At 43.3% G+C, this 69567-nt stretch overlaps 13 protein-coding genes across 13 annotated transcripts; 6 read left to right on the forward strand and 7 right to left on the reverse strand.

Moving 5' to 3' along the window:
* Positions 1-13026: 13026 nt before the first annotated feature.
* Positions 13027-13920, forward strand: K441DRAFT_549240 (uncharacterized protein; the record flags this gene model as incomplete). Its single annotated transcript, XM_067642995.1, has 2 exons — positions 13027-13410; positions 13489-13920. 2 exons carry the CDS (start codon positions 13027-13029, stop codon positions 13918-13920), a joined length of 816 nt encoding a protein of 271 aa, XP_067506582.1.
* Positions 13921-14134: 214 nt separating this feature from the next.
* K441DRAFT_656464 (uncharacterized protein) lies at positions 14135-14687 on the forward strand. Its single transcript, XM_067648008.1, has 2 exons — positions 14135-14451; positions 14505-14687. The coding sequence occupies exons 1-2, from the start codon at positions 14166-14168 to the stop codon at positions 14564-14566; spliced, it is 348 nt and encodes a 115-aa protein (XP_067506583.1). The 5' UTR covers positions 14135-14165; the 3' UTR covers positions 14567-14687.
* A 2552-nt stretch (positions 14688-17239) lies between these two features.
* On the forward strand, positions 17240-18088 carry K441DRAFT_606732 (uncharacterized protein). Its single transcript, XM_067645413.1, has 2 exons — positions 17240-17961; positions 18014-18088. Exon 1 carries the CDS (start codon positions 17406-17408, stop codon positions 17946-17948), a length of 543 nt encoding a protein of 180 aa, XP_067506584.1. The 5' UTR covers positions 17240-17405; the 3' UTR covers positions 17949-17961; positions 18014-18088.
* On the reverse strand, positions 18089-18438 carry K441DRAFT_656467 (uncharacterized protein; the record flags this gene model as incomplete). Its single annotated transcript, XM_067648009.1, has 1 exon — positions 18089-18438. A coding segment is annotated over exon 1 (176 nt), but the record flags the coding sequence as incomplete, so codon positions are not given.
* Positions 18439-19300: 862 nt separating this feature from the next.
* On the reverse strand, positions 19301-19616 carry K441DRAFT_606733 (uncharacterized protein; the record flags this gene model as incomplete). Its single annotated transcript, XM_067645414.1, has 1 exon — positions 19301-19616. The coding sequence occupies one exon, from the start codon at positions 19614-19616 to the stop codon at positions 19428-19430; it is 189 nt and encodes a 62-aa protein (XP_067506586.1). The 3' UTR covers positions 19301-19427.
* Positions 19617-22345: 2729 nt separating this feature from the next.
* Positions 22346-23185, reverse strand: K441DRAFT_549541 (uncharacterized protein; the record flags this gene model as incomplete). Its single annotated transcript, XM_067643008.1, has 1 exon — positions 22346-23185. The coding sequence occupies one exon, from the start codon at positions 23183-23185 to the stop codon at positions 22346-22348; it is 840 nt and encodes a 279-aa protein (XP_067506587.1).
* A 1959-nt stretch (positions 23186-25144) lies between these two features.
* K441DRAFT_29339 (uncharacterized protein) lies at positions 25145-26522 on the forward strand. Its single transcript, XM_067640994.1, has 3 exons — positions 25145-25304; positions 25362-26323; positions 26377-26522. The coding sequence occupies exons 2-3, from the start codon at positions 25399-25401 to the stop codon at positions 26409-26411; spliced, it is 960 nt and encodes a 319-aa protein (XP_067506588.1). The 5' UTR covers positions 25145-25304; positions 25362-25398; the 3' UTR covers positions 26412-26522.
* A 1449-nt stretch (positions 26523-27971) lies between these two features.
* On the reverse strand, positions 27972-29135 carry K441DRAFT_29321 (uncharacterized protein). Its single transcript, XM_067640991.1, has 2 exons — positions 28698-29135; positions 27972-28642 (listed from the first exon to the last, which is right to left on the reverse strand). The coding sequence occupies exons 1-2, from the start codon at positions 28886-28888 to the stop codon at positions 28066-28068; spliced, it is 768 nt and encodes a 255-aa protein (XP_067506589.1). The 5' UTR covers positions 28889-29135; the 3' UTR covers positions 27972-28065.
* Positions 29136-31104: 1969 nt separating this feature from the next.
* On the reverse strand, positions 31105-31278 carry K441DRAFT_429499 (uncharacterized protein; the record flags this gene model as incomplete). Its single annotated transcript, XM_067641622.1, has 1 exon — positions 31105-31278. A coding segment is annotated over one exon (174 nt), but the record flags the coding sequence as incomplete, so codon positions are not given.
* A 987-nt stretch (positions 31279-32265) lies between these two features.
* Positions 32266-35338, reverse strand: K441DRAFT_606743 (TPR-like protein). Its single transcript, XM_067645415.1, has 4 exons — positions 35170-35338; positions 34660-35116; positions 34360-34592; positions 32266-34307 (listed from the first exon to the last, which is right to left on the reverse strand). Exons 2-4 carry the CDS (start codon positions 35091-35093, stop codon positions 32551-32553), a joined length of 2424 nt encoding a protein of 807 aa, XP_067506591.1. The 5' UTR covers positions 35094-35116; positions 35170-35338; the 3' UTR covers positions 32266-32550.
* Positions 35339-43651: 8313 nt separating this feature from the next.
* Positions 43652-45608, forward strand: K441DRAFT_549643 (calreticulin; the record flags this gene model as incomplete). Its single annotated transcript, XM_067643019.1, has 5 exons — positions 43652-43798; positions 43863-44148; positions 44199-44329; positions 44383-45036; positions 45090-45608. The coding sequence occupies 5 exons, from the start codon at positions 43652-43654 to the stop codon at positions 45606-45608; spliced, it is 1737 nt and encodes a 578-aa protein (XP_067506592.1).
* A 511-nt stretch (positions 45609-46119) lies between these two features.
* On the forward strand, positions 46120-48020 carry K441DRAFT_675549 (methylmalonate-semialdehyde dehydrogenase; the record flags this gene model as incomplete). Its single annotated transcript, XM_067650866.1, has 4 exons — positions 46120-46789; positions 46846-47483; positions 47546-47785; positions 47844-48020. 4 exons carry the CDS (start codon positions 46120-46122, stop codon positions 48018-48020), a joined length of 1725 nt encoding a protein of 574 aa, XP_067506593.1.
* A 2794-nt stretch (positions 48021-50814) lies between these two features.
* Positions 50815-55221, reverse strand: K441DRAFT_29566 (uncharacterized protein). Its single transcript, XM_067641003.1, has 6 exons — positions 54742-55221; positions 54601-54675; positions 54240-54544; positions 54048-54125; positions 51226-53912; positions 50815-51175 (listed from the first exon to the last, which is right to left on the reverse strand). The coding sequence occupies exons 1-5, from the start codon at positions 55019-55021 to the stop codon at positions 51246-51248; spliced, it is 3405 nt and encodes a 1134-aa protein (XP_067506594.1). The 5' UTR covers positions 55022-55221; the 3' UTR covers positions 50815-51175; positions 51226-51245.
* Between the last annotated feature and the right edge of the window lie 14346 nt (positions 55222-69567).

Genomic DNA, 69567 nt, shown 5'->3' on the forward strand with positions numbered 1-69567 from the left:
ACGTTAAAGGCAATATAACTGTCTTCTACTAGTGAGGCTGTATAGCCCTTATAAAAGGCGCCTATAATCTCTTAGACCCTTAAAGAGGAATCCACCTCAGCGCTCTATAATTAGCTGCTAAAGCTAGCGTAAGCGCTAACGTCCGTGGCGTATATTAGGCTACGGCGCTGGTCGCTAATTGGCTTAGGAGTTTATAAGAGTCATAAGGGTTATAGAGGTGTAGCGGTGTCAGCCGCTAATTGGCTTAGGAGTTTGCAGGAGGTAAGGTGGATTTTCTCTCCGAGGGTCTAAGTTAACTAAGATAATAAGTTGCCACAGATTGCCGTATATTGCGGTCACGTGACGCGAAGATCTTATAAAACATCGAGCGGCGCTGCTCTTCTTCTCCTTTCCTTTCTTTAGCTTTAGATCCTCGTTTATAGACAATCCAATCGTATAGGCTTGCGCGTCTCTCTTACTGTGCTCGCGCCTTAATTAACTAAGTCGCTAATAGCTTTAGAGGCCGTTTAGTTACAACTTTATATTTAATATAGAGGCTCTATATTTAACTAATATGGAGCTTAAATCTAAATATAAGGCTGTTATTTGGTAAATCTAACGACTTTTAAATATAGAGCTCCTCTATATTGGTAAGCGCGTTAAATTTACAAGCTATACTGTATATAGTAGTTAAAATGAGGTTCTTAGCACCGTTTTAATATGCTACCCTCAAGCCTCTGTTCTATATTCTATATTAATTTAAGCTCTTATATACGCGCTAAAGTAACGACTTCTTATAATATGGCGACTCTATATACCCTAACCGTAATACTACTATCGCATTTGTAAGCCTTATCTAATTTTATTATCTTAACCTTTATAATCGCGATAAGCTTATTTCTGGGGGGCGTCCGTACTTAGTATACCGATATACGGCGAGGAACAAAGTGGACGTCTTAGTTGCTCTACGGCTATAAGCAACAACTTATAAATCTAACTTGTATAAGGCCCGAGGTGTTTAGGAAGCTTCTTAATTAGTTATAACTATACGGCGACTTAAAGGACATAAAGCTTCTATTAGCGGCTAAGAAGCTATTAATATTCCTAATAATATTTAGCAATAATTCGTTATATAGATTACTGAGTAAGGTAACTTAACACTTATCTACAATAATCTACTAGTAAGTATTTACCTGCTAGCTAAACTTCTAGTATTAATTTGCTGCCTTATAAAGCTGTATATAAAGTCCTTCCTAGCCTTCTAAAATTATATAAGGAAGTTATTTGGCTTCCTAAAAACTTTACTCCAGAAGAGATTACTAATAACCCTAAATAATATCCTTTCTTTACCGATTATATTAGAGCTCTTAATGGTACTTATTTACCGATTTTTATACCCGGTAGGTATACAAGGTAAGCTCTATAGCGTAGAAGGAAGGGAAGATTATTGTAAAACATTCTTATAGTTATTAATTTCTAAATAAACTTCCTCTATATTCTAGCTAGTTGGGAGGGCTTTGCTTACAACTCTAGAGTCCTTAATTTAGCGAGAGTTAAAGGATTTAAAGCCTTACCTGGTAGATACTACGTCGTAAATACTAAGTACTCTAATACGCCTATAACCCTAACTCCCTACCGCGGTATACGATATTATCTTTATAAGCAATTATAGGCAAATATACGGCCATAAAACGCGAAGGAGCTCTATAATCTTTAGCACGCGGTACTAAGGAATATAGTAGAGCGTACTATAGGAGTTTTTAAGTATCATTTCCGGTACTTTAAGGCTAGTAGGCGTAGTCTCCCTTTAAGTACATAGGTAGATATAGTGTACGCTTTAACTATAGTTTATAACTTTATTAATATAAATAAACTAGATAATTTAGATAACGATCTAAAGGTAGAGAATAAGGTTATAGATAAAGAAGATATGGAGCTCGTAGAGGTAGAAAGTAATATAGTTATAAACTAAAGACGCGATAAGATTATAAAGCTTATATAGGAGAGTTACTACCAGGCAATTAGTAGGCCGATTACTTAAGAATATATAGTAGATTTAGGTATATTTGTAATAGAAATCTATATAGTTTCCCTTATTATATTACCTACTAATTGCCTATATATAACGGCTTTAAAGAGCGACTTAAATCTTACCTAAAATCTTACCTAAAGCTTACTCTTCTATACGTCCTCCTTCCTATTAGCTAAAATATCGTTAATTAAGCTTTGCCGAAGCTCTGCAACTCCAGCTATTATAAGAAATAATTTAGTAGTAAACTCCGTCTTAAAAGCTTATAAAACAGCTAGCTACTCTATAGGATCTAGGTTACTAAACTTATAGATAAACTCTACGGAGGCCTTCTCTTAAGGAGACTTCTAGGTAATTAACTCTCTTATAGCCCTTATCTCTCTTATTACCTTCTCTATCATCTCCTTTAGTGCCTCTGTAACTCGCTATCTTTCTTACTAGCGCTTTATACTAGATTTGGTGGCTTTAGTAGCTTACTTAATAGCCTACTTCCGTATAGCTAGTAAAGAAGGTTAACTTAGCGTTAAGGAAAATCTAGAAGGACTAGGGCGCTTAGCTAAAGGTAAGCTTAATTAACTACCTTTAATAGAGCTTTAAGCTGACTTTAACTTAGAGGCTGTTACGGACGCTTTAAGTACAATGTTACGACTACTTAGAGAAGAGTTAGAAGAAGCTAATTGGTTAATATAGGCACGGACTAGGATGGAACCAGTGGAACCATATAACGAGGAATGGTAAAGTCACGTAATGTGATCTGTATAATCTGTGTAATCTACAAGATCTATAATAGAGCGAACAGAGTAGACAGAGTAGATAGAGTAACGACTTTCTTAGGAGTACGGTTGTGTATTTAAGAACCCTTAATCCCTACCTAGATAGTTCCTTCCTTATAGTGATTTTTAGAATATAATTAGAGTTAATCTATTAGGCAACCACTCCACTAGTTATTATTACGTTGTTAACTACTATCTTTACATTTCCTATACACCTAGCCTATTAACGAGCCTATCGTAGTTCCTGCTACAAGGTTCCGTTACATAATCACTACCTAGTTACAGTATTAAATATAGAAAGTCGAATAACATACCACTAAAAGCAGCCACCATAACGCTATTGACGGCGGTAACTACGTTAAGGTTAGGGGGTAACACTAATATGGCGGATACTAACTCGTAACAACCTGTAACGGTAGGACAGTTATAAGAAATAGTTAACCAGTTAATAGAAAATAATGCAGTACTTAAATAAAGGATTAACGGGATAGGCATAGTAAAGGTTAAGTTATTATCGATTAAAAGATTCTTAAGAGAGAGATTGAAGCTTAAAGGATTCCTTATATAAATATATTTTAAGGTTGCGCAAGAAGGAGCAAAGCTGGCGACACCTATAGATTAAATAGCGTACGCAGGGTTATTTCTAATAGGAAGAGCACTTAAATAGTTTAAGCTTTACCTTATAAAGATATAAGTAAACGGAATAACAACTACGAACTAAGAGGTACGGTTTATGTTTTTAAGCTAGAACGGATTTATAGAGCGACTTATATAAATATTTAGAGACCTAGAGGCAGTAACTATGGCGGAAAAAAAACTCTAAGATATTATATAGTGAACCTTAGCAATTAAGTATATAACGCAGTTTCAAACATTAGCAATATAAGTTAAGTGGAATAATAAGGCGCTTATGGCACAGTATAAATAGGGACTTAAGGCTAAAGTCTAGGATATAATTATTCTAATAGAAGATGTGGACACCCTAAGGGAACTAATAGATTAAGTAATAAAGATTAATAATAGGATCTACTAAAGGGAACAGACTAAGAAAGGTTAGGATAGAGTTCTATAGTTATATAAGACGCAAAGCACGTAATAACCAAAGCTAAGTTAAAAACTATAGTATAGCGTAGAGCTAATAGACCTAAGTAGTACTAAAAAAGCCTATAAGAGATGGAGTAAGAAACTATAAAAACCTAAAGGTTAAGAATTTAGTGATTACAGGACTAAGGAGCAGAGGCTAAACCAAGGATCTTAATAGCAAAAGACGTTTAGGTGGACTCCATAATAAAGTTAATGGTTTAGAGACGGAGCTTATATAAATTATAGAAAATAGGGTTACTTCGCAAGGGATTATAAAGATAGTTAGAGTTACTATATAATAAAGGGAACTAGACTAATAGCAAAAGACATATACGTATAGAGGGACGATAATATACTATAAGGAACAAAAGAGTGTTTAATTAGAAGTTTTGCGTTCTATTATAATAACATATACCAAATTTATAAAGACGCTAAGTATAGCGTAAGCTATTAGCTACAGGAGTTAACACCTATAGGATATAGAGGAACTAATAAACTAGTTTATAGATCGGATATTAAGGACGATAAATTCGACGTAGGTAAAATATTTTATAATAATAAGGCAACGAAAGTAGCTTACTAGGAGTATATAGACCTTAAAGATGTTATATTAGAGGTAGAGAATAATTCCACTATAGAATAGGGAACATTAGTAGGGATCGAAACCCCACTAGATATAATGTCTATCGCTTCGCGAGATATAAGAGAAGTAGGATAGTAAACCACTTCGGCACTCAATAAAGGTAAAGGGCTAAAGGCTTAAGATTCTTAAGACAAGATAAGAGATAACTAAGATTCTTAAAGTGAGATAAGGTATACCTAAGGACCCACAACGGACAAAAACCGATAGAGTAGGGTAGTAGCTTAGTTTAAAGATATATAAATAAGCTCGGGATAAGAATTCCTAACGGCATAAGACTCTTAAAACAAGATAAGTGAGATTTAAGACCCTTAAGACGAGATAAGAACACTATAGACGCCTAGTTAGACTAAGGCGGGAGCTAAACTTAAGTTAGAAGCAAGCTTAGGATTAAAGAATCTAAGGGACTAAGAATTTGGAGCGCGAATTAGGACACCTATAAGTAAGAGGTAAGGAGCTTTTTTATAGATTAGAGAATCTATAGCATAAATAGCAATTAGACTAGGAGATAGATATATAGACCTAGAAGACTTACTAGGGGAATATAGTGTTTAGCCTAAAGATTAAAAAGCCGATACTAAGATTAAGAAGTAAAAAGACTTTAAGGATCTACTTATAAGACGCGACGTAAAGGAAATTATGGAGGAATTTAGGGTAAGAATTACCTTATAGCAAGAACAGAAACTAGATAAGAGATCTAGTATATTAGGACGTATAAGGGATAGAGCGCTAGTATAAAGGATTACTAATAGGCCTAGAGCAGGCATATTAAGAGCTAAGTAGCTTACTAAATTAGAACAAAAAGAGGATTTAGGGATTCTTACTAGGTTTAAGGAACGACATACTAAAGGCTATTATAACGTAGTAATAAAGAGATATTTCCTTACGGACGAGCTGTATATACTTAAGTAGCTATACTAAAAGTAGTATAGGCAACGATATAATAATAAGTGGGAGGATTTCTATATATGGTTAGATAAAAAAGTTATTCAAGACCACCTAATTACAGAGAAGGCTATAACTTATATTAAGGGGGCCTTAATTATAATATTAAAGGATCTAGAGGAGTAATTAGAGGACTAGAGAAGTAAAAGGCGAATCTTAGTACCCGCAAACGAAGTTATAACGCTTAGATTAACACGAGAAAGGTTTAAACTTAAGGACAAAGATAAACTAAGAGTTAATCTAAGACATTAAGCATATTATATACTATTGTGGATAGTATACGTAAATAATACGTATAATATATATAGAGCACCAAAAAACAAAAATTAAAAGTATTTAATAAGAATGTATTAGATGACGGATGAGGTAAAGTATTAAAATGCTAAGTATATGCATGGTTAGCACCTAGTAGAAGTTTAAAAATAAGGGGACTTAATACCTTAACTAGGAAGATTCCTTATAGAAGAATACCTAGATAGATAATAATAGTAGGAATATCTAGAGAACACCTATCTATAGTATATTAAAGATAAAAAATAAACTAAGTATTAGCCTAAGTTAGACTAAGTATAAATGGGATTTAGTAGCTAGTAGTTAGAAAAAGTAGAGGCCTATAGAACTAAAGGGAGCTAGTAGTAAAGCCTTAGACCCTTAAAGGAATTTAAGGACAACACCTAAATTTATAAGTTAAATAGTAAAATTAATAGTTTAAGGCATTAATAGATAGTGGAGTAATAAGGAACTATATCTTACTAGTAGCAGTTTAAAAAATGGGGTTACTATATAGGTAAAAGAAACGTCTTTACCTATTAGTAACAATTTTAAGAGATCCGATAGCCTATAGAGGAGGCATTATTAATCTTAAAATAGGACCTATTTAGCTAACTATTAAGGGAAGATAAATCGAGATGTCTTTTAATATATTACTATTAGGGAATAATAAGGCAGTATTAGGAATGCCTTAGTTATAGGAATATAATTTAAAGATCAATTAGATTACAGGTTAGGTTAATATTAGAAATACTTAACGCCGTAAGATGCGATAATAAGCTAAGTTAGTATAGTACTAAATAGAAGCAACCTACGAAGAAATGGAAAAAGGGCTAAGCTATATACTAAAGAGATACTATAAGTATGGTAAAAAACTATAGTTACCTAAGAGTAAAAAGCTGTTAGAGTATATAGTATAAGACTATAAAATAGAATTAGAATTAGGAATAAGTCTAAGGTTCTTTCTAATCTATAAGCTTACTAAAAAAGAAGGTAGAGCATTAAAAGAGTTTATCTAAGAAAACTTATAAAAGGAATATATTAGACCATCGTAGTTATTAGCGGGTTATCCAGTACTGTTTATACTAAAGAAGAATAGCAAACTAAGGCTATGTATTAACTATAAATAGTTAAACAGTATTACTAGAAAGGATAGGTATCCTTTACTCTTAATTAGCAAAATCTAAGACAAGATAAGTAATATATAAATTTTTATAAAGATAAATCTGAGATGGGCGTACTATTAGATTAGAATTAAGGAAGGTAATAAATAAAAGGCAGCCTTTAGGTTAAAGGAAGGACTATATAAACTATTAGTTATATAATTTAGGCTTATAAACGTACTAGTAATATTTTAAAAGCGTATTAATAATATATTAGAAGAATATTTGGATGAATTTATTATAGTATACTTTAATAATATTATTATCTACTTAATAAATAAGGAAGAACATGGAGAATATATTAAATAGGTTTTAAAGAGACTATAGGAAGAACAAATGCTAGTAGTAATTAAGAAATGCGAGTTCTTTACTAGGAAGACCAATTTTATTAAATTTATTATTAAACTAGGCCAACTTAGTATAGATCTAAAAAAGATTAAGGCTATAGTAAATTAGTAAGAACTAGAGAATATTACGCAATTAAGATTGTTTTTAGGGTTTTATAATTACTATAGAAGGTTTATAGCGCAATAGTTAAAGGATATTAAACTATTTACGCAATTAATAAAGAAAAAAGAACCGTAGGTATAGGGAGAGGAACAGTAAGAACTCTTTAAGAAAGTTAAAGAGTTATTTACCCAGGAGCTAGTTCTTAAGATCTATTAACTAGGACTAGAGACGGTTATAGAAATAGATATATTAGACTTTGTACTAGGAGCATATTTTATATAAAAGTATCTAGATAGATGGCATCTAGTAGTATATTATAGTTAGAAGATAATACTACCAGAATTAAACTATAATATCTATAATAAGGAGTTATTAGGTATAGTTATAGCACTAAAAAAATAAAAAGTATTCTTATAAGGTATAGAGAAACTATTTATAGTTAAAACGGATTATAAGAACCTAATAGAATTCCTAATAATAAAGGAACTTAACTAAAGATAGGTTAGATAGGCAGAGATACTTATAGAATACTATTTTAAGATTTAGTATACTAAGGGTATAGACAATACGTAAGCTAATGCGTTAAGTTAAAAGGCTAAATTATAAAATAATAATAAGCTATTAAGGGCTTTACTACAAAAAGATATAGATGGACTGATTAGGTATAATTATCTAAAAATTATAATAACTTAAAAGGATAAGTTAGAAAAGGTCTATAAGATATTAGAAAGCTTTTAGGTATAAAGAATTCTAAAAGTATAGCTAGAAGATCTATAGTTAGATATATACGAAAATTAAAAAGCGAAGTATATCCTAAGAAGTATAGCAGAGTAGTTTATAGAGAACTTTTATAAGGGACTAACTTAAGGACATAATGGAGCTATGGGCTTAGTATTAAGACTTTAGGAGGAGTATATTATTAACAGAATTTAAAGGATAGCTAGAAAGGTTACTAAAGAGTATTTAGATTACTAAAGGAATAAACTAACGAGGTATAAGCCGTATAGAGGGCTATAACCTATTAAAACACTAGAGAGACTATAGGAGGTTATATTATAGGACTTTATTATTAAGTTACTAAAGTTAAGAGATCCTATTACTGGATAAGATTATAATATAATTTTAGTAATAGTAGATAAGCTTATAAAGTAGGGATACTTTATAGCCTATACGGAAGAAATCTTAGCGGAAGATATTACTAGAATCTATATTAAAGAAGTATTTATAAGATACGGAGCACTAAGTAAAATTATATTAAATAGAGATTTAAGATTTGTAATAGTATTTTAGGAGGTATTTTTAGCGGAATAAGGAGTTTAAGTAGTAACTTTTACCGCATATTATCCGCAAATAGACGGTTAAACGGAAAGATTAAACTAGACACTAGAGTAGTATTTAAGGTATTATATTAATTACGCATAGAATAATTGGGTATTGCTATTACTAGTTACACAGTTTATATATAACGTAACACTATAAGAAGGAATAGGTACGTTACTATTTAAGGCGAATTATGGATATAAGCCAAAAACATTATTATCGCTATGTTAAGTAAAGAAAATAAGTAGTAAAGCTAAGTAAAGAATGGAGACTTTAATAAATCTTTATGTAAACCTTATAGAAATAGCTAAGGCAGTATAGCAAAGAATAAAAAAGTACTATAATGCTAAGAGATCTAAGGAACTAGATCTTAAGGAGGGAGATAAAGTGTGGCTACTATACAAAAATTTTAAAAGTTAATAACTAAGTAAGAAGTTAGACTATGTTAGACTAGGACCTTTTAAAATTATATAGAGAATTTTATTAGTTATATTTAAGTTAAACCTACTAGCTAAAATAAAGATCTACCCTATATAGTATATCGCGATGCTAGAGCCAGTATATAGGAATATTAAGCCACTAGTTTATAAGGTAGACACGTATAAAGGTTAGGAAGAAGACAAATAGTAAGTTTTAAAGATTATTAGTTATAAGGACATTAACAATAAAATATAGTATAAGGTTAAGTAGATAGGCTACACTAAAACTACCTAGGAGCTACTAGAGAATTTAAAGAACGCTATAGGAAAGGTATAAGAGTATTAGAAGAAAATAGGTTAGGCAATATTAATAAAGAAGGATCGTTAAAGAATGAGTTACCTAAGGGGGACCCAAAAAGAGCGACTGCCGAACTACTTGGAGTTATTCCCCGCACTATAGGAGGAGAGTTAGTTCTTTTATTACTAAGTTCCTATAAACCTTATTCTATAAGTTTCTACTTCTTAAAATAGACCTTCTTACGAACCTTCTTAAGACGGATTAACTAAGTGGACGCCGCAAGACAAGACTTAAGGGCCCGTTACTAAGCATTAGCAGCCTCTTATTCTATATTATAGGAACGGCATAACTCCGCCAGAGTAATAGACAGTTTATTATCTAGCCGCGTAGCAGTAGATTAAATATAAAACCTTAAGATAAATTAACTAGGGAACCAGATGACTATTAAGAGTAATAAATTACGTATATTTAGCATTAGAGACGGAGCGAACGTTATAGGATAAACAAATATTCGCTTTAGTGCACTCTAAGTAAAAGGACGGTTACTATAAAGATGGATTTGCTAACGCAATATAGACTAACCTCTTTTTTAAACAATAAGAATACGGAGACGGTATAATTTTACTAAAAGATAATATTGCAGCAATAGTGCGAATACGACGAGCGGTTAAAGAAGAAGAAATTGCTTTGGGTATAATAAGCGATAATATTAACCAAATTAATTAGATGGATATTATACCTCTAGTAAACGACCTGAAGATGCTAGGTATCTTTGAGGACGAAGATAAAGAGGAGGGAAATAGTATTATAGACGCTTTAAGTACGATATTATAACTACTTAAAGAAGAGTTAGAAGAAGCTAGTTGGTTAATATAGGCACGGACCAGGATGGAACTAGTGGAACTATGTAACGAGGAATAGTAAAGTCATATAATATAATCTGTGTAATCTATATAATCTACGAAATCTATAATAGAGCGAATAGAGTAAATAGAGCAGATAGAGCAACGACTTTCTTAGGAGTACGGTTGTGTATTTAAGGACCCTTAGTTCCTACCTAGATAGTTCCTTCCTTGTAGTAATTCTTAGAATACAATTAGAGTTAATCTGTTGGGCAACCACTCCACCAGTTGTTATTACGTTGTTAACTACTGTCTTTGCATTTCCTATACACCTAGCCCATTAACGAGCCCATCGTAGTTCCTGCTACAAGGTTCCGTTACAGAGGCCTTATCTACTTCCTCCTCGGTCTCCTCAGTCTCCTTAGTCTCCTTAGCCTCCTCTTTATCTTCCTTATCTACTAAACCTAACGCCTATAAGGCTGCCGCTAAGAGAAGTTCGGGGTCTATAGAGCTCTTAATTACTTTGTTAATTAACCTTGTATAACCGCCTATTGCTAGGACTCCGTTAAATAGCTCCTACATTAGATCTAGGAAGGTAGGCGGCGTATTATAAAACTTCTTGGCGGCAGGATTAACTTTAAAGTAGGCCTTTATAACTTCCTTACTGGCAATAGGTACGCCTTTATTTTTATTTTACCCCTAGCTAAAGAGGTTATAGAGCTCCTTCTATAGCTTCTAGTCCTTCTTATAATTATTATACTTACTCTTAATTTACTAAAGAGTAATAGGCTACTAGGTAACAGCAAGCGTATAATTAAGAGCAATCTTCTAGCCGTTAGATTTGTAAGAGCTATCTACACAAAATCCTTTCTTAACGGCCTTAACGAGGCCTTCTAACATCGCCTCCTCTATCTCGCCTATCTATCTTATACGCGCGTTCCTGTGCCCTACGGGCGTTGCGGGCGTCGCGGGCGTTGTAAGAGTTGCTGTAGCTCTGCTACGGCTCCTACGGGAGGTGAGCGAAGGTGTAGCAAGCGTTGATCGCAGAGGGGGCGTTGGTCGAGGAGGAGGCTCCATTACTATACTAAAGTAGGGAGTCGCGATAGAGGCCTAGTGGTAGAGAGGGGCTCACTCGAATCACTTACTGACGTTAATCACGGATTGTGCGAAGCCAAATCTGGAGCCTTATATGGAGGCTACCAAACGATCGACTTAATTACATATTCAAATGGGCCGCGGTAGTAGCCGCCACTAATTACAAAACGGACGACACTAAAAGGCGTACGGATTGAACAAATATAATATGGAGCTGATTTGCAACCGAACGGCCTCTTAAGCGTACGGAGCTTCTTCTTCTTCTTCTTATCTAGCTTTATAAGCTTTGTCTTTCCCCGGCTATTAGCATTTTTAGGTAAGGCTTAAATAGGTTCTTTAAGCTATAGTAGATCGGTTTTAGGTGTTAATAGGTTAATATACTTCTAGAGACGATTGTTATTTGTTTTTAACTTAATAACCTTAATCTATTCGTCCTAATTATTTAGGCTTATAAGAATAATGGATAATATAATAATGGAAGGGGTTTCTTATTAAGAAGTTATTGTAGGTAGTTATTTATAATTAAGATAATAATTAAAATTAATAGGAATAAAGGCTTTGGAATTAAAGATAACGTAGTAAACGGACGATTAGGAATAAGAACTCTGTCTATTAAAGAGGGCTCTAGAAGCTCTTTATATATATTAGGTAGATCTAGACAACTGAGTTAAATAGGTAATAGAAAGTAGTTAATGAGACATTTGATGAGACAACTAAGACATAGTTCGTATAGACGATCTAGGTCGTCAGACAGTAGTACGATGGTGGTAAGGAACTGCGATTCCGGTCGACATCACCCATCGCTTAATCACGCTGCGCCTGCTACCTCATAAACGGACGAAAGAGCTGTACACAGAAAGCTAGTATGTCTGGCATTTGGATCTACTTGGGGATCACTAGAAAAGAATCACAATCCCAATTTCTAACTAATTCTAGGTAGAAATCTATATTCTATTCGGCTGAAGGCTAAGTCCTTGTTTCATCCATCGGAATATACTAGACATTCATGAACTCAAACATGAAAATAGGGAAGGCGGTTCGCGAAAGAGATAGACTTGTGTCTCACTTTGCTCCCTCATAGGTGACCGAATCATGTTAGGATGCTAAGGAAGGATCTATGAGAATTTTTCATAGAAATTAACGCTCACGACAGTGTTGAAGTTTAAAGTTCGGAGCCCCTTATCTGAGCCTAATTGCGCGATTTTTAAGCAAAATCAACACTCACGAGAGCTCTGTAAAATGCTTTACGCTTAATTGCAAAATATTATTCGACCACCAAGTGTACACTTATCAAGTGGATCTTTTGGTGACGTCATATAGGCGTGGTTGGCGTAGTTTGAGGTTATTCTAGACCCTATGTGATAACCACTTACCAATCAAATCTAGAAAGGAAGAAAAACAACGGAATAAAATGCATCTATTTTGAAGAACTCTACGACTCGTGGTATGTGTGTGGGCGTTGGTGAGCCTCTAGTAATGGCCTAATCATTTAAATATCTTTTCCGGAATGAGGCAAGCAACCCGGAAAAAGTGATACACGACTCATTCTGGAACAAGGACGGAATAAGGCAGAAATGGTCCGGAATATCATATGTACCGGTATCGGTCAGAACAAAACTCTCAGTTCTCTTCACCACCTCTTCTCTACAACCTTCGAAACCTCCTCTCTGCCCTCCTTCGCATCACCGCCTCTACGTTAGATTTTGCGCACTCGATCACTATGGCGCCAGCCACATATAGTCACCAACCGAGCGAAGTGCTCCATCAGCTATCCCGCTCTATGGATGGCCTGTCTCCTGAACTGTCCGTACAGCTTCCCGTCTCCACTACGTGGAAGACTGCGCTTAAAGCGACCGAGGAGGCACTCGGGAACATTGATCAGCCTGTCATGATGCTTCCAAAACGATTCCGGAAGCCTAGCCAGAGACTCCGCGAAATGGCTGCTCGTGATGCCGTAGCCGCATCCTCTTCCGACAATATGCTCCCTATTCGAACGAATGTCGATGTAGCTAAGCTTCCTATGCCTCCACGACCGTGGAAGCCTCTCTCAGAGAAGTGGAAGGAGTATGCAAGACAGTCCTGCGAGTTTCGACAGCCGTACCCCGTTACTATTCGAGCTGATATTACTGAAAGAACCCTACCAGTTATTACCGGCAGCATATCCCTGAATGGCATTAATGAGGAATCGGACAATGAAGCCGTGCAGCTCGCCCAGGTTGAAATGCTCTGGGACACTGGTGCACACCGAACGATCGTTGCCCTGGAGCTCTTGCCGAAATCCTTTCAGGAATACCTCAAGAAACCAACCCACGATCCCTATCGCGTAGTAGATGCTACCCAGGTTCAGGTCGATATGGTTGTTGCCTTGTCAAACTGTACCGTTCTGATGCGAGCTATAGCTTGGGTTGTTCCGAAGTCCAAGATTCCAAATGAAAGAGTTGGCGTTTTGTTTGGACAACTGGAATGCATTAACCGCCTCCAATATGAGAGCATTCCAGCGTCCATCTTATCCTCGGATGGGGAGGATCTGGAGGACAATGTGTGGGGGGACTTGATTTTGAAGCGATATCTCAATGAGGATGACGAAATCGTAACTGTTGAACCTTCAGAGTAATGGGGTTGCCACCCCATTAACCACATTTAGATGACAAACGTTTCCAAACTTCGCAGGCGCCGCGTACGCGCTTGTAACTGCATAAAACATGCCGGACTCAAAGCCTATACTTATTCTAGATTTGCCGGACATAAATAGCCTTCCACCTACATAAGTAGTTAGATTCTCTTCAATTTGATCCTTACACGAGTTCTGACAAACAGAGGTGCGGATCCTCGATGTCTTTCCTGGCGGTGCTATATTAGATGGCTTCGACATTTTCAGTCTCGCCTTTCGGCAAGAATTGGCTAAAGGCTACCAGAAACAACCTTTTGAAATTGCTCTATGGTCGTCGCGTCTTTCAAAGTAGAAGTGGACGCCTAGGCCTAATATCTTCTTATGCGTCACTTGGTGACAAGATCGATATCTTTTCAGGTGGAAGTGTTCCATACGCAATTTGGTCAGAAGGGAATACCTACAAACTTATTGGCGAGTGTTTTCCGGCTGAATTCATGCATGGAAGGAGACCCGATAGCGCAGGTCTGGAAACAAGTATAACTCTCATGTAAACCTTAACGAACGAGCATTAATGTATTTTACTCAAGTACTACCCCCGGAAACACGGCGCGTTCCCGTCTTTGACCTTTGCTTTGCTCCCCAGAGATGAGCAAGAGGGTGCTACTCTAGGTGTGACCAGTCATTTTCGACAACCTCACCTCTAGTTCGACAGCTTAGGGAGGTACAATGTGTCCGCCGATGGCTCCATGTCGAAGGCCCTACCACAAGAGCGCCCTGCAATCCCAGTAGTAGATGAACCTCTGGTGCCAGTTGCGGAAGAGACGAATAGTGTTACAGAACCACTTCTCCAACCTGGACCGCCGTTCGGTATCGACGGCTCTACGGTCTCTGAGAACGGCCCAGCTCTAATGGAAAGCCAGGCAGGGAAGTCAGTGGTTTCGATATTTCGTTCAACACGAGAGTTTATCTATAACTCCGTGCAATGCACACGTACTCAATTTCCAGTAGCTGCTGCCTATGCCATTACTATCCATAAATCTCAGGGCTTGACGCTTGATCGGGCAGTTCTCGGCATCTCAGAGAGGGACCTCTCGCCAGGCCTCAGCTATGTCGCAGTCTCCAGGGCGAAGAAACTAAGTGGTATTATGTTTGAAGAAACATTCGACTTCGAACTTTTTCAGCCGGGTGGTAGACCAAGCCCTATTGCTATGGCGAGGGAGCGTGATGCTGAAAGACGGCAGTCTCAGTATATATAAGATGTACTCAAATAGTAATCCCATTCCATACTCAACCTAATGGGCTTGCATGCGTGACTCCCTTGATGGCCCCAAAGCCCTCAAGGAATCTGGTAAATTTGCTGGAGTAATGTTCACAAATTACTGCAATTCATACCTCACACGTGATACCTCACACCTCACACATCACACCTCACACCTAACACATGATACCTCACACCTCATACCTCCCACCTAATATCTCACATCTCATACCTTACGTTATATCTACTGCCGTTTGAATCAAGCTTTAGAGCAGAGGTGTAATGCCTGGTGCCATCCAGAAGTGAAGAACCGCGAGTCATGTCCCTATGTAATCTAAGGGACACAGATTTTGCGCAAAATTTTCAAGAGTTCCCGCTCAGAGCGCGTCGTTGGCTGTCCTATCAAAGGCAACGGCGTATCTCGGCTAACAGTAATCATAGTGACCGTACTGCGTCCACCCAACTAGCATCTGCCCGCAGAGCTTGTATAGCACGCGGGTGCTCACCTCGCGCATGTAACTGTATGGCTCGCCGGAGGGTTCGCGCGGGAGTAGAGGTAGTCATCCATACCGACCATGTTGCTAATGGCCATGGTGATGAGAACGAGGATGCCGGCTCAGAAGGTCGGACGAGATCTAATGACATCAGCAAGTTGCGAGCAAGTTGGAATTAGAAGTAGCATTTACCTGTTGTTCTTTTTTGATTTCCATAATTCAGGCATGACTCAGTTGTCGTCATGCCTTTAACTAAACCGTCGTTGTTGGGAGGCATAGAAGACGAGACGAGTAGCGGCAAAAGAAGATGACGGAGAGAAAAGGAACTGATGCTGCCCCCGCCAACTCTAGATACTAGACTCAGGGCAAGGCTAGCCAGCCGTGCCTTGTTCCCCTATACCCGCCCGGGCAGTACGTTGGCTATTTTCTTTGTTCCGGTCCCTGATTTCAATCGGTCGAGTCTTGTCTGGTTCTGTGGAAGACGTTGACCGTACCAAACTCGCTGAGCCTCAATGTCTATCACTGTCTCCGGTGTTAGCATTCGATCCTCGCTGAGAGAATACATGCAGGGATACCTCTGTTTGGTCGTTGGAGGAAGCTTTGAATGATCCCGACGAGGGTAAGTACAGTTGCCACAACGCCGAACACAACCGAGCAGATAACCTCTGGAGTCATGGGAAATGTATGTCTGTTGTAGCGTGCAGGTAAGTGATGGCAGAACGCCCCGAGAGGGATAGTTAGTTCATACAACCAGTCCCGTAAAATGCGGAGTCGTAGATGGTCAGGCTATCTTCTTTGATTTGAGTTCTCAAGGAGGTACGTAGAAGACTGTGTTGTGTTCGGAACCCAAAAGAGATGAAAGCCATCTTATATACCAATAGAGATTTTTGAACAACTCTGGCCCTTTCGTGACATTCCCAGAACGATTCTCATCCTGGACAGCCCCTTGAGCCAGTGCTAGGAGGCGCGTGGAATCCCCGATTACGAGATTGAGCCAGTGTAGACGTTCCATGATAGATTTTGAAGTTTATGCTGGGATGAGCACTGAGCCAGTGCAAATTCTTACACTTCTTGATGCAATGAAAGCAGGATGTTGTGCGGAAGAGAGAGGCGAGAAAGCTCGGCAAGTGCGGTGCTGCCGGTGCTGCTCAAAGTGAGCCGGTGCTGCTTAAAGTAAGCCAGTGCTACTCAAAGCGGGCCGGTTCAGTAAGCCAGTGCTTAAAGCCGGTGCTGCTGTTCAAAGTGAGCCGGTACTGTCCATCGTAGATCCAACCCGGGTTCATGGAACCGGCACTGGCTCACTTTGCATCGGTGGATGCAGGCCAGTCCAATGAGCGAGTGCATCGCTCCAGTGAGCCGGTGCAAAGAGGGGCTAGCGCAGTTAGCCACGCCAGAATCCAGCTGGGGCAGTGCACCAAGATCCTTGACATGCATAGTTTGCAAGCAGATACATATTATTGGGTCTGTGCTAACTGTATAAAGCGCCTGCAGACTACCGTTTGAAGTGCCATCAGGTCTTTTCAATTTTGTAGCTATTCTTCCCTTGCAGTCTTCATCCTTACGGCATACCCAACTAGTGCTAAATCGGAGGACGGCAAACGCCATCATCGGGGCTAAACAGTACGAGGGAACCTGCTGGCCGCACACGTGCTCAAGCCAGCGCTCCTGCGAATCAAGAACCTGCAATCTGCAACTCCCACCAGCACGATTTGCAACAACCATTTTATTCAAATGTGATGGCTCAGTTGCCTGACCGCAGTCCAAAAAATTATGCTCGGGCACAGAAGAATCCCGCCACTTTCCAATGCTCTCTATGTCCAAGCCGTTTCACTAGAGCTTTCAACCTACGGAATCACCTACGCATTCATACACACGAGCGACCTTTCGTTTGCAGTGTTTGCGGAAAATCTTTCTCCAGAAGCCACGACCGCAAAACCCATGAAGAGCTCCACAGCGGCGAACGCAAGTTCTGCTGCAAAGGCTTCCTAAAGAATGGCAGTATATGGGGCTGTGGGCGACGCTTTTCTCGCGCCTCGAACCTTGGACGACATTTTCGGAGTGAGACCGGTCGAATTTGCATTAAACCATTAATCGACGAAGAAGTTGCGGAGCATAATGACGCGACAACATTGACGAACACTGCAAGAATGGATCATGCCCCAAATTCAGAAGCGCCACTACCACCGAATGTCTCCAACTCAGTAACGGCAGCGCGAATACGTACCGCCTCTCCTTCAACATATGGGCACAATGCTGGGGCCCCAGTAGTCAATGATTGAAGTTTATGGGAACGTTAGTATATCTTCAAGCAAATTGGCTTGAACTGACCAACAATTCATCCCAGGTCTATGGTCCGAGGTGCCATCCCCTGAGTCTAGGAGCAACACACAAGCAACGAAATCAAGTGATACTCTATCTCCGCACGAAAAGGTCCAATTGCTTGAAAAGATTCTCAGAGATAAAGGTCTGAACACTGCTCATACTATCGAAAGCACATTGCTGATGTTCCATGCTAGGCTTTGATGTAGAAGTAGAGGTGAACTCAGAGCTTCGGGGCGCTAATCAGGCACGATCACGGTTGTCTGGTTAACAGATGGGGACTGTGGAAGAAACTGCGGCCCGGGGGAAGCCCATCGACTCTCAGGTGACCTTGATGGTCTCTGTTTTGCAGCTGTCCAACCATCATTTCTCGATGATACGGCCGTGCCCGATTCATCTGTAGACAACCTCTTCCCCATTCCCGCTGTCTCCTCTGCCGTCTCCAGCGTCAGCGAGTAAAATGCACTCAATAACGTGTATCTCGACATCGCTGCAGTCGTAAGACCCGCAAGATGATTCCAGCGCAGATACCATAGATCTAGATTTGAATCCATATGGATGTTGTTCGATTGTGATAAAGCTGTTCCTAAGCCGCGAGTTTAGCAGTCGTCCGCGACCAGGGTTGCAAATCAATCAACTCAACTCAACTGAGGTTTCAAATTGATTGAATTGAAAGCTTTGTAAGCAGAGAGCTCAGTTGATTGAATTGATTGAATCAATATTGAAGTCTTGGCAACTGGTTCAACTGAGTTCAACTGGTGTAGTAGTCAGCAACTATCATGAGTTCTCGGCATAGAGCTGATGCAGGACGACCTACCTAGCGATGCCTAAATCATTTCCTACTGTCCTTCCTGTCGCCCGGCTCTCAATATAGGTCTATCGTGAGTCTTGGCATGGTGTTGACTTACCTTCTCGCCCATTAATATTGTCTCTTCCTTTGCCGATCGCTTCAACTGCCTATCTACCATATTGATAATGCCTTCCCTATCCCATGACCCTAGCGCCATTGAAGCTCCAATTATATTAGATTATAGTCGTGCGCGATTGGCAGCGAGGAGCAAGCCAGTAAGGCTAAATTCGGTAGTTAACGCGTCGGTATTGCTAATTACGCTGTGATCTGAGGCGCGCTGGAGGTTGGTAGGTACGGTAGGATCAGAACGTGCGGTAGAAAGGACTGAGGTATTCGTTTGGTCATTATCTAACGCGTTAGAAGCCATAGTAGTAGTAAAACTGGGCGGCGATATAACGGTGTAAACAATAGGCGATGCTCGGGTACAGTAAACTATTTTTGGTGGGCGAGACTAAGAAGAATATATAATATCAAAGCTTTAATATTCTTCAATCAACTCAACCCAATCGGAGCCTCCAAATTGATTGAATTGCCAAGCCAGCGAACTCTCAGTTGGTTGAATTGATTGAGTCTTGGCACCCAACTCAACTCAATACTGAAGTCTCGTTGATTGATTTGCAACCCTGTCCGCGACTTCCTCTCCGTAATTCTCTTCGCCCTTTTCATCGCCATGAGTAGAAGCGCTAGCGGCCGCCTTGTCTTCCTCCATTTTCTGTGTCAGGAAGGCATTGACTTCTGCTTGACTTCTGAGCGGAGCTTGGAGACATAGTTGGTGCATTCGTCGGTTGTGGGCACCGTAGACACGGCACGAATGGTATGCTCGAAGACTTTGGACTCGGAAGGCCTGGTGCAGGTCGCTGACGGTTTTCTTCGTGTGCGGATTTTGCCGGCTAAGATGAACCCACGAGGATTACTCAACATGGTTCGCAGTTCAGTGATACCCAGATATCTGGGGTTGTGTTTTTACAAGGCAATTTTACTGGCCTCGCTATCAGTAAGCTGTCCCAATTGCTCTACGGGACCCTAACCTTACACTATTTTTATAGATTCTACCGCTTCGGCCCGGACTGAATATTTAGGACATTACTCTCACGCGTTGCTTCAACCGGTTAAGGTACACGTGCAGCGACTAATATTATATGGGCAGATGAGAGATTAGCTATATAGTCCAGAAGGCGAGGGTGAGGAGCATAATATAAAAATGCTCGTTGTTTATGGATTAGGGGGAGCTGGCAAGACGTTGCTGGTCCTAGATTACCTCTTGTTGAACGGACGATCAGGAATGAGAACTCTGTCTATTAAAGAGGGCTCTAGAAGCTCTTTTTATATACATTAGGTAGGTCCGGACAACTGAGTCAAATAGGTAATAGAAAATAGGTAATGAGACATTCGATGAGACATTTAGGGGTCGTTCGGTTGCACCTCCATATTCAAAATGGAGGCTCCATATTTAACCGAAACGGAGCTCAAATCTGAATATGAGGTGGTCGTTCGGTAAATATGACGACTTTTGAATATGGAGCTCCTCCATATCGGTAAGCGCGTCAAATTTGCAAGCTATACTATATACGGCAGTTGAAATGAGGTTCTTGGCACCGTTTCAATATGTTGCCTCCGAGCCTCCGTTCCATATTCCATACCAATATGGAGCTCTCGTATACGCGCCAAAGTAACGACTTTTTGCGATATGGCGACTCCACACACCCCAATCGCGATACTGCTGTCGCATTTACAAGCCTTACCTAATGTTATTATTTTGACCTTTATAATCGCAATAGGCTTATTTCTAGAGGGTGTCCGTACTTAGCATACTGATATATGGCGGGGAACAAAGTGGACGTCGCAGTTGCTCTATGGCCACGAGCAACGACTCGTAAATCTAACTCGTATAAGGCCCGAGGTGTTTAAGAAGCTTCTCAATTAGGAGTCGCGATAGAGGCCTGGTGGCAGAGAGGGGCTCACTCGACACTCACCGACGTCAATCACGGGTTGTGCGAAGCCAAATCTGGAGCCTCATATGGAGGCTTACCGAACGATCGACTCATTTACAGATTCAAATAAGCCAGTGCAGTAGCCGCCACTAATTACAAAACGGGTGACACTAAAAGGCGCACGGATTGAACAAATATGATATGGAGCCAATTTGCAACCGAACGTACCCTTAGTCATAAGTTGAGAGACAACTAAGACATAGTACGTAACGACGATCTAGGTCGTCAGATAGTAGTACGATGGTGGTAAAAGAATTCGATTCAGGTCGACACCTCTAGTGCTACTAAACTAAGTATAAAGTAACGTTCTAGATTGAAGCTAGGCGGAAGGAGTTAATTAAGCGGGATTTTATATATATATCCTAATCTTAAATTTACTTTAATTAACCTATTAGTAGTAGGGGGTAGGTAGATATTTATAGGAGCTTCCTATTAGATAACGGGCCTGTGTATTAGGGTCCCGACTATCGCTATATATATAATATATATATTGTTCTACGCAGCGTTCCTAGTAGGTAAGTTAGATATCCGCTTACCTTTTTAGGATTTATTTAGCAGTTAGTGACGTAGAGCCTTTTACTCTATACTTTCTACGACTATATAATAGCCTTACTAGTATATAGATTTGTTTTTAGTAACGACCCTACCTTATAGAGTCTCTATATATACTACTATAGAAATATATATTTAGCCTTAGATAACAAGAGAACCGCTATAGCAGCAGAGCACGCCCACCAATCCTCTAATAAAGAAATAACCATATCGAGCCAATGGCTTCAAGTCCCGAACTACCAAGTTATACTGTTCAAGAAGAATATTCCCTTCATTATCAAGGAAATTAGTTATCTATACAAGAGAATCGGTTCTTTTCTCTGGCTCAACGAATCTAAACAATTCGCTATCTAGAATAGCCTAAGCCCTCAATGAGACCTCTACCTGAGGAAGCACCCTAACGGACAGATGAAATGGTAAGAGCAATACCTCAACTTAGAGGAAACGAACCGGCAGTGAAAAAAAATTAATACATGAAAAAGATTATTGAGCAAATGATATTAAACGAGCTTTTATTTGCATAAATGAAACGTTGACTGAAGTATGTACCTTGGGGATTGGACCGGCGAGGCCAAGGTTAGATCATCATATGGTGGTAACCGCTCGGAACCGCATTTGTAACTCTACGTAGGCATCTCAAAAACATCAAGCGGGCCAAACAAGATAATAGCTGGGACTGATTGCTCATTCACAAGACTTTGGAGCTCATCTATTGTAATTTTTCGTTCCGAACCTCCGTGCAAGAAAAAGCAATTGACCTCCCAATACAGTGAAGGTTTTCTCTATCCAATTGTTTATCATAAACATAAATCATGACAGATGGTTAGCCAGGCTGACCATAGCACGCAACGCTAAGCAAGCAGGTTGGAAGGGGTAGAACACATCAAAAACCCTCCAATTTAAATCATAATAATATCCATGTCGTTGCCTTTAGTGGCTAGACTATGAATTCTCATAGTGGCCTTCAAGGTGTAGGTTTCTTGGACCCTCTCCGTGTCTGCATCGGGTGCAGTTCTCCAGAACGATCCGTGAAAGGTGAATATGGCGCAGCAATTACATGCGTCGGAGCCCGTGTACCACCCATATCTCGTGCCGGCTCCCCGAGGCTCGGCCGCTGCCTCTGCTCTTCATGTAGTTTGTCTAACGGCTCGCCTGCAATATGGTATTTGGCCCAGTTGACCGGTGGGCACCGGAAGATGTTCTGCGGTATGGGCATAGGAGGAAAGTTTGAGGCAGCGTGGTCCGGCGAAGGAGAGCGCGACGTGTCCGCAGAATCTCTCTGGTCTTGCTCGTTACGAGACCCATAGTCGGTCTCCATGGAATCAGGCATGGAATCACTGAGCGTCGGAGCTAGGATATCTGGTTTTGAGTCGCCCGATTGCAGTCGCCCAGCTCGCATCTCTCGTATGAAAGCCTCTGGCTCGGCTACCGCTGCAATCTTTAACCGCTCTAACGTTTGGATGTCGCGCTTGCTCTTCTCCCGTTGCATCTGAAGCAGGGATATGGCTGACCGCAAGGCTATCGCATCAGGGTTCTCGCTCTCTGATATTGGGACTGGAGTAGGCTGTGGCATGAAGGATGTCGCTGACGGAGGCACAACATGTTCAGCGGGATCTGTCGGGGCAAGCTGCGCAAGGGTTGCAACTGGCGTTATGGGCGAAACGGGTGGCCTTGGTGGTGAGCTTGGTCTAGAGTAGTCTTGGAAGTCGAAGTTGTATGCTGTCGGACGCGTTGTAGGGGTTGGTGCACTCGGAGAGGACGAGGTGGCATCGTTAGTCGGAGATGGTAGGGTGAGTGCAGGCATGGTGGAGACTGGCGGAGATCAGGGCCAGTGAGCGAGGCGTGGAAGATGAACTAGGGCTTAGCGTTCATGGAGGCGCCAAGCGTTGAGGGAGGAGGTGGACGTGCTGGGATACGAGAAGAGATTTGATGATGCGCCTACTCCCTCCCGGCCGCTGCGGAAATGCTCGTAGCGACAGCGATGTCACGGAGAGGAAGCCAGACGGTCTAGCTGGACCAAAGAGCACCGTGTCTTGGAAAAACCGTGCAGCAAGTCTGTGCGTCTGTCCGGGAAGGTGCGCCGTCTGCCTAGGTATATGGCTTACGGCTGACGGCTGTCAGATGGCTCACCAGGTATCCCTTAACCCATTAAAATGGGTACGCAGGTTATCGATAAGAACCCACCAATCTGGTTAGCTTGATTCGGTGCCCATGCTTAGGAATATAAAGCTTTTAATTTCATAGCAAATGGATTTAAAAGCTCAACCTTTAGAGTTGAGTCGCTCGATATGAAGTATCCAACAGTCATCGTTCCTGCAGGACGGTATTTTGCAGGCGGTGGTGTATTTAATGGTTGGTATACGCGTTGTTCTGATTTTGGTGTTCGCGCACGGGCCTTCTCCTCTGCTCGCCCAAACGGGTTAAGGGATACGGGTGCCGCCTCGGGTGGGGGGAAGAAGTCCGCTGCGTGGCTGTTTAAAGGTACGCCTGCCTTGTCCTACCATTCCAAGCTTCTCCCGCCCGCCAAGGCCTGTCCATAGCGATCCTGTCAAATCTCGCATCGGTACGAACAGGGAATTGTCGAGATACGAGACAGCTGCAAGGCATCAATCACGCACGACACACTGCCAACCAGGATGGTCACGACCCCAAACATCATCTCAGTAGCCCAAAGCTATGACGAAAGCGCCCCTGATCGCCGTGAGCCGTGGACGCGCCGTTGCGTTCTGTCATCCTGTGTACCTGCTTAATCCTGGGTTGCGAGAAAAGAGATAATTGGAGCGCGCGCCCTGCCGAAACATCACGGCATATGGGCCTTTCTATTGGGCGGCTGGCACGGCATAGAATTCTCCTAATTCTCCTAGGTTCGTTGTGGTCAAAGCGGCGTCATGAGCAGGGCAGGGCAAAGCGAACAACTGGGTGGGCCAAATAATAGGCCAGATAGGCCAGAAAGGCCAGTAGAAGCAGCAACGCAAGCCAGTGATATAATGCCCGCAAAGAGCCTCAGCACGCCGATCACCGATTGTCATGCTACTACCGAGCAACTTGGACCGCTCGCCCAGCACCTGGTCGGCTCCGCAATCGCAGCCTTGCATCGCGTCCCCGTGCTCCCAGCTAAGGAGTGCCTCTGGGCGCGTGGCTTGCTACCCGCAGAGCTGGACAAGCCTTCTCCACTTGCCCATCCTGAACAAGATCGCCGCGAACGCCGAGAGCGCCAGATAAAATCACAGCCATGACATCCGTGGAGCACAGGGGTTTGCTGGTGGGGCATGGAGGGCATATATCAGGCTGAGGAACATCGGTTGCGCGCGAGGAGCATTTCATGCATACACACACACACATACATACAGACGTGCTTCAACGACAGACAATTCCGGGCACTACGGGCATTACGAGCATTCGACGACGCAATCATCCCCCGCAAAAATCCACAGGCAACTGACGGTCCAGATTCGGCGCCTTCCCTGTCTTTCCCTGCGATAGCCGGACAAGTCACCAAGGTTTGCCCACGTTTGGCATGGAATATCGAAGCCCGACTAGAACTATCAACCGCCTACCAACTTTAGTTTTGAATTGGCGGGCTCCCGCAGCATACAAGACGGCTAGCCGTTAGCCGTTCTGCTGCCAGCTGCCCACCTGAAGCTGCTGGCATCCGTGCCCGAGCCGCTGTTGGCTCTGCCGTTAATACACCAAGTCTCTAGCCGGAAGTCACTGCAAGCCGTATCCTAGAACTCATTTCTCACCATCCGTTTTGCCATGTAAGCCGCGCAAGGCCAGCACTCTTGAATTCAAACTCCGCTCTCGTCTGCTCTCATCACCTTCCCTCGACAACACCTTGCGCTCGCCGTTCACTCACCACCCGAACCTCCAAACGTCCGATGCAGCTAGTGCTGGTGGCTTGGATAACGTCCTAGAACTTTCCAGTAAGAGCAACAGTCGCTTCCTCCGGCATGACGCTAGCTGACCGTACCATCCCGCAGTCGATGAAAGATCATCCACGTTCCTGGGATATTTATCATGCCGCAACCAGAGCTATATGTTGTTGCTCCTCCTCGAATTCCTAAACTCGCAGTTAGAGCCCGCATGCCGGCTGATCAGGCTTCAATATCAACTTTCTCAAGCGGGGAACCAAAAAAGAGCGAGGATGGTACTTTTGCATCTTCCAGCAAAACACTGGATGCGGCCTCTTTATCAAGCGCCCCCTCAACTTCAAGCAATCCGCCGACCATTCCTGGCCGTCGAAGTTCGATTTCGCAAAGCCTAACACAGGATACAGGCCACGGAACACCGACGAAAGGCCAAAAAAAGAAAAAAGGTAATTCTATGTTTGGCTTCCTTACACTCAAGGAGCCGTCACAGTCTGCACTTGAACAGTTTGCTGAGAAGCAACGGAAACAAGCTGCCGAAAAAGGCGGAAAAGTGAGCGCAGTGGGAATCCCTAGTGTTTCTATGCAGAAGCTTCCTCTAACCGTACCCAAAGTAAACTCAAAATGGGATGGAATACCTGAGTCGCTGAAAGCAAAAGAGGCAGCACAAAAGAAAAGAGAAAACTTTCTCAACTCAGAAAAAGCAAAATTAAAATCTTTCGGTAGTCCAGAGGGTTCAGTCGTCACCTTCGAATCATCCGGCAGCCGGAATCCCCCAAACTCTATTGCATCATCCTCCAACTCATCATCGCGCTCAGCAAGACGTTCGTCGCACAGCCGAAGCATATCCAGCGAAGGAAGCCAGCCCAAAGACAAGCCTAACCGTTTTACATCCCCTCCAGGATTTAATCCATCAGCTGCTGGCCTCAAAATTCGCGCCTCGCTCAAATCACCATCAATGACGTCCTTGCCAGAGATATCCTACTTCTTTCCAGACGAGCCAGGAGCATCAACTACGAACATGGAGGCCGAAACCCCAGGGGTTTCACCACCAGAATCATCTGATTTATTACAAGGCACGTCAAAGCTGAAGGACTCTAAACGCGCGCCTAGACCAACTTCACTACAGACGTCCAGCAATTTGGACGATATTGCGTGGGCTAGGTCACCTACTCTCGTAGAATTCCAGACCGGACATGAGGGTGTTGATACTCAAGCCGTGCTAAAACGAATCTCAAACATTCATCAAGGATTCTTAGCTGGGGAAGCGCAGGAGGTGCGATTGCCTGGAGAAGAGGAAGAAAAAGAAGAAGTCGGAGTGAATGAGCTGGAGGTAGATCAACAAGGGACACTTAGCATATCTGCAAGTACTCGACCAACCTCTCATGCTGGCCACCCCGCCACTCCGACCATCACCAACTTTAGTCGCCCACTCTCATCTCAACCACCCATCAAGCCTTTGGCCTCATCCCGTCCATCTAACGCCGTTACCACCCTCCACTCTACGTTTCTTGAAACTCCCACTATTCCTGAGGGTTCCACGACTGAGCATGCAGCCGTCAACTTCTTACCTGCTCGCAAAGATATGCATTTGCGCAACATATCCAGGGGCGACACGATATCTATTGCCGGGTCTGTCGCTCCTTCCGTTGCACCATCCGAGATGTCTGCGCAGTGGTTTCGCTCTCCTCGCGAACGGCTCGGGCTTGGTGGACGCATCAAGAAAAGCAATGCTCTGCCTTGGGAAAATGACAGCGATGGTGGTGAGTTCGGCTCTTCGCTGAGCAAAAAGAAGAAAGGGAGACTTTCAATGTTTGTTAAAGGGGCCAGCTGAGCCTTGGTGGCTTTAACCTAATTACGACATACATCGCCATTTTTAAAATTCTTACGATAGGAGGCGAAATGCTTACATAGCTTTCGCTTCCATTTCACGGGTTTACGGGATATGTGTTAGCTGGTAGGGCGCTTAGGGAACTCCATTGGCTAGAATATAGGACACACGGGAATTGGGAATTTCGCTGTATCATTGGGACATGGCATTTCTCCGGTGTTCAGGCTACGGTTCTGCAGGAAGAACTTGACGATAGAGAGGATATTTACTTGCCGTCACCTTTTTTTGCTTTTACTCAAGCCTGATTTGACGTACGGATACCCCCTCAATAAGCAACGAAGAAATATTTGAGTTTTTTTGGGGTGCATTTAATTTCTAAAAGCCTTGCTCTTAAGAACCGAGAGCCAGCTAACGATAGATAGGAGTAATATAAATTAATAGGATCTAGTCCTAATATTAATATTTATATCTTTGGACCAGAGAACTCATTTAATGCATGTGCCTGCTCAGTCAACCGCACTTGTCTCAAGACAAGAAATACTACTTGAATATGCACTGAACAAAGTAATCGTAAACCTTATGTGATGTACAAAGCATACTGACACCCATGCTGGAGTTCGGGTTAAGCCAACCCAATTGAAATCCAGTCCAATACCAGAATGCAAGCAAAATGTCCTTCCTTGACTGATATCGAAACATAACCAAGAAGAACGCCACTTCTCCTCTGCGTTATCTCCACTGCCTCTTGGCAATAGTGTGCTGCCAGAACTGAACAATCACGTTCTTTATATCCCCGCATAGCTAATGGCCAACCGGACGTTGTATTCCGAGAAAAATAGCAGAGCGCCGCCGATCGGTAGAAGCCTTGCGATCCCACGCATTAAACCGTCAAGTCGACTGTTATAGAGAAAGTCCTGTGCACCAAGTTCCACCATACGACTACAGCCATCGATGGTACTTCGACGATCTTCCTGTGCTGCGATGGTTTTAGGATACTCTCTGGCCTGAGTGCTCTCTCCGCTGGCCCAAACAATCCAGACACCATGCATCTCCTTCCTTTCCCACCTCCTTACAGCAACTGCTACATAGTTGTCTGCCGCAGCCGCCCAAACAAGCCCTTGTGCAAATTTGACACGCCCGCTCCTCGCATTGCTGACAATCTTTGTAACCTTCCAGGTCTCTTTGTCTCGTAGGAGATTTGTGACAGACGCGGCACGGTCGTAGATCTGGCGTAGGGTGTTTTGTGCTGCCTGCAAAATTAGAGCTTTGATTAGGAGTTGTCCATGGTTGAGTAGTGTTGGGGTTTGCAGGAGCCAGAGCAGTAAGCCGAGAGAGTTTACAGGGGTGCAGCCGCCGGCGGTGTTTGGATTGTGGCAGGTCGTCCACGACAGAGAGAGGCAAGTTAGTGTTGTGCAAGGTAGAGTGGGCTGATGTGTCAAATCGCATGTCGTCGTACGCATAGGGATCAAGAGGCGGTGAAGGCAAATGAGTGGCGTGAAAGTTGAAGATTTCGTAGTTAGAGCTCGGCACTAGAGGTGCTATTGGGGGTCTGCTTCGAAAAGAACTGTGTAGCGAGTTAGCTGCTGCTTCGATATATCGCAGAGGCCAGAGTGCCGTACTTTGAGTGAGCTGACGGGATATTGGTAGAACTCTCAGGGTCACTTTGTCTTTTCCTTTTGCCCAAGTTGCCATGNCTATGTGATGGTATCGAGGGTGGGCGTTCGGCCATTGTGTCGCAACTCATGAAAGATGGCAGGCGTTTAGACGATGGGTATTCCGCCCCAAGGAAGAGTTCTGAGGTTATGTACATGGTGTGTCGAGGCTGGCTACGTGGAAGAAGAATGCAAGCCTGGATATCTACCTAGTAAGAGAAGTGAAGGAAAGAGGGCACGACAGGCGTTGTCAGGATGTAAATGCGAGGCAGGCCATGGTTTATTGCGAATTGCAACAGTGTAAGGAGAGGAAGGGGTGGCAGGAGCTTGGACTGTTGAACTCGGCAGTGGAAACATGAAAGTGCTGTTTGATTAACAGGCAATCATCCCTTTCCATCACCGATTCGCTCGGCAGAGGCCCAGCCTGCCAGGCAGACAGACGCCTTTCGCCCCCAGGGATGGCCACTACATTTTCCTCTCTCTACCTAATCCAGTTGCGCATACATCTACCTATGCACTCCACATCAGCCCTACAACGCATTATAATTTGATTGTGACATGCCTCGCATCTCTAGGAATAGCTAACTACTTAACGAATTAAACATCTTTTAACCACGGCTTTAGGAGTTCACCAACTACTCAAAGAGTAGTTTGATGCATTGGGATGCTCTCATACAGTCAAGCTCTCCAATTCTTCAGTGTCATTTATTACATATTTCCTCAGCCGCTGTGATGACAGTCTAGCAACCCAGACAATAACCTATAAGCAGTTATCCGAAGTCACAGACTATGGAAGCGCTTAGGTAAGCTAAAGTGCTTCAAATTATACACGGAGGACCTCTAAGGCTCTCTTAGGTACCTAAAGCCGTCTAGAAGCAAACGACAAAGACACCGAAAATTGAGCGAACACCTCAGCGCCTGAGATAGGCCTTATGGCTATGTTACGTTTCTTGTAGATTTAATGGTTTTAATCCTCGGTTTCGTCTCCTTCCTGTCCTGCTTTACCTTCCACTTAAATATCTACACATAGATACTCACTGTCCTTTCGATATACAAGGCTCTCTTCCTAGTGAAACCTGAACACTCTTCGTTTTTAAACAGTAACTATTAGGTTACCCCTAGTCCACCCTAATCTCTCCGCATTATGTGTTGACGTCAGTTGTGCTGTACCTTTATACATCTTCTTGCGGCATCAAACATCAAACCTGCAGGCTTGAACAACAACTGAACAACCATTTTTTATATCACGCTCCTTCCTCTTTCTACTGTCCTCTTCATTCTCAAAAGCCCGTCTTCGTCACTGATACTAGCTATCCTGTCATACCAAGTGCGACCGGGATGGCGATGCTGTCAATATTGGTAAACAACAAGAGAGGCAATAATTGTACCAGCAAGAAACTCGAAGCCCCTCATACCGAGCAGTAGGGAGAGTGCCAATACACCCGTTGCAAGTCATGCAAATAGGTCTTGCTTCGGTAGATTATTATGGTTCCGATACGCAGATGGGGCTTATCTCCACCTTTTTAAGGACATTTCTCTCAAGGTTATGAGACGTCGGCATAGGCGCCAATCAGGGTGCTATTTCTTTGCGTACTTGTAATACGATACACTCCTAACTATCTCGTAGCGCATCAGCAATCAGGGGAGCATAGGGTTCTTTCTTTCTGCACCACTTATTTACTATCCTGCGACAAGCAGTAAGAACCTTTTTCATACTTTTCTTTATCCTTCCCTAATTTTCATTTTAACTATTAAAATACTATCAATACTAGTTTCTAGGCAAAAGTTTACATTTGACCTCTATTGACAAAGTAGTTCATTCGACGCTGGACAGACTTACCACAACAGTCACCGGCCTTGTCCCAGATTGCAAAATTGCCACCGGATAGTGCCCAAAAAATACGAGTACGCCCTTTCTAAGAATTACGACGCCATTCTCAAGAAACTGTCACTCCTAGAACGACGTGTAGCATGCTCCCCAATACTTTTTCATTCATCCTCGCATCATTTAGTGTGGCTCTTTTAACCGTGACCTGATCTCCTTAGCATTTGAATGGCTACGGAAATGCAGCTATTGTAACAGCACGCGCAGGAAGAATTTACAGGGATAAATCTCCTTTGAAGGCTCTTGGAAAATTGTGAATTACGACAAATTTAGCACAGGTGTGTAGTTACGAATATTTCATGAACTTCTGGGTCGGAGGTGCTCCGCGTCTAGAGCGATTTTGGTGAATATTCCGAGGACGCCAGATCTTTAGTTTTTCCCCTTTTGACGATTTGGTAAAGAGAACCCAGGTGCAGGGCAATAGGATACTAAATCTCCGTGGACCTCGAAACTAGCTTCTGAAAGCCGCCTAGCTTCTAGCATCGTAATCGCTTCACCATCCATGATTCCGTGAACGTAGCATTCACCGACTAGATGATAGAAATTATTCTTTGGTCGTAGGAGAAATGGAACCCGTCTGCCATAAAGAATGTATACTAGATCGTTCTCCATGCATGCCGGCCCAACCCCGAAATACCCCTTCTCAGTAATGAAGAATTTTCGGGCGCGAGATACTATCTCTGTGGCTTTCTGAAAGTCTCCATTACTGCCATCAACGACCTCGACTGACGCGAAATATCTTCGCTTATCTTGCTCGAACTCTGATCCATTTGACATTTCGAGGCTTTGATAAGGTTGTGACCGGTAATAAATGAAGTCTAGGTGGATTCTAGGCCGAAGCTTTAATACGTATTCGCAGTCATCTCGATCAGCGTAGATGCGGCCGTCACTGGTCAAGGTGTGCTGGAAAGCTTCGATAAGAAGTTCTCCCGTAATATATGTATGTATCGGAAAAGTTCGTGCTGCCATAGCTTTCCCACAGTTTGTTTATCAATACTCTCTGAGGATTCAAGAGATCTTTAATATCGATGAGTTCTGAATGACGCACTACATGGTCAAAGAGCATCCCTCCAATCCTCATTACTCCACTACTTCCCGAGATGGTTATTTTAGGCTCCTTGCTTATTGCAGTTCTGAAATGACTGAACTCGGGTTCACCTAGACCGGTTGATTGACCCAAACTCCCATCGAGGAACCCACGAGGGAGACCCGTCAAACTGGTCGAAGTCCACATGTGGCGCGTGCTCTACGACAGATAGTAATTCGAGATGGTGTCCTAGTGTCCTGAGGAGTTCTTTTACTAATTCTTGATACACTTCCAAGACTGGTTTAGTGTAATCCACTTGGGCGATCACTCTTTTACGTAAAAGGTTCCGAGCACTTGGATGCGAGGAGTAATGCAAACACCTCGTCCCTTGGATCTGCTGCTTGGTTGCGGGCTTCGTAGATAACCTTGAGGAAAGGGACATCGGATTCCTTACTAAGAATCTGTACATTATTCACTTGATCGATCCAAATAGCATCAGCCCATAAAAGTCAACCGTTGCTAGAATCTCTCAGTCGTTTGAGAACTGCATAGAGGTTGACCGTTATTCGTACGATCTTCCCGTTACACAAAATCTTTATTGTGGTTGATAAATCCCCCCAGGCATAAGATATGGCCTCATAGGTTCACCAACAGCCAGCGGTGGCGAGCTGCAGGCTACCATCCATCGCCTCTGCACTTAGCTATTCATCAAAGAGACTTCTCTAATAAATATTTCTAGCCACGGCGACGAGGACGCGTGCAGTAGGACTTCGTGGCCCCAGTCGGTATACAAGGCTGTGACCGACAGGTCGGCCACCCTCCTTGTTTGTGGTGGCGACATGCATGCTTACGCATCTCGATTAGTTCCGCATTGGCAATATCGTTGTATTATATTAAATAAAGCAGCATCAAAGTCCTATCTTTATGTTCTCTATTTCCCACTCACTTAAATCTTCAAGAGAATACTCTGTGTCAGGATGATGAGGGCCAAGGATCCGTTCCTGTAACTGGAAGCATGCTTTCATCAGTGAGATAGCCTCCTCATTCCGGCTTTGGGACTTTAACGTAAATGCGAGGTTGGCCATGCAGGTCAGCGTGGAAGGATGCTCCGCCCCAAGCACCCTCTTTCTCGTCTCCATCACTTGCACCTCCAGCTCTTCGGCCTCCTTCCACCACCCTTGATCCCTATACGTCGACGCCAGGTTGGCCATGCTGGTCAGCGTAGAAGGATGCTCTGCCCCAAGCACCCTCTTTCTCGTCTCGATCACTTGCACCTCCAGCTCTTCGGCCTCCTCACACCGCCCTTGATCCCTATACGTCGACGCCAGGTTGGCCATGCTGGTCAGCGTGGAAGGATGCTCCGCCCCAAGCACCCTCTTTCTCGTCTCCATTACTTGTACCTCCAGCTCTTCGGCCTCCTTCCACCGCCCTTGATTCCAAAACGTCAACGCCAGGTTGGCCATGCTGATCAGTGTATGTGGATGCTCCACCCCAAGTACCCTCGAGTTCGTCGCCATTACTTCCACCCCTAGCTCTTCAGCCTCCCTCAACCGTCCTTGATTCCTATACGTTGACGCCAGGTTGTCCATACTAGTTAGCGTGTGTGGATGCTCTGCCCCAAGCACCCTCTTAAACGTCTCTATCACTTGCACCTCCAGCTCTTTAGCCTCCTTCCACCGCCCTTGATTCCTATACGTCGACGCCAGGTTGCCCATGCTGGTCAGCGTGTGTGGATGCTCCGCCCCAAGTACCCTTGAACTCGTCTCTACTACTTGCACGTCTAGCTCTTCGGCCTCCTTCCACTGCCCTTGATCCCTATATGTCGACGCCAGGTTGGCTATGCTGGTCAGCGTGTCTGGATGCTCCGCCCCAAGTACCCTTGAACTCGTCTCCATCACTTGCACCTCTAGCTCTTCGGCCTCCTTCCACTGCCCTTGACTCCAAAACGTCGACGCCAGGTCGGCCATGCTGGTCAGCGTGTCTGGATGCTCCTCTCCCAGTATGGCCTTTCTAGACTCAAGTGTTCGTTGGTGCAGCCTCTCAGCCTTAGCATAGAGTCCTTGACAGCCCAAAACTTGTCCAAGGAGCTCTAAGGCATTAAGCGTGTTAACATCATCGTTTCCGTTTAGAATTCGGCGACCTTCCACCAATCTGCGAATCACTTCCTCCGCGGACTTGTATCTTCCTTGGTCCATAAGTACATCTCCCAATTCATATAGTATGCCCAAAGTCTCAGAGTGGCTAATCCCGAACAAAACCTCCGCCCTAGATAGTTCTTCTCGCAGACGCTCTTCGTCTACTTGTTTATACCGATACCACACAGAACCTGTTACAGGATGTCCTATTTCTAGCGGTAGCGCAGATCCAGGGAGACATGGCTGTACCGATGCCGATTGGCCTTGGAAAGCGCTTGGAGTGGGAAGAGAGCCTAGAAACAAGCTTGGAAGCGGACGGTAGGTAGGAGCCGGACTTTGTCCAGCAAAAGTGCTGCTTTGAGACCGAATTATGCTTGAGACCGAAAGGGTAGGAGAGAACATTTGGGGACTCTGGGCGATGGAAATGATATCTCCTGGTGAGAGGACTGAAGCTGTAGCTGAGTATGCGGGACTCGGAACCGGAGAACCACGTTCGGAAATAGTCTGACAGCACACAGCGGATGGGGTGGCTTCAGCATGTTAGTATCGCATGTAGATAGTATCTATTGTAGGTTGACTTACATGCCGCGGGACTAGGAGCATACAAGAAGCTTTCAGGGACGTCGTTCCTCTTTATCCATCGGTCGATCTTCTGTGGCTCTACTTTACTGCCCCGAACCGTGAAGACCAGCTCCCTTTTGTCACTCTCGACGAGTTTCCTTCGCTGTCGTTTCCTGACGATTGCTTTCATCTCCTCCGGCTTGATATTCTTGTCCAGGCGCCATTGGCCTATGCGTGTTCGATATTGTCGTAGCCTTTAAAGCATAATTGTATTAGCACATTAGAAGTCTCCCTTGCTCTACCTTAAAAAGAGAGACGTACTCAGCGGTAAAGCCAAATTCCTTCGTAATATTCTCCTTAACTTCCCGAAGCGGTAGCCCTTGCCGAATATGGAGCTCGACGATTCGAGCTTTATACGGCTCCCAAGCGTCGGCGCGTAGTGTCGGAGCCTTTCTCTTTCGTGGCTTGGTGGGCGGGCCCATGGGAATTGCGGGCATGGCTTGGGCATCGCCGAAAGATTCCACAATATGGGGCGCATGGATGTGAAGTGCTGGAGATGGATGGAACGAATGCAGTATATGGGTTTGGCCGGCCGTTAGCTGCCCATCTAAGGGTTGCATTTGCAAGGCCGAACCATTAAGCGCTAGGCGGCTACCATAGAGCCCGTAGGCTTGCTGTGAGACGTAGGGATTCTGCATGGAATATGAAAGATCGAGCTCGCCGAAAACAGGCGGATTGGCGGTCGAGGGATTCATATCGACGTCTCTTCGCGCCTAGGCTGTGTCAGTCAGCAAAACTACCTTGTTGGTCGAAACTCGAAAGCAAACGTACCTGCTCGGGAGGAAGAGGGAAAATGGAGAATGGGGGTGATGCTGCATGTTTCGTTGGCAATGATTGTGAAGATATATGGCAAACAGCAGAGAGAGTAAAAGCTAATCGGTCAAGAGTTGATTGGACGAAGGTCAAAAGTCCCATTGTTGCCAAGTGCGGCTGAGCGTGCATATATGATCCATCGCGCGGGTGATAACGTATTCTACAAGCGAGTGAGCCACACAAGCGAGTGAGCCATCACCAAAAATTGGAAAAATCGCACCTTAATATCTCGACAACCACTTAATAATAAATTCTAAAAATTTATATTTAGGCTCGCCCGCGAAGCCCTACTGCACGCGTCCACGTCGCCGCGGGTGGAAACATCATCGGGAAATTATTCCTTATGATGGCTAAGTGCAGAGGCGATGGAGGAGAGCCGTCGCAGCGCGCGCAGCGCGCTGGTGTTGCGACTCTGTGGTGTTGAGCCTGCGACGCGTACATCGCCCTTAATAACACCAGGAGTCCTACTGCCCCCGCTTGGGGCTCCTGCTATACCATCCAGGGGGGCCATTAAGGGAAACTGGGATATGAAAACCGCCCGACGTATGACTACCTGGCTCGCAGCCAGGCCCGAAACTGGCCTTATTTAGCCAGTTGACATAAACGCGCCCTAGGCGTACGACAGGACACCCTTGGGCTTACACTAGCTCTGAGACCAAGAGGATACGGCGAGGGCGTAGGGAACCTCTTTTTATAAAAACTTGTTAAGGTTAACGCGTCGCAGATACTTTGTATAAAACTTATTAAGGCCCTAAGGCCACCATAAAGAACTTATTAAGGCCCTGCCTAGAGAACTTATTAAGGCCCCTCTATAAGGGCCTATTTGGTATCTAGTATACCTAGGTAACTTAAAAGAGGGTCTTAATAGGCGTAGTGCGCGCGACCTGGATGATGGCGACGTGCCAGCAACGCGACGGCAACGTAATGGCGACCGGACGGCGACTAGACGGCTTAACGAGGNGGAAATATAGGTAAAGCTCTAGGCAGCGGAAACACAGGCCAGCTTTAACGGCCCTATAGCGTTCAACTTATAGTTAACTTATAGTTAACTTACGGTCGACTTATAGGCGACTTATAGGAGGGTTTTAATAGGCGTAGTGTACGTAACCTAATGCGTATATATATAAGGCGACTTATAGAAGGGTCTTAATAGGCGTAGTGTATGCAACCTAATGCATATATATAGGGGAGGCTATAGGGGAAACACAGGCCAGTTAGATAAGGACTTAATAGTTAGAGATATAGGCCAGCTTATAAAAAGGGGGGATACAAGCTTAGTTAGTAGGAGGGGGAAAAGTAGGTCGCCTGGTGCGGGACCTGGTCTTTACGGCCCCCCTTCTACAAGACACAGTTGGCCTGTTATAAGGAGACTTTTATAGGTAACGCGAAACGGGAACTAGTAGTATATAGGGTATTACGCCCCTATATTACTACTAGCTTCCCGCGGGGTATAGTATATAGTAGCCACTGCTAGCTTTAAGGACCTTATCCCTTAACTAGGCTCTGACCTTTAGTATACCTAGTAGGTAGGTAGGATTATACCCTAGCCAGAGAAACTACTATGTGGCTTAAGAAAATGGATACGCGTGTTAGTATATTAACAGACAGAACCGTTTGCCTCTAGGGCGGCTTACTAGTAAGATATACTTAAGAAGTAAACAGGAGTTACTTAGGCGAGAGAGGTAGTAGCTTAGCCTTATCCGTAGAAGGTATACCTAACTATATTACAGGATGCAGCTATAACGCCTCTGTAGGATTACGTTAGTAGGCGTAAAAATAGGAGTTGCGACCCCTAGAAATGGTAGCTTATACCCACGCCAGCGGAAATAATAAAGAAGGCGTAAAACTAGAGGCTATAAAAGGCTCCTAAGCTGTATAAAAGTATACCAACTCTAGAAGGAAACTCTTATATAGACTACTAGGGGGTAAACTAGTACTCGGGTAATACTATTATAAGATATCTAAAAGAACTGGTAAAATTCCCTATAATTAGTAGTGGCAGCCAACTGCTTATAGTTTGGGACTAAAGCACTAGAAAACTAGGGTAGAGGCCTAAATAAGTAGGTATATTAAACTCTATTATATTACTAGCTAATATATAACTACCTGCCACACCTTCCGCCCCTATAAAGATTAGGTAAAATACTAGCTATAAGCAACAATGATAAGAAGGCAAAGATCCTTATAGAAAGATTTTTCCCTTAACTAGTTTTAGTAGACCTTAGNNATATNATANGNAAAGNACNAGTAACTCGCCTAAGGGTNNANANCGATATAANAACNAAAGAAATGGCCAGAACTATTAGCCGCCTTTTAAATAATATAGTACTAGGACTAGATGGGATCCTAAACAAAGCCCTAAAGACCTACGGACCACTAATAGCACCTTAGCTTATAGATATAGCTAAAGTATACTTTATAATAGGCTACTACCTAAGACTTAGAAGAGTTATAACAACGTTTATCCTACGTAAAGAAGGTAAAGCAGACTACTTACTCCTAGGGAGCTACCGCCCTATTACCTTAGAGAATACCCTTAGTAAGATCTTAGAAAGGGTAATAGCGGACCATATAGCAGACACGGCTAAGGAATACGCCCTACTACTATAAAGCTAAATAGGGGTAAGAAAGAACCGCTTAATACTATTAGCACTTACGCTACTTACTACCACCATTAAATCTATATAGGTGATGCGAAGGGACTTTATAGTATTAATGCTTAGCCTAGATATTAGTAGCGCCTATAATAATATACCCTATAAGCGTCTCCTATATATCCTTAGGGTAAAAGGCTTTTTAGAATAGATTATATAATTTATTTAAGGGTTTANAGGTTANAAAGAAATATTACTANTCTTTAGCNNATACTANAGCCCCCCTATTATAGTTGTAACAGAAATACTATAAGGATTACCCCTCTCGCCTATACTCTTCCTTTTCTTTATAAGCAACCTACTTAATTTCTTTAAGAAAGGGGCGACTTAGGGAATAGGCTTTATTAATAATATAAACCTAATTATATACAGGCTAATAGCCATAAAGAATTGCAGAACACTAGAGAAAGCTTATAATACCTATATAGAATAGGCAAGGCGATATAGAGTCTAATTCTTACTAAAGAAATATTAGCTAATCCATTTTATAAGAAAACGCAATTAATCTATAGATCTTTAGCATATAATTTATATTTAAGGCTTTGGGGGTTAACCAGTTTAGGGCCTAAGAGTATTAGAAGTATAGGTAGATAATAAGCTTTAATAGAGCGTATATACGGCGTAAGTGGCCTATAAGGGCTAAGTATAGTATAGCGCATTATCTAGGATTGTTAATTCTATATAGGGTCTATACTTCTAGAGGTCACGCCTACTATATACAGTAGTTATCCGGCCAACTATAATATATAGGTCCAGTATTTGGGCTATTAGAGAATCTAAAAAAGGCCCCCCTAAATTACTCCTTAAACTACTTTAAAAGGTCTAAACAGCCTGCCTCTAGAGTATAATAGGCGGATATAAGCGAACGGCTATAGTACTGCTCGAGAAGGAAGCTAATATTCCCCCCCTATAACTATATATTAAAGCCGCTGTAATATAAAGGGCATAAAAGGAACGCAACTCTAACGTTATAAAGTATATTAAGACACGCCTAAATAAACTATAGAGGGACCTTAGGGCGCCTTATAGGAGAATAAACTAATAACCCTAAAGTAGGGAAGATATATTAGAGAAATAGGTAAAGAAAGTAGAAGAAAAATAGTGCTACTTTAGGGCCCAGGCCTATATAGAGGAGAAAGGGAGATGTATAAGAGGCCAGTAAGGATAATAGTAAGAGAGAGAAAGGAGCTAAAGCAGAGTATAAAAGAATACTAGGAAACTATCTATAGTAATGTAATACTAGCTAGACTAACGCTAGAGAGGTATATAGGAGTTAAAGGTATAGAGGCTAACTAAGGCAAGAGGAACCTAAGCTATAGCATGGCTAACGCTATAGGGGATAAACACTTTAGGGCTCCGAAAAGGCCTAATAAAGGCAGAAAATATAATAGTAATACTTTTAAGAATAGGAATAATAGGACTAAAAGACTGGCTCTACTAGGTAGGTGTCCTAGTAGGTAGCCTAAGATGCGAATATAGCTGGCTAAGATAGACACCAAAACACGTAATACTATTATGCCCCTTACGCACTAACTAAGAAGTAATACTCTTAGTAGCTGGTATAGAGAACTATAAGACACTGCTCTTAATATAAAAAGGCCTTAAGGCGGTTACCTAGTAGCTTATTAGCTAAAATATACTAAACTAGTTCCAGGTTATAAAGGAAATGGTAATAGAGGGCGGGGGGGCGAGCAACGGGCGCCCCCTAATGACTCTATAGTAGTAGAGTAAAGTTTATAATACTAGCGCGTCCGTAGGCTTGTTACGGCAGTAGTGGTTCCTAAGGAGGTTAAAAAGTAAAATAGTAGGAGCACCACAGGTGACTCGCAGGCGCCTTGTAGGCGCCTTGTAGGCGAGTCCTAAAAGGCGGGGAGATAGATTACGGGGTTTTCTTAAATAGAGTTTTCTCCCCATATATATATAAGGAGTAGTCCGCGTAGGCCCAATAGGGATCCAAATCGGACGTTAAGCAATGAATTATTATTATTATTATTATATTTAGGCTTTTATATATACTCTATAGCTTCTATTAAGGTTATATAGTAAATAGTTTAGTAGTTTTTAAGATATAGTAGTTTAGCCTTAGTTTAGCCACTGAAATTTAATATCTTAAAAACTACTAAACTATTTACTATATAACCTTAATAGAAGCTATAAAGTATATATAAAAGCCTAAATATAAATTTTTAGAATTTATTATTAAGTAGTTGTCGAGATATTAAGGTGCGATTTTTCCAATTTTTGGTGATGGCTCACTCGCTTGTGTGGCTCACTCGCTTGTGGAATACGTTAAAGACAGCCTGACTAAATTGTAGGTTTGCACTAACGTAGGTAACGGGGTTTTGACCGACACCCTAGTTTTGACCGTGCTAGCGTACCGCCTGCTATTTTAAGTAAAGTTTTATTGTTCTGCCAAAATTAAAGTAACACATACACCCTCTCGTCAATTCCGGTGGTTAGCGCAGCTACGTCTGCACGGCCTTTTTGTAGGGGAAGTTTTGGTATTTTTGCTGTTTAAGAGAAAGCTAATAAAACACGCTAACCACCGGAATTGACGAGGGGTTTACTTGAATTTTGGCAGAACAATAAAACTTTACTTAAAATAGCAGGCGGTACGCTAGCCCGGTCAAAACTAGGGTGTCGGTCAAAACCCCGTTACCTACGTTATCCCGAATTGAGATGGTACTTTTGCAAACACGAGGAGCACCTTCCAGCTAGTGGTCAGGCTTGCGCCCAGACGCTCGCGTACGTCATGGTTCCTGCCATCAGGGCTTTCTTCCCTATGCCTAATGCAGTAATGAGACGGTTAGAGGCGCACTTGGCCGCAACGGAAACTATTTCCTTCCATTCTTTCCTATCCTGACGTGTTTTTCCAATGGTGTTTCGAGCCATAACGTGGCGCCATGGCCGCCCGGACGCACATTCCCCAGCCTTCCCCAGAAAAGCCTGGAAATATAGCCTTTATTTCCTTTTTCCTCTTCTGCTCAATATTCCGGTTATCTGCTGCTTTCGAAAACTGTCCGCTTCTAGGGCCAGTCTTCCCACCACCTTCAAACATTAGTTCCGGTCTGCAAGATGCCTTCTCGAGCCTTACTCAAGCTCTGGGTCGGGCTATCACCTCGTGGAATAGTACCCATGGCCTAGTAAACAATCAAATATCTTACTGTCCAATTTTTTTCCGTAAACGAGAGAAGGCCGCTCTTCGAATACTATTACACTACCCCTTCCTCCTATGGGGTCTAAAAAGTGGACAGTGATACCGTGTATCGAATCGCGAGAATCTCCAAATTACTTACGGTATATACTCTTTTGGAGATTGGTGATAAATATTGGGACAGGGCTGTTACGGATTTTGTTCCCGAGCTGCGAGCTCTTGTTCCAAAGAGTCGATCCGACCCAATTGGCTTTACTGTATGGGATGAGGTACCCTTAGGTCACTAGCGGGGCAGGTTTCGGGGGTTACTCGAGATCGTATGTGTTTTTCCTTATCTAGTCAGAGATTACCAAGGGGACTTGGTAGCCTACTTGAAAGTACTTCGAAGGATGGACTGAAAGCTGAAGCACCCTGCAGTCTGATGAATGATACCCTGGAAGGGCTATACCATACTTCGAGTATAAAAGGGCTGACTACTAGTGTATATAGTGGTATCTGGTGGTGAACTGTATAAAGTGTTATCTACACAAAACCCCACTCAATTCGGCTTACCATTGCTTGACTCTTCAGAACTTCCGCCATGTTTGCAAAACACAACGAACATGTGTAATAGGAAAGGTAAAGCTTCTTAGCATAAGGTATCTATAGTACGAGCTAACTAACATTTATTTCAGAATTTTTCAAAGTAATGGTTACCCGATAACCAACATACGCTCCTAGTACAATCCTAATATACTACAACACTGCTTTCCAGATCCTTGCATATGCGTTGGAAAGCATCGTCGACCATTCGAGAAGATGCTGAAACGAAGCCTTTTGGATCCATTGAATCTGACAGGGACAAGCTACACAACACCTGACGATGACGCGGAGTAATTCCTATTGATCCTTTAACGAGTCTCTGGAATTATTAGTTGGGGGAATCTACACTGTAAGTTTGATTTGCTTCTCTCCCCACAGACGAAATACTACCGAGCTAACAAAACGCAGCATGAGCGGGATCTATTCGACGGCAAATGACCTTTCCGTTCTCGGCCGCTCCATCTTCTCTTACACTCTTCTTTCGCCCAACACTACCCGGGGCTGAATGAAACCGACCACTCAAACCTCATCCCTTACCGGATCTGTTGGTCCCTGGAAATTTGTCGTCTTGTCCTCCCCCAGCCCGATAACCGTGTCACCGACATTTATACCAAGAGCGGTTCACTGGGCTTGTACACCTCTATTCTGGCCTTGCTTCCAGACTACAGGGTCGGCCTCGTAACACTTGCTGCTGGGCAGGGCAGTCACGTCGCTCTAGATGGGCTGATTGCCGATATAGTCCTCCCAGAGCTTGAGACCATTGCCAGGAAGGAAGCCGATAGTGTTTATGAGGAACTTATACCGCAAGCAATAGTCTAAACTCGAGCATAACGCTCACCACAGATCCGTCGAAGCCGGGCCTTGGTATCTTATCCTGGATTAGTAACGGCACTGACTTGTTTGCTGTCCTTGCAGCGTTGCAAAGCATCAGCAAGGACGAGCTAAGCATCCGACTATATCCGACCAACCTCGAGTCTACGGGTAACAGCACTGCTGGTGGCCGGCATATTGCTTTCAGAGGCGTAGGAGAGGTGACCTCTGGTTTTCAGGATCATGGAGTTTTCTCTTCGTGTAGGACATGGTTTGGCGTGGATGGGAACTCGTGGGGGAATTGTCCGGTAGACGAATTAATCTTTTCATTGAGCGACGACGGGAATAAGGCTATCAGCGTTACCCCAAAGTTTCTGAAGGTGAATTTGGAGGGGAGCGGATGACATCGGTGGAATTAGTTCTTGTGTGTGGGCAAGTTTTAGGAATTTTTCAGCCCTTCATTCATAGTATCTTAAAGGTTGCGGTAAAGCTATATTACTCCCTATTATAGAGCTAGATTTTAAAGTCGAAAAGGGCTTGTTGAGTATACCTCCTCTCTATATATTTGTTCATTCCATAGCTTTATATAATATTCGCCTTAATACCTCAAGGACGATGACGAATGAGAATTGAGAACATAAGTACTCATTTTCGGGTCGTATTTATTTTCGCCTGGAGATCGACTTTGGTAAGCTGCATCCCGACCATTCCGCCGCAAAGCATGAAAGGCACCGAGTGAAGATTGTGCTGAAACCGACCTGGATCACGAATATGGAAAAATCCGATATATTAGTACGGTATAATGCCACTGGAGATTGAATGGTACGTATACCAGCAGGAATAGGGGTTTGTAGCGCCATGAGCAATTTATCCGTCTAAGACCATCCATGTAAACAGGTCTATTGTGGCAGTAGGAAAGGATCAGATGCAGGTGAAATAACAGGTGTCATTTTTTCTAGAACCATCTCCGGACCCCCTGTGCGGGTGTATGCTGAGGCTGAAGAGGCGGGGCGGCACGAATTCACCAATCACCGCTTGACGCCTTCGCAGTCCGCCTTCGCTTTGGAAGCTTGCTCTTCGACCACGAAATTGAAATCTGTCCATTTTGGAAGCTCCCTGCCACAACTGCACCTTTTAAACAACCCGACCCGTCTTCTCCCTATCCACCTAAAAACTGAACCTCTCCACCTCCTTAGCATTGTGAAGTCCTCTGCCAGACAGTAGGCAAATCAAAGCCACAATGCGTTTCGCTGTTGTTGCTACGGCCCTCCTGTCTGCTGCCATTGTGAGCGCAGACGTCGCCGACGATCTTAAAGATGCCTCTTCATCAGTCTCTTCTGCTGTAGAGTCTGCCACATCTTCTGCCGTCGAGAAGCCTACTTTCACTGTACGTGCTTGCTATGTTGCGCATCGTAAGCTGCGGAATGTGCCTGCTAACATCTTCACAACAGCCCACCACCCTCAAAGCCCCATTCCTCGAACAGTTCACCGATGATTGGGAATCAAGGTGGAAGCCTTCCCATGCGAAGAAGGAGAATGATAAATCTACAGAAGAAGAATGGGCCTATGTTGGCACATGGGCAGTTGAAGAGCCATCTGTCCTGAAAGGCATGGAAGGTGATAAGGGTTTGGTCATCAAGGACAAGGCTGCTCATCATGCAATCTCCGCCAAGTTCCCCAAGGTCATTGATAACAAGGGCAAGACCCTAGTGGTTCAGTATGAAGTAAAGCTTCAGAGTAAGATAATTGTCACTCTCCTGCTTATATGTGATACTGATTTATTGCAGATGGTCTCGAGTGCGGTGGAGCTTACATGAAACTTCTCCAAAATAACAAGGCCCTCCACGCCGAAGAGTTTTCCAACGCATCTCCATACATCATTATGTTCGGTCCTGACAAGTGCGGTGCCACTAACAAGGTAAGCTTGTACTAGACAGTTAGGAGCCCGCATGATTTGCTAATTCAGTTAAGGTACATTTCATCTTCAGGCACAAGAACCCCAAGACAGGTGAATATGAGGAGAAACACCTGAAAAACCCGCCCATGGCTCGCATCGTCAAGACTACCTCCCTGTACACACTCATCGTCAAGCCGGATAATTCCTTCGAGATCAAGATTGACGGCGAATCACTCCGCAACGGCACCCTCCTTGAAGATTTCACCCCATCTGTCAATCCTGAAAAGGAAATTGATGACCCCAAGGACAAGAAACCAGATGATTGGGTCGACGAGGCTCGTATCCCAGACCCTGAGGCCAAGAAGCCTGAAGATTGGGACGAGGAAGCGCCATTCGAGATTGTCGATGAGGAAGCTACGCAGCCCGAAGACTGGCTTGAGGACGAGCCCACTACCATTCCAGACCCAGAGGCCGAGAAGCCGGAAGATTGGGATGATGAAGAGGACGGTGACTGGATCGCTCCTACCGTACCTAACCCCAAATGCGATCAGGTGTCCGGCTGTGGAAAGTGGGAACCACCCACGAAGAAGAACCCAGACTACAAGGGCAAATGGAGTGCGCCCTTCATCGACAACCCAGCTTACAAGGGTGTCTGGGCCCCAAGGAAGATTAAGAACCCCGACTACTTTGAGGACAAGACTCCTGCCAAGTTCGAACCTATGGGTGCTGTAAGTCTTGTCAATGTTTTGGGGAGACGTAAAGATACTAATCAATTATATAGATTGGTTTTGAAATCTGGACTATGCAGAATGATATTCTTTTCGATAACATCTACATTGGTCACTCCATTGAGGACGCTGAAAAGCTAAAGAGCGAGACCTTTGATCTTAAGATCGCTGCTGAGAAGACAGAGGAAGAGGCCAGCGCTCCTAAGCCATCTGACAAGCCTGAATCTCCTATGGATCTGAACTTCAAGGAGGACCCAGTACATTATATCAAGGAGAAATTCGACCTTTTCCTAACCATTGCCAAGAGGGATCCTATCGAGGCCATCAAGTTTGTACCTGAAGTTGCTGGCGGTCTCGGTGTTCTTGCCGTCACTGTACTCGCCATTGTGATATCTTTAGCTACTATGGGCAGTGGAGCAGCTCCCACTAAGGAGCAAGTCAAGGATGCCGCTAAGAAGGCGAAGGATGTCACAGTAGAGGCGAAGGATAAGGCCGCTGAGGCAGTTGCCAGCGGTGCGGAGAAAGCTCAGGCGGAGGCTAACAAGCGCGCCACTCGTTCATCGGCGACGTAGGAAGGTGAACAATTAAACAAAGGTGAGTAGACACGATAGAGGGATGTGACTGAAAAAGCCTGATCTTTTGTGGAGGGTGGTGCAGAGAATGAGAGCTGCTATATGCTTGGATTATTCGAGGTATTTTCGAGGTATTATCAAACATATCGCTGCAGGCGTCAATGGTGCTATGATGTATTATAGCGCTCGTATCGAGGGATGGAATTTTTCACGATGTCTCTCTGCTTTTGCACTGCTTGAATCTTAATGATCAGTGACACCCGAGGGTCGGAAGATACATGTTGCAGGATATCTCTTTCTGTGACTTGGCGTTGCTCGGTTTTCGTCGGCAGCTCGGCTTTAACCCCCGTGGGATCCCCGGAGGCAAATAAGCGGATAACAACAATCCTAGAATTCTATTCTCCATATTCTAATGGCAAAATAATATCAAGACTCTCTTCAAGAGTGATTGAGCAATTAATTCAACCCTTCGGAGTCCAAGAGTGCTGTTCTTACCCATCAAATCTCCACAATGGCTGCGCGTCGAGCTCTAACGCCCAACCTCGCAACTTTAGCCACCCGCTCATCCGTACCTCGAATTGCTTCCCTATCCTCAAGAATATCTTCACCTTCGTCTAGCACAAGCAAGATAGCTTCGAGGCGTCTGCACGCCACTGCAAAGCACCTTCGACCTGCTACAACAACAGCTGCCTCCACCGCCGATTCGTACCCACTCTCCCATGACCTTATTGAGTCACCGGTAGACACCCAAAACTTCCTCGACAACAAATCCGTACCTTCAAAAGCCACGACATGGTTAGATTTATACGACCCAGCAACGAACAATCTGGTAACAAGGGTACCTCAGAGCACGGATTCGGAGCTCAAGGCCGCCGTCGAAAGTGCACAGAAAGCCTTCCCTGGGTGGAGGGAGACTAGCTTGTTACACAGACAGCAAATCATGTTCAAGTATGTTGCACTTATCCGGGAGAATTGGGACAGGCTCGCTGCCTCGATTACGCTGGAGCAGGGTAAAACGCTTGCGGATGCCAAGGGTGATGTATTGAGAGGGCTGCAGGTCGCTGAGACGGCCTGTGGCATCACTACGCAGATGGCTGGTGAGGTGCTGGAGGTGGCAAAGGACATGGAGACGAGGAGCTACAGAGAGCCCTTGGGTGTTGTGGCAGCAATTTGTCCATTCAGTAAGTATTCCAGGAGACGTGCTTCTGAGGTGTATCCGCGGCTAATTGCTGTGTAGATTTCCCTGCTATGATCCCCCTCTGGTCTATTCCAATCGCTACTGTCGTCGGAAACACAATTGTCGTTAAGCCTTCGGAGCGTGACCCCGGCGCCTGTATGATTCTAGCTGAGCTGGCGGAGAAGGCTGGTTTCCCACCGGGCGTTGTGAACATTGTACATGGTGCTGCGCGGACTGTTGACTTCATCCTCGACGAGCCTCTCATCAAAGCCGTGAGCTTCGTTGGAAGCAACAAAGCAGGCGAATATATATATTCGCGAGCGTCATCAAATGGTAAACGTGTCCAGGCAAATCTGGGTGCTAAGAACCATGCTGCCGTATTGCCGGATTGCAACAAGAACCATGCATTGAATGCCATTGCGGGCGCTGCTTTTGGCGCTGCTGGCCAGAGATGTATGGCCTTGAGCACATGCGTTATGGTTGGCGAGACAAGGGAGTGGGTGTCAGAAATTGCGGAAAGAGCAAAGTTACTTAAGATGAACGGCGGATTTGAGGAGGGCGCAGATTTAGGCCCCGTGATTAGTCCCGAAGCTAAGAAGAGGATTGAGGATATAATCGCCAGCGCTGAGGAGGAGGGTGCGACAATTTTGCTTGATGGCCGGGGTAAGAAGCCAGAGAAGTATCCTAATGGCAATTGGGTAACTAATCCCTTTCCTTCATCAACGCTCTGGAAAGGTTTGAACTAATATATTTAATATAGGTTGGCCCAACGATCATTGCCAACGTAAAACCACACATGCGATGCTACACTGAGGAGATCTTCGGGCCCGTTCTCGTTTGCCTCAACGTTGAGACCATCGACGATGCTATTGAGCTCATCAACAAGAACGAATATGGAAACGGTACTGCCATCTTTACCCGTTCCGGTGCCACCGCCGGGCGCTTCCAGCGTGAGATCGAGGCCGGCCAGGTTGGTATCAACGTCCCCATCCCTGTGCCTGTAAGTAGATATTCTCTGTTACTGACCCCAATAATCAGATCTGCTGACATTGTAGTAGCTCCCTATGTTCAGCTTCACTGGTAATAAGAAGAGCATTGCAGGTGGAGGTGCGAACACATTTTATGGAAAGCCAGGACTTCAGTTCTATACTCAGCAGAAGACTGTGACTAGTTTATGGAGGAGTGAAGATGCGGTAGCGACGAAGGCTAGTGTAAATATGCCGACACACAGCTAGGTTCAAGGCGAGTCAGAACAAGGTTCACTCGTGTGGTGGTAAGAGACACGCCCTGGCGTACTCAATTTTTAATTGAATTAATCTAAAGGTTTCTGATGTAGGTAGGATGTAAAAATTGAAGATATGAGAGTTCGATTGGCAAAAAAATAAAAATCACCACAGCTAGCTTGAGTTGTGTCCTAGCCTTTCTAATCAACTTTAAAGTAAGGACTTCGTATATGGAGAGATGTTAGAGTTGTCTCATGCGTCATCGATGCATCCACTCAACTTCCGACGTGCTAGTCATGCCCTTTTTGATGGTTTCAAACACTTAACGGAACTATGGAGATCTCTGTGTTTTGGTTTTACAGCACTTCGGATTCTCGTCTAGAATCTACATGGACTGGCCTGGACCTAGTAAATGGTCACTATTTGTACGCCTTCATAGGCCATTCGTGGGATAAACCGGGAGTCCAAAGCCAAATGCGGATAATAGGAGAGCCCCAAGACCATCAAATGACAAATTCTGTCCTAACTAGCATCGACGTCGAGATATAGTGCTGTAATAGATGCCTGACATTACTTTATTCAAGGCTTAAAAGCAAACTGAGAAAAAAGTGCTGTATTACAATGGTTGTTATACCCATCGATTTGGCTTCGATGACCAAAGGAAAGCGCGGTAGTAGCGTACGTTGCTTCTCACGTTTGGTTATCTGGTGTGACGGTACTATTACGCCCAGTCAGGCTGCCATGCGAAAGCCTATTTTTATCTTCCTAGAGAAGGGCCGGGGTGTCTTTCTGGCGCGTGGAGGCGATTGCAATGGCGTTTTGAGGTGAAACATGGCGGTGCCACACAAGGCTTATTCCCACGCAGCTCGACGAAAGGCACAGCAGAGGGATTGGTTATGGGCACAGTCTGCGTTGAAATACGAGTAAACAGATATCGCTATCGAAAACGTGTTTTCTGAGGTTGGGCAAGCTGATGACCAGGTTGATGAGGTAATTGTGACGTTCCCGGCGCTAACATGTGCCACCGCATTACACGGTTTAAGCTAGCTTTCACATTGACCAGTCAATTCGCGTCGAACGGTTATCGATAAGAACTAGCCAATCAATCGGGCTGAATTTAACGCCCGTACTGAGGAATATAAAGCTTTTGATTATATAGTAATTTGATATACACGCCTAATTTTGGGAGTTAAGTCGCTTGATATGAGGTTTCTGGCACTTACCCTTCCTGTAGAACCGTATTTTGCATTGTAGTAAGTAATTAATTGATGGAATCTATATAGAAACACGCGTTGTTTAAAAAATTGGTGTTTGCGCACGGACCACTTACTCGTGGGACACTGACGGGTCAAGGGAGGGATACGTACCTCGTGCTTACCGCCGCGCTCTTTTTCTGGACCTTGGTATTTCAACATTGGTTTTTTGACCAGAAACCCCGGGGAGTCAGGTTGAAGATACATAGCCGCAAGAACTGTACATCAAACAAGTCGGTTTAGCCTAGACATGAAAGCGTGGTGGCGGCGATGGTGGGAGAATGCCCTGACTGTCTTGTAAGACACAAGCATTACCACAGTCACAATTCATGGTAGAAGGTCCTTTTATGCAATCAAGGTGCCGCAGGTCCAGAGTGGGAGGGGGCGAAACTCGATGGGCATGTTGTATTACCCTTAGATTTAGAGTGGGCAGTGGCCAAATACATAGCTGTCCAGCAGCTTATCTGCAAAGAAGTCTCCCATAAGTCCTGATTTGGAAAAGCAGGAAAAGAAGGCAGAGCAGGCATCAGCAACCAACCCTAGCCCGGGTAAATTGGGTTGAAGTCCATGTGCATTAATACACGACCGATAAGGCTGGGAGTTGGTAAAAAAAAGCCTGGGTAGCTCCCACAACCTTGGATCCAACTAATGTTTGAAGGTGGTGTGAAGACTGGCCCTAGAAGTAGACAGTTTTCGAAAGAGCAGAAGAGGAAAAAGGAAACAAAGGCTATATTTCCAGGCTTTTCTGGGGAAGGCTGGGGAATGTGCGTCCAAGCAGCCACGGCGCCACGTTATTGATGTATGGCTCGAACACGTTAGGATAGGAAGGAACGGAAGGAAAGAGTTTCCGCTGTGGCCAAGTGCGCCTCCAACCGTCTCAGCGCTGCATTAGGCATAGGGAAGAAAGCCATATGGATAATCCATCGCGCGGGTGAAGACAGCCTTTTAGAATTTTACGATAGTTAAATTTAGGCACAATTGCTATTTATTTATTATCGCGGGCCTAGAATGCGCAAAATACCTGATTAAAAAAATTGGCCTGTTTTCAAAACCGGCGGCCTTCGTATGTATACACGTGACTGCACGTGATGTCACGTGTAGACATATGATGATAAGATAAGAGAATTTCTGCTACGACCTAACTTTGTGCACGTGCTATATGTCGGCGCTGGAGCTCCGCAGCGCTCCTGGCGTCAAATCATTATTTTGGTAGATGGAGTGGATTTGCCTTCAGACCCGCTCCACTCCGGTCCAAATAGATCACCGCACCGCAATCCTAATGCCAGGACTTTCTGTCAAAACCATACGCCGTAAGCTTATACCTAGATGGTTAGCATGGATTTCGAGACAAGGTCACTCTAAAGGTCAACCTTACGAAATTCCAAACCAAAGTGTCTTGTCCATTCACTTGTTTGATCTCATCTGGCGTTCGATTACGCACTCCATATTTATTGGGGAGTCTGTAAAGAAGACCAATAAGTGGGCCTGTGCCTGTATTTAATTTAGACGTCAGCAGGGTTGGCAGTTCAGAGGATGAGGGGGGAATAGGATAAAGGGAAAATGATGATCGCTTAGCCTATCAAGCATTCTCTCGAGCACTACGCAAGCCTATTCCCTAAGTTCATCAGCATCATCATCGTGGTCGTTGTTATCGTCATGTTCGTCACTTGCGTCATCCTCGTCGTCTTCGCTGTCACACTGGTAGAATCTATGTAGTGATGGTTGACTAGTAGCCGTTGGCTTTAGACATGAGCGTGATCCTTCGACATGATAGTCGAACACTTAGCGCCTAAGTGGTACTGTCGGTCTCGCTTTCCGTAGTAGAGGTATTAGAAATCGTTCGCGGTCTGCCCTTGCTGGAAATATAAATGGAGGTGCAGGAATATCTTGTCGTGATTTCGGATATTGGACCAGCTAGATGCTTCGTCAATTGATTATTGGCAACCTTGCCGGAGCGGTATTACCATTTGACGCCATGGAAGATTCACCCATCATCGTTTTCCAGCTCCCTATCATCGTTACTCTGCTCTTCATTCGTAGGTCGGCCGGGTTTAGCGGTCTTCTTCTGCTGCGCCTGCCTTTTCACGCGGTTTAACTCTCTCTGACGGCATGACTTGCATTTCCGATCTGACCCTCTACCGTAGAATCTTGGTCTATTGTTGAGGCCGCATACGAGACAGATTTCACCGGTTGCTTTCGTACGCTCGACACGCACGCGATTATAACACGACCGGCATAGCCGCTGCTGCGGTGGCTTACCGAACCAATCAGCTGATTTGGTAGCGGAGCATACGGAACAGACATTGGTCGCTGCGATAGTTTTATTCCTTTTCGGAACAGGCACATTAGCGGCGATATTGTCATTTGGTTCTGGTCGGGATCTTTTTGACGGTGCTTTCGCGCCTTTAAAGTTAGTGGCACTTGGTCCGGAAGGCGTTATTGGCGCAGAGCCAGAATCAGGGTCGGAATCGGAGTCGGAATCGGAGTTGGAATCGGAGCCATGTATCTCTTCACGCCGCTCGTCGATTGGTACCACCGGGACACATTCCGAGCATATGATATTCTCAGCATCTAATGCTCCACGATGCCAGATGCCGGCGGTAACCTCATTGCACCTCTCACATAGCCGTTCATTGCGATGTGAGAGGCTGACACGGTTCCGAAATCCCACATTCCTCGTGAGGTACCCTGCGTAACTGAAGCTCTGATTTGCTTCCCGCATGCCACTTATTGTTTTCTGAGACTCTTTCATATCACTAATTTCATAGAATGTGGCAATCAAACGTCCGTGCTTGGGATCCCTCTTCAGCATTTCTTCAATGCTGTGCCGACGGAGGTCGTCCAGTATCCTAACTTCGAAATGTGCCCAGCAGGATGCGCCCCTCGCCTTGAAGACTTTGGGGAAAGTCGCGCCCATTTTAAGAGATGCGGCAATGGTCAAGTGAAAATTTATGCTTGGCCATTGTCGGTGGAGGTTTCCCCAACTGTCATTAAGCGTTGTGGATCCATCAAGGCCAGTCTGCAATATTAGAACATTGCATCGTCGATTCCTGTAGTTATAGTTGTCATTGATGGTCTCCAGAAGCTGGTTAACATTTACATCTTCCGTGTAGGTTGATTTGCGTAATTCACAGTTGCTGAATAGGAGGTTGTTGCTGCTTGCTGCCACGCAGTGCGAAAATCGTGATCGTGTCCCATATTCCCATTCACTCGGGTCCGTAACCCGAGTATGCTCTTCGATATGCTGACCGAACCTAGAGAACCAACTCTTGTACAATTTGTCTGTACGGTCTTCGGTTTTATCCCCCTCGTTTTCAAAGCCACCATGCTGTTTTTTCGAACTTATACGGTAGAGACAAATAACCAGGTCGAAGCTATGCTGGATGTCATCAGCTTGATCGTCCGCGATATGACGATCGGATGAAAACAAAAGATCCGAATCCATGTCCCAGAATCTATGTTTCTCATCAAGTTCCCAGAGTCCGTTGTCCCGCGCGATAAAGCACTGCGAGGACTCGAGTAACTTCTTGATACAATTGCGCGCGGATTTTCTTGCGGTTACCATTCTTTTGCCCATCCTCTGCATATATTTATCGACAATAGCAGTAAGGGAGAGCGAATGTTCGGACCCCTTCAGAATTGACGCAATGGCACTCTTGTAGGTTATGCCTTGGACCCATTCGGCATGTGCTTCTTCCATCTCGTCCTCCGAACTCAAATCACTGATACTGTCATTGCCAGCATAAGTGTCTAACGGCTTGTCTTCAAGCATGGCTAGAAATTCGCCGAGATAGTGAGCTCGATATCGACGAGCATAATCGGTTGGATCGCCAATATCCATTGACATAAGCACAGCATCGCTCAGTAGAGCCCTGCAATTGTGAATAGCAAAGATGCCGCAGTCATCGCGGTGTTGTTTTACACAAGGACCAAGAACCGGAATTGGCCAATCTCCAAAAAATACCGGGTGGTAATATCCTAGGAGCGTCATAAACGCCTGTAGCTCCTGCGTAGCACATTCCCATGTTCCTTCATGACATTCGGAACCAATGCGGAATGAATCGTATACGATAATAGTCCGGATTGGAGAATTGCTGGCCTTAATAATAATCCAGTGGCGCCCAGTTGGGTTGTAGGGAAACAGAACGGTTTCCACACCCTCAGAAAGTAATGGATCGAACTGGAAGTCGAGAATGCCGTTATTTATCATTGCATCCCCAATCGTATCGTTAAGTTTTTGAGCAACACTCAGTTGCTGCCCGGCCTCGTCCCAGGATCTTCCAAGTATCCCCACTGTGGGAGACTGAAAAGGTAGGTATGCCGTTTTCCCATCTCCAGCGAGCGTTTCCGTAGAGTTGATGACAAAATAATCGATAACCTGCTCATATAACCACTCTCCCGAATAGATCATGTCCTCAATATTGCTAAATGTCAATCCCTCATATAAATATCCAAGGGGCTTGCGGCGAATGAGAGCTGCATCTTGGTTTAGAGGTAGATTTTTCGCGTCGTTGAGGTAATGTTGAGAGATTTGGTAGATATAAGACGCAGCCCTCTGAAACATGGGCGAATTGCCGCAGTCATGAAAAATTTTCGCCTTGTTTTTTACCTGGATAAGCCAATTTCGGCGTTTTTGGCTTGGTTCTTCGGGCTAAAATAACATATGTTAGCGTACTACTAGCAAAGGAACAGTATTATAGAGAGAGGTGTAAGAAGGTCTGCAGGGAAAGACGATAGCGCTTCATATAGTTGCAGAATTACAAGAAATCAGAAGAGAACGACTTACGGCGTAAGACGTGGCATGTGTATCTCTAGTCGAATCTGCTAACGATTCGAAGTCTTCCATATCATTCCTGTCGAAAACCTGCGTCTATCTTAGCCCAAGCCTTATATGAGAGGGTCTTGGCGAGTCGGGGTATACATGATGGCGCGATTGAACTCTCTGGGCGTGGGTGTATCGTTTATGTGGATGACTTACCAAAGAGTCATCGCCAACTTCCCCGTCGTCGGCGATCAAACTGAAGCCCTCCGTTTGCCCACTCAACCCTCCATTGGGTGCGGCATCATCATTCAGCGAAGCCTGGACCGGAGTATCCTGCTGGCGCGCTGGAAGGGATTGAAACACCGCGGTGATATCCACTAGCACATTACGATCGCGAAGTGCCTTCTCTAGCAGCCTAATGGTAGACTGTACCACGTCTAAATCCCTCTGCGTAGATACCATATCAGACGGTACGGTCACGCTAACGGAAGAGAGAGGAAGAACGGCGTTCGCATTTGTGGCTGTAATGAAACGATTAATTAGCCGTTGAAGGATCTTTAAGGTGTACCGGACGCACCAGAACTGCCAGTGGTTGTGTCATTAGCCACAGAAGGAGGACTTTTCGACGGCGAGGTGGCTGGGGTGCTTTCTCCTATAAGGGGTAGTACTCCGTTAACAATCCGGAAACAGGTAGTTGGTGGGTTACAGGAGGGCTTACCGAGAGCACCTCGTATCACTTTAATTGGTGAAGATAACGAATATTGAGATATACTTAGACCCTTTGATGATGATGCTGATGGGGGAGTTAGACTTGGCACTGCTGCTAATGCTGGCACTGATGATGATTCGGCTGTATTGTTATTGCTAGTAGTTAATGACGCTTGGCGTTTCTTTTCTATCCTATCTTTGTAAGCTTTAGAGTTCTTATAGTTACTTACTTTTAGTTTTTCCCAATCCCAAGTGCCTTCGTAGGCAGGGTCTGCGTCCACCCTGTTCATAATATCTACTTCGGTAATTCTAGGTTGTTGGTGCGAGCCGTGCGTACTAAGATGTGGTTGGTGGCTATTATATCGACGGTTATTGATGCTATTCGAGTTATCGGAGCGTGTATTAGGAGGGTTGCAGCTGGTAGTGTGACGATCATTGTCACAAGAGCGGCGGTCGTCATAAGAGTGGCGATCGTCGTTGTGGTTGTGGCGGTCGTCGTTATAGGAGCGGCGGTCATCATCGTAGGAGCGGCGGGAGTTGCGGTAGGACATGGTGGTGATGTCGGCGAGTAGCGGTCAAGGAATCGAGAGCGTTAGAGCGGCGGCGGTGGTGTGTGTGCGTGCGTGAGCGGAGCGGAGCGGCGGATTGCGAGAGCGTTTACGAGCGTGCGTGCAGCGGTTGCTTTGCGAGCGGATACGTTCGGTAACGGCAGTTCGAGGAGCGGAATCTGAGCGGGATGGGTGTCGTGAAGAAGAGAAGTCTTTGGCTGTCGTGAGGTTTGGGAAGTAGAAGACATCCCATCACATGATTTCAAGCACACTACATTCAACGAAAGAAAACAAAACTGCAGATATATGAAAATGATAAGAAAATGTAGTACATAAAGATTAAGATATTAGTGCATTATATAGCATTGGTTATCAGTAGAACGTTTGCCCGTTAGATATTAACCGCAGCACACCCTGCATATATAGAGCAGCAGGAAAAACAAAAAATACTTTGGTATCCTTGAATCTGCCATCTCCATACTTTGATCCACGGAAGACTCCAACACTGCAACCTAAGAATCCGTCGGATTGACGTCATGTGGTATGGCATCTCTCTCAGTGACACCCATCGAACACCTGTGCGTGGAATTGCGAGAGCTTGGGTGGATACACTATAAAAACCAAATAAATAGAGAAATGTAAGAAGCGTAAAAGAGTAGTAGGGATATATATATATACAGCCCGATGATAGATGTTTGATGGTGGAAGGCGTCCAAATTTCCTCCCTCCTCTTCTAAGCCGTATAAAATCAGCTCTTTATGGTGCTTGCGCAGCCAGAAGAGGTGAGAGAGGAACTAGTTCCATCGTTTCAGAAGTGGATTGCTGTATCATCCATCTCTGGCTCTGTAATATCTGACTGAGACGAAGAGGGGGAGAACGGCGACTGAAGGACTTCAGCTTGGATATAAGAGTGACGAAAGGAGGCTGAGAAGGATAAGGAAGATAAGGAGGCTGAGAAGGATAAGGAAGATAAGGAAGCAGAGCACACCATTGACACAAAGGGAAAAAGGTAATAGCAGCCACATATAAGAAGGCGTACCTTCCTCACCTCAACCGGAATAGCCAAAGAGATCGATGGATATTTTATACTCAAGACTATCAGATAAAGGAACAGGTAGCTAGCTTACTTACCGGATCCGCAATGAAATGCAGTATAAAGCCAAGGGAAATGGCCCGAGCTTCTACATACAAAGTAGCGAACATAATGTTCGGTAAAGATGCAAATTCACAAGCCCGCCAACTCTATTTGCACCGCAGCTCCCCTAATACCGCGCTCCCGTCTCTTTTAATCTACCGGTAGCTTCCCAAAAGTGTTCCAAGATATCGGGTTGGAGCAAGGTTGACATAGCAAGTTAAATGCCGAGTGATAACTGTGCAGAACATGGTGGGTATTGAGTGTTTGAGTTCCGGAGCGAATCTCTAGAGAACCGTAAGTAGTAAATAATCTCGCGAGGGTGTTAACTCACGAGTTTGGATGACCTTGCTAGTGTAACCGTATTCCGGGAGGGTATATATGTATGTATGGGTTGAGTCAATGAGTGACTTGCTAGTTTTCCCCACCCCAGCAATTCAACTACTTGGATCGAAAGCCGTTCGCCAACCATTTACAATACTCTGATGATATCTTTAGTGATAGTTGACTTCAATAGCCCCTCATAACCCCTTTTAGTGAGACATGTTTACTAGCGATGGTGGAGAACCGAGAAGGGAAACCGAGAAGGAGGGTTTTACTATGGCGCAATCCTAAAGCAGCCTCCTTTGCACAGCAAGGTCTTGTACCTTTAGGGTATTTACTGTATTTGGCGAGTAGTGCACTGAAGCACAGCTCTACATACAGTAGTCTTCCTTTGTCTTAGACCCACCACCCCTTCGTCTTCTCCCTGATCCCTTCTGTAGCAGTCTAGACCAAACAAAGCCGTTATCCTCTTCTCGATCTGCGGGAAAAGGCAACCCTTATGAAGGTGCTAGGCCCTGTTCCTCTAGCTTCCGACTCCGCTTTTCCTTGAGGCTATAACTCTCAAGCTCAAGGCGAGCTGGTGGCTCGTCTCTCCGATAAACACGGTCGTTTTGAAACTCAACTTCCTCTATTAGTTCACGATATGTTGGTCCGGGTATGATAGTAGTTGCTGCTGGTTGACCGGCGCTTAGGGGTGGCGGTGGAACTTGTGGTCGAGGAGAGACCAAAGAGCAACCGAGTGTCGATTTTGTTTAGATAGTTGCGGTGATTGTATCTAATCCACTCCGCAAGCGGATAGAGATCTGGCACGACGAGGCAGGGAAGGATGATGGATGCTCAAGGGAGGATTAGGCGATCGTCGTTACTAAGGGGGGATCGATCGTTGGATGAATTTGTCCATCGTCGTCTGCTAAGAAAATGATGACGCCGCTTGCTGAATCGCGCCTAACCGCAATAGGAAGGAACCGCCGAGCTCTAGGGCAATTATCTTTCAATGCAGGACTGGACCTCCCTCACTCCAATCCAGCAGGACTGGGCCTCTCTCACTCTAATCCAGCAGGACTGGACCTCTCTCACTCTAATCCGGCAGGACTGGACCTCTCTCACTCTAATCCAGCAGGACTGGACCTCTCTCACTCTAGTCCAGCAGGGCTCTATCAAAGCAACATGGACCTTTACTGGCAGGACTAGACCTCTCTCTTTATCAAAGCAACTTGATACCAGGACTTCCAATATAACAGGACTCTATCAGGGTGACATTGGGTTTTCTACGGCAGAACTGGACTTTTACAGCAGGATTGGGCTTTTTCTACAGCAGGACTAGACTCTTTCTACAGCAAGACTAGACTTTTTCTGCAGGATAACTGGACTTTTTCTACGGCAGGACTAGGGTTTTTCTACGGCAAGACTGGACCTTTTTATAGTAGGACTGGGTTTTTCTACGGCAGAACTAGGCCTTTTTCATACTGGACTTTTCAACGGCAGGACTAGACCTTTTTACAATAGGACTAGACTTTTTCTACGGCAGGACTAGGGTTTTACTACGGCAGGACTAGACTTCTTTTGCAGTAGGACTAGACCTTTTTTATAGTAGGACTAGGTTTTTTCTACGACAGGACTGGACTTTTCCTATGGCAGGGTGGCTATGGCTCTCTCTCCCCTTCTCTACGTCTCTCTGTGTTGCTCTCCATACAACAACAAGATAATAGGCCCTTCGACGCACAGCAGGACTGGACCACACTCCCTTTACGGCAGAATTGGAACTCTCCTTTTACGGCGGCAGGACGGACATCGGTTACAGTAGGACCGGACCCCCCTTCTAGCGGACCTTCACCGTACGCCGCCCTCTGGGCAGGGGGTCTGTCTCCCCTTATACAGCGGCAGAAACGTAGCTGGACAAGTTCTCGGAGGGTAAGTGATCTCGACTAACGACGGTAATCTTCTCTTCTTCTTCTTCTTCTTCTTCTTCTTCTTCTTCTTCTTCTTCTTCTTCTTCGTCGTCTTCTTTTTTTTCTCCTTTTTCTTGTTCTTGTTCTTGTTCTTTCTTCTTTTCTCTTTTTCCTATTTAGAAGGTAGGTAACTCTTTTCTTTCTTTTTCTTCTTTTCAGTTAAAGGTAGGTAATTCTTTTCTTTTTTTTCTTTTTCTTTTTCTTTTTTTTTCTTTTTCTTTTTTTTATAATGAATTATTATTATTTACTTATTTATTTATTTACTATTATTATTACTATTATTATTATTATTATTATTATTATTATTATTATTATTATTATTATTATTATTATTATTATTATTATTATTATTATTATTATTATTATTATTATTAATTATTATTATTATTATTATTATTATTATTATTATTATTATTATTATTATTATTATTATTATTATTATTATTATTATTATTATTATTATTATTATAGTTTTAGTATTATTATTATAGTTTTAGTATTATTATTATAGTTTTAGTATTTAAATGTTTTAATACAAAGGTAAACGTATAAATTGGAAAATGTTAGATAATTTGATTATAGAATCCTAAGAACACTGCTAAAGTGTATTAGATGGACTTTCGCCGGAACATTCCAGTGCCCATTCTTCCCAAAAATCCCAATATAATAGCATGAACCATTCCCCAAACCCAAAGTTGGGGGTTATCCCAGCCGTCCCGAAACTGATGCCAAATCCACCCAGTAGCGATATCCCATACTATTTGGCCTATATTCCAACTAATGGAATAGTTGCTAGTGAACCGCCCGAAAACCACACCCACCACTAGCGCCGCAACGAGACTCTTCACGCCAAACGTCTATATAGCGTTAGAGGATATTACCAACCGCACAGTTTCACGGAAAAGATGAATGGAATTAGGCGTTTTCATACCCGTTTCTTGGTGGCTTTGGTCTGGTTCTCAACAATCGCAACATTCTTATCGCCTATCTGAACGACCTATACGGGCGAGAATAGATGTTAGCATATTCCGTACAGATTCAAAACATCATATTGCTGTATAGCTAAATCGATTCCGTATATGAATATGTTTGTTGGAAGGCCGTCAGACGTACCTTTGTATAGCGGAACTAAAAGTTAAACATAGAATTAGCGTAGGTTACCTTCTTGAAGTAACAAATACTGAAGTAGATTTGAGTGACTGAATGGCCTCTCACTAACCAGAGACATGCTGACAAGTCTGCCGATAAATGCCAAAGTAGATGTCGGATATAGCGCGCTTGAACGGAACTGAAGAACCGTGATCGTGTGTCGTAAAACGGAGCTGGATAGATGGTTGGAGGAGAATATTCGAGCATGGACTATAGAGGCGAACTTCAATACGCGTGTGATCTTAATGTAATAGTGAGGGTTGCGTGAAGAAGTTATCTCAGTCGTTGTACGTTCATGCCAAGGCTCTCCGAGAAAGGCCGTCACGATTTTCAAGACCCACCAAATTATCGAATTTACTGTAATAAATTAAATAAATTGGATATTCATTGCTGAAACCTTTAGAATATCTACGCAAATATGAAATGGTGATATTAGTATAAGAAGTCTAGATACGTAGTACAAATAAGACTAAGACTAAGTAAAGATTTATTCTAAAATACTAACGCTGGCTGTGGAACCCTGTGGTTGAGGAGACTCTTAGAAGGATCAGCTTGCAATATAAAGGGTATTCGTCTAGTGTCGACCGGAATTTGAGGCTATATATATATATTGTCCTAATTAGCGTTGCCAATAGGACCGGTCTTTTTTATGTTAATTGAGGGTCGACAGTTATGAGCCCGGGTTTCTTCCCATCTAACGTCTGGTCAAAGAATTGGTCATGGCTCGTGTCCGGATATGCACTCGTTAATCTCTTTTCTACATGGCCAATCTGCGACCACCCACGACAATTCGATCAATACGACCAACGGAGTGTCGACTAATTCGATCAATGCCAAGCTGGCACCTTGCTGCCACAACACTAGATGATTCGTCATGATGAGCGACGCCAGCTAGCACCGCACCGCCATAAAGACAACGACTTAACGCCGTCGCGGTGAGCGACGCGTCGCGATCAACGAGACGCTTGCACCGTACTGCTGCTACGACAATTGATTCGTCCCTCAATTAATCCTTCCTTCCTCAAAGACAAAGACAACCCAGATACAACGATTCGATAGAGTCGACCTACTCTACCACGGCGTAACGACCCCGCGTGGCGTCTAAGTGAGCCCAGCCAGAGCAAGATGCTAGAGCACTGAGCCAGAACAAGAAAGAAGTCCAGAGCATAAGCTAGCTTGGATATACTGATGGTGAAAAAAAGGATTTTTGGTAGAGACGTTGGTATACATAGGGTTGGGTTATTAAGCCCTAGGGCGGGACTTTGGAATTCTATTTCGGTGGCTTAATGGGAGGACTTAACACTACGCTAAGACTGGTGATACAGCTTCAATCTCAGAGAGCTTAGAGCTGGGTGTGTCTGTGTGTCGACCTGTCAGACGTCAGTTTCAGTTTCACTACTCTCTATGGACCCCTGTAGGGGGTACTGCACACTGCCTGTAGACTTCAATCCTTGCACGAGTTCCTGATCTGGAATTTTCAGGTCGACATCTAGGGACGCTTTATACATATCTCATTTAATTCCTATGTAAAATGGGATGGTATATGTATGGCTTTTCATATATAGTTGATTATCTGGACCCGTAAGTCTGCAGTAGTATTATATACTAGTTAGTAGATAGTGCACACTCTTATTATTCCTCTCATTGCGGGCCAGCATATTTATCTTATGCGGTTAATGTGGAAGAAACTTTCCCCGTTCTATAAATACATATACAGTCGCTTCAGAAAAAGACGATCAAATGTCAGAAACCATGATCGGCTACAGAAATTTACTGAATCCTCACCTGTTTGAACCCTTTTCTGTACTCGCGCATGACACTACCCATCCTTCATGCTAATATATCGACGTCGCCTATTTTTTGAAGCTATTTAAAGCTTATATTATTTCCTATTTTACTTAGCGCCATAATACAAGAAAAAGAGCCAAAGCACTTAAGAATACTATAAAGAACCTTTTTAAAGCGCTTAAGGAAGTAGACCTTACTGTTAAACCTACATTACTTATACTAATACCTTTTACTATTATAAAACAACCTAAAAATCTTTAAATCTTTATTTTAAATTTACTATAAAGATATTTAGTAATATTTTAGCAATTCTATTTAGAGTCTTTAAATACTAGAATTTTATTACCTAAAATAAATATTATAGCCTTTATTCTTTTTAGCTTAATTAATTAACTATTATAATATTATTATTAAATCTAAAAGATTCTATAATACTTAAAGAAGTAAATAATATCTATAAATAGTATAAAGTAAAGGGAATAATAGAGGCATAGCTAAAATATATATTATTATTACTTCTATCCATTGCCTGATTTAGTTCTTTTTCTAGGTCTATATAGGCTTCTACCTTCTATTTATAGAAAAAATCCCTAATAAGGGAAAAACCTAAGTATATCCTTCTAGCTAGTCTTATACACTCTGCCTTTACCTAGTCTATTTACCTTTTATATTATACTTTTAAGGTATCTTAAAAGGGTTAGTAATTCGCCTATATGCTACCTTTAGCTAGATAGGGGTGTTTAGTCCCTAAGGGGCTAAAATGGGGCATATCCTCCCGTGTCCTCCTATTAGATCTTATATACTATTTAAAACTACTAAAGAACTCCTTAACCTATAAGCTATTAAGCTACTATATATAGGCCCCTACTTATAAAAAGTATTTAGGTAATATTACTTATACCCGCCCTAATAAATAGCTAATCTCTTACTGTATAGTAGTTATAGAAGAGTATTATATAGCGTACTAATTATATAGACTATTTATATATGCAGTATAGTATAGTACGTCAGGAAAAAATTTACCAGCATCTGATTTTACTTTTCTGCTATTTTAGCATTTTCTAGCATTTCTAGCATTTCCTAGCATTTAGCTGCTAAATGCCGCATTTAGAATTAAGTGTTAGCATTTAGCTACTAAGTGCTAACTATAAGATTACTAAGCATATATAAAAGTATAATTTTTATAATTTTTATATTTTATATACACTTTATTAATATTACTAAGTATATATAAATGTAACCAGACCGAATAGGGACTTAAGGGTCACAGGGGACACAAGGGAGAGGACGCCCTGTAGGAAGACCCTTATAGACAGCTACAGCAAGCTCAAGACCAGGACAATTAAGAATTAGACTTAACGCAGCAAATATAACATTCGCAGCCGACCCACAAAGGGCACATAGCTGACTAGTAAGATTAGGGGAAGAACCGGAGTTAATAACAGATTTAGACTTAGAAGCGCTAGTAGGAACATAAGATACGGGAATGGAAAGCTCCACACAAAATAAGTAGCGACTAGGGTGTAGTCACAAGAGACAGAAGTTCTAAATATTCTAGAGAAAGTAGAAATAGAAGAAGTAAGGAACAAAGGAGAGACGAAGGACCCTCGCCGGGGGTCCGCCACCTATCCATTATATAGTACAATTGCGGCAATACAAACCACCGCCTCGCAAGGCCCCTACTAGACAGTCTAGACCCAGAGAAACACCATATCCTTGCTATATAAGAGCCGTATTATAATACCTACACACAATCAACATACTGCCCCCAAGGATTCTAGCTCCTATATAAACCAAAAGCAGCCACACGCGTGTACTTCATAATCAGTAAGGCTATCAGCCTGTCCTCATAGTCATAGCAGGCAGTTAACCCAGATATCGCAGTTATAATAATCTAGACATATAGGGGACCGGTATAAATTATTAATATATATAACCTAAGGGTAAAAGGGGTCCCATAAACAGAGAACATTATATTAGTAATAAGCTTACTAGAAACCGAAGGCTTAAAGTCTATCCTATTAGGAGATATAAACCTCTACCACCCGCGGTAGGGGGGTATCTATATTACTGCTAATTAATAGACAGAGTGCCTACTAAGAGCTATAGATATCTGGGGCCTTAAGCTAGCCACCCCCCTAGAAGCAATTATATGGCAACAAGGCACCGCCAGAAGTATAATTAACCTTACATTTATAGACGAAGGCCTATACCAGAGACTTAAAAGGTGCAACCCTAAAGAAAAATAGGCACTTACCTTAGACCATATCCCCATCTAGATACAGCTAGATCTGGATATTAAGGCGTAACTAAATAGCAAAAGGTACGCAATAAGGAAGCTTAAGATAGATAGTTTCCTTAATATAGTTAAACAATAACTTTAAGACCTAGAAGAAATCCACCCAATACTAAATAAGCGAGGCTTATTAGCTACCCCTAAGGAAATTAACTAAAGACTAGAAAGGATCTAGGCAGCAATTAAAAATAGGCTAAAAGAGCACTGCCCAGTCTTAAAACTAGGCCCCCACGCGCGACACGCATGGTCCGCACAATGCGCGGTTCTTATTGCCAGCTAATAACAAGCAAGAAGGAAATATATAAGTAGCTACAACCCTAAAGACGAGAGATAATACAAAGACATAAGAAACTAGTTAAAGAATACCCTAAAAAAAGAAGCAAGAAATAACTAGAGATGGTTTATAAACAAGCATACTTCTAACCCAAGCCTCCCCTATAATAAGGGCCTTTGGGCTATAACAAAATAGGTAAAGAAAAAGGTAGGGCGCTTAGCAGAAGACTTATACCTACTACCCCTACAAAGAGTAGGGGAAGCTTAGACTACTAATAACAATAATAAGAAGGTAAAGATCCTTATAAAAAGGTTCTTCCCCTAACCAGCTCCAGTAGACCTTAGTAATATTACGGGTGACATACCGGTAACTCACCTGCGGGTTAACAGCGATATAACAATAGAGGAAATAGCCAGAACTATTAGCCGCCTTTTAAATAATATAGTACTAGGACCAGATGGAATTCTAAATAAGGCCTTAAAGACCTGTAGACTATTTATAGCACTTTGGCTTGCAGATATAGCTAGAGCATACTTTGCTATAGGCTACTACCCGCGATTTGGAAGATCTATAACGACGGTTATCCTATAAAAAGAAGGTAAAGTAGATTACTTAATCCCAAGAAGCTACCGCCCTATTGCCTTAGAAAACACCCTTAATAAGATCTTAAAAAGGGTAATAGCGGACTATATAGTAGATACGGCTGAGGAACACGCCCTACTACTACAAAGTTAAATAGGGGCAAGAAAGAACCGCTCAACACTATTAGCACTTACGCTACTCACTACCACTATTAAATCTACATAGGCGATGCGAAGGGACTTCATAGTATTAATGCTTAGTTTAGATATTAGTGGAGCCTACAATAATGTACCCTATAAGCGCCTCCTATATATTCTTAGGGCAAAGGGCTTCCTAAAATAGATTATACAATTTATTTAAGGGTTTATAGGCTAGAAAGAAATATTACTAGTCTTTAGCGGATACTAGAGCCCCCCTATTGCAGTTGCAACAGGAATACTATAAGGATTACCCCTCTCGCCTATACTCTTCCTTTTCTTTATAAGCAACCTACTTAACTCCTTTAAGGAAGGGGCGACCTAGGGGATAGGCTTTATTAACGACATAAACCTAATTATATACGGTTTAACAGCCGCAGAGAATTACAGATTACTAAAGAAAGCCTATAATACCTATATAGAATAGGCAAGACAATATAGAGTCTAATTCTTATTAGAGAAATACCAGCTAATCCATTTTATAAGAAAATATAACTAATCTGCAGATCTCTAGTATATAATCCATATTTAAGGCTTTAGGGGTTAACCAGTTTAAGGCCTAAGGGTATTAGGAGTATAGGTAGACAGCAAGCTTTAGTGGAGCGCATATGCGTTATAAGCGGCCCGTAAGGGCCAAGTATAGTATATTATAATATTTAGGATTGTTAACTCTATATAGGGTCCATGCTTCTAGAGGTTACGCCTACTATATATAGCAGTTGTCTGGCCAACCATGACGTATAGATCTAGTATTTGGGCCATAGGAGAAACCGAGAAAGGCCCCCCTAAATTACTCCTTAAACTACTCTAAAAGGTTTAAATAGCCTGCCTTTAGAGCATAATAGGTAGGTATAAGCGAACGGCTACAGCTCTGCTTAAGAAGGAAGCTAATATCCCCCCCCTATAATTATATATTAAAGCCGCTGCAATATAAAGGGTATAAAGAAAGCGTAATTCTAATATTATAAGGTATATTAAGACACGCCTAAACAAACTATGGAGTAACCCTAGGGCGCCCCACAGGAGAGTAAACTAATAACCCTAAAGTAGGGAAGATATATTAGAGAAATAGGTGGAGAAAGTAGAAGAGGAATGGTACTGCGCTAGGGCCCAGGCCTATATTAAGGAGGAGGAGAGACGCGTAAGAGACTAGTAAAGATAATAGTAAGAGAGAAAAAGGAGCCAAAGTAGAGTATAAAAGAGTACTAGGAAACCATCTACCGCAGTATAATACTGGTTGGACTAATACTAAAGAGGTATATAGGAGTTAAAGGTATAGAGGCTGTCTTAAGCAAGAGGATCCTAAGCCGTAGCATAGTTAACGCTATAGGGGGTAAACACCTAAGGGCTCTAAGAAGGCCTAATAAAGGCAGAAAATATAATAGCAACACTCTTAAGAACAGGAATAATAGGACTAAAAAATTAGCTCTACTAGGTGGGTGTCCTAGTAGGTAGCCTAAGATATAAATATAGCTAGCCAAGACAGACACTAAAGCACGTAATACTATTATGCCCCCTACGCACCAACCGAGAAATAATGCTCTTAGTAGCTGGCATAGAGAACTATAATACACTGCTCTTAATATAAAAAGGTCTTAAGGTAGTTACCCAGTGGCTTATTAGCTAAAATATACTAGACCAGTTCCGGGTTGCAAAGGAAATAGTAATAAAAGGCAAAGGGGCGAGGATTAGGCGCCCCCTAATAACTCTACAATAGTAGAGTTAAGTTTACGATACTAGCGCGTCCGTAGGCTTATTACGGCAGCAGTGGTTCCTAAGGAGGTTAAAAAGTAAGGTAGTAGAGCACCACAGGTGACTTATAGGCGCTCCGTAGGCGAGTCCCAAAAGGCGGGGAGATGGATTACGGGGTTTTCTCATTTTCTTAAATAGAGTTTTCTCCCTACATGTAAATAAGGAGTAGTCCGCGTGGGCCCAATAGGGATCCGAATCGGACGTTAAGCAATAAATAATTATTATATATAAATGTATAATTTTTATAAATTTAATATTTTATATACGCTTTATTAATATTACTGTATAATTACAGCACCTGCTATGCTAACCGCGTGCCTACGCGGTTTAATACACTAAGTACACGTTTACGCGTTCGGTTCGCTTACGCGTCTAGTACACTCCTAAAACACTAGCTTAGGGGGGAGGTGCGTTAGTATATAGACCACGTAGCCCACCTCAATAGAATCGACAGTTACCACCGTCTAAATGAGTATACGATACTATACGTATTTCGTGCCCCTAGACACGACTTGCCTGTACTATTAAGTTGGTATAAACACTGATCAGTGAGCGCGCACAGATTAGCAATCACTTGATACCTCCCACCAAGCGATACTCGACAGCGACCACCCGTTCAATCCCAGTACGACCTGCTAGAAGGTTAGAAGGTAAAGGATTACGGACCTATTACCAACCCCGTATACTTGTTTAAGTCTTAGTACGGTTTACCAGAAGTTTATAGACGCGAATATAGACCTTTACGGAAACCCTTTACCCTCCTATAAACCGTTACGGACCCGTCAATTACTTTTACGGACTATTACGGAGACCTACTACCCTCCTGCAAACCGCTACGGACCTATTAACTAATTTTACGGACCATTACAAGACCCCCTCCACCCGCTATAAGCTACTACTACCCGTTATAGCTTATACGGACACACCACGCTATATAATATGGCAGACATTAGTAAGTAAATCGACGATGGTTAAAAGAAGTAGAGCCAAGGAGTCGACCTTACGTCTATACCTAACGTTAACGACTATATTAAGTTTAAAATCCTTAAGTACGGATATTATAAACTTATAAATGACGACCTATGGGAGCAATATAAGGAAGACTTTGCAGACTTTACGGAAGCTACTCTTAAGGCTTACAGTATTATACCTGTCCGTAATCTACGAAACCTTCTACGTCACTAAGGTGTATGGGTTAAAAAAGATAAACAAGTTACTATTGCATAGTCTCTGTATAATACACTATATAAGGAAGACTAAATAGAATGGACTAAAGAGGAAATCCTAAACCAGGTTAAAGCTATTAATGAACTCTTTACTTCTTCTAAACTTAATAGGATCGCTAGCCTTGTACCTAATATACTTAACTAAATTCGCCCTATAAACCTAAGCAGTTTCGGAATTAATCTTACGGGCTAAAGTATACCTAGTACTTAAGTTACGGACCGTAATACACCCAGTACCTAAATTACGGACTATAATACCCCCGCAAATTAAATTATAGACTAAACCCCTTCCGTTGTTTAAGCTATAGATCCGTAAGCTATATATCTATAAGCTACAGATCTATAAGCTATATATCCGCAAGCTATAAATCCATAAGCTATAGATTCGTAAACTACCTAAGTAAAGACCTATGGCAAGGAGCTAGCTAACCTAGCTAAGCTCTATACCGACGAATCTAAATATAGCGGTAAAAACGACAACTTTGACTTTAAACTGACCATCTTTACGGACCTCTGTTAGAAGGCTGATATTCCTAAAAAGGAGTTTAGCTAGGCCTACTTTACCATGCTGCGCGGCCTAGCATTTAACTACTACTACACTAACCTTAAGAGCAAACCCCTTGGTGTTCCCTTTGATAAGCTATGCGAAGCCACACATAATTACTTTAAAGGGCCAGAATATAGACGTGATATCCTTACCCAATGGAATGCGACTAAGTTATGGACCGTAATGGACAAGAATATAGAAAAATCGACCATAGAGTGCCTACAAATCCTTATTAAAGACCTCCGCCACCTACAGCATGGTTTTAATATTAAGCTTTAAACGGACAACTTCTTGTATAATAAACTTATTACGGCCTGCCAGGAAATAGAACCCTGTAAATACGCCTATTATAAGCCCGTAGACACCGTAGCTAGCCTTATTAATGATTTACGGTCCTCTATTATAACGTACAAAGCCTTAAACCCGCCAGGTAGCACTTAAGCCTTTACTATAGATATTTAATATCCGCAAATAGACTTAGACGTCTACTTTACGGACCGCCGTTACTGCTAGCAGTACCCGTACCGACCAGATCCTACCCATAACCCCCGCAGTAACTCCTGTACGAAAGTATACCCCCATAGATAAACTAGTCAGAAGTGCTTCGTGTGCGGCAAGGAAGGATATTAGTCTATAAGGCATACCTAGGAAGAACGTAATAGGTCTAAGAAGAGATTTAATAAACGGATTAACTAGTTTATCTTAGAATACAAAGGAGAGGAAGCGGAAGAGTCTCTTAACGAGTTAATAGAAGCCCTTATAATCGACTTTAACTTAAATACTTAGGAACAGGAGACCTTAGAGACGTTCCTAATTACTTTCGGACCCTTTACGGACAGCTAAGCCTTTAATACTATGACCGTATTAGCTGACCGCTCCTTTATACACTTAATTGCACCTAAAAACTGGCCCGCAAATATACCTATTAAACACGTTACGGACGTTACGGACCGCGAAAAGGACCTATTTGCATATATTACTACAGAACGCTATACCCCCAAAGAATTCTATGGCGTTATGATCAATATAGGTGCCTTTAAGAAGTCTACTATAGGTTACGGATAATACCTCG

Source organism: Cenococcum geophilum (assembly GCF_001692895.1).
Source record: "Cenococcum geophilum 1.58 unplaced genomic scaffold K441scaffold_11, whole genome shotgun sequence".
NCBI lineage: Eukaryota > Fungi > Ascomycota > Dothideomycetes > Gloniales > Gloniaceae > Cenococcum > Cenococcum geophilum.

Excerpts from the sequence above, each read along its gene's own strand:
- K441DRAFT_656464 (XM_067648008.1), top strand. The coding sequence starts at position 14,166 with ATGGCTTCGACATTTTCAGTCTCGCCTTTCGGCAAGAATTGGCTAAAG. Across the intron at positions 14,452-14,504 it reads TAGCGCAGGTCTGGAAACAA|TACTACCCCCGGAAACACGG; the intron begins GTATAACTCTCA and ends ATTTTACTCAAG.
- K441DRAFT_606732 (XM_067645413.1), top strand. The coding sequence starts at position 17,406 with ATGGCTCAGTTGCCTGACCGCAGTCCAAAAAATTATGCTCGGGCACAG.
- K441DRAFT_29339 (XM_067640994.1), top strand. The coding sequence starts at position 25,399 with ATGCCGCAACCAGAGCTATATGTTGTTGCTCCTCCTCGAATTCCTAAA. Across the intron at positions 26,324-26,376 it reads ATCATCTGATTTATTACAAG|ACGTCCAGCAATTTGGACGA; the intron begins GCACGTCAAAGC and ends ACTTCACTACAG.
- K441DRAFT_606743 (XM_067645415.1), bottom strand. The coding sequence starts at position 35,093 with ATGAATCCCTCGACCGCCAATCCGCCTGTTTTCGGCGAGCTCGATCTT. Across the intron at positions 34,593-34,659 it reads GAATTTGGCTTTACCGCTGA|GCTACGACAATATCGAACAC; the intron begins GTACGTCTCTCT and ends TATGCTTTAAAG. Across the intron at positions 34,308-34,359 it reads TGCTCCTAGTCCCGCGGCAT|CCACCCCATCCGCTGTGTGC; the intron begins GTAAGTCAACCT and ends AACATGCTGAAG.
- K441DRAFT_29566 (XM_067641003.1), bottom strand. The coding sequence starts at position 55,021 with ATGAACAGGGTGGACGCAGACCCTGCCTACGAAGGCACTTGGGATTGG. Across the intron at positions 54,676-54,741 it reads AGTGATACGAGGTGCTCTCG|GAGAAAGCACCCCAGCCACC; the intron begins GTAAGCCCTCCT and ends TACCCCTTATAG. Across the intron at positions 54,126-54,239 it reads AAGTTGGCGATGACTCTTTG|GTTTTCGACAGGAATGATAT; the intron begins GTAAGTCATCCA and ends AGATAGACGCAG.